Raw genomic sequence first — 60,948 nt, forward strand, 5'->3', positions numbered from 1 at the left:
TGTTTTTGTTACCAGCATAGCACACAGAATAAGGGATGTCTGCCTTAGTCACGTAGCAGGGCGTTCAGCATGCACAACATCTGTCATGATTTCTCTGAACACCCAGATGTTGATTTTAATTCCAGGGTACTGATGGGTACAAGACATTTAACTTTGTCATCTTGAACGTCAGTATTTTCTGACACAAAAAACACACACAAAACAAACAAAACAAATCCACTTATTTATTGTCAAAGCTTTTGGCCACAAAGATTACAAACATTCATACGCTACGTGGCTACAGCGATAAAAAAAGAAGAAGGAAAAGTCACTTGCACAAGGTAACATCAACAGAAGATGCTGAAGGAAAAGGTGGGAATTTCTCTTTAATTTCCTCCATCAGAGGTCTCAGGTCTGGGATTTATGTCAGTGTCCACAGGCTCATTACATTCAGCTCTTCTTTACCACCCCTCATCATTTCACTGCTCTCTTTTCTCCACCACATCTTCTCCATTTGTCCCCTATCTGCTCTTCCTCTTCACCCTCGTCCTCTGGCCTATACCCATGTCCCCGACTCTTCATCTTCCCCCCTGCTTTCATAACGCTGCTATTAAAACAACTAAATTATTAAACCTATAGTGATAATCAATCAATGATCTTCTTTAGAGGGTTAGACAGCTTAATTGACTAATCCTCAGCGGGCCTCTGTCCCCAGTGAGTATACGTGTGTGTGTGTGTGTGTGTGTGTGTGTGTGTGTGTGTGTGTGTGTGTGTGTGTGCGTGCGTGCGTGTATATGGCCCCTTGGAGGTGCTCCTCCATTTGCATTTTTGTGCACCTGCGTGAGCTTATTGTTCTCTTTTAATTGAGGCGAGTGTTATTGAGGTAGACTGGCTCTGATGATTAAACCCTGAACTCTCATTTCTGGAGACAGAGGAAAAAAGCGCCCTCAATGGATGTAATTAGAATAACGGAGCTACAGGTGTAAAAGGGTAAACAAACACATTGCATGCTATGTCACATGACCAACTCATTTATGGTGATTTTTTTACATTTAAACATTTACCTCTCTGTACATATCTCAACTTCTAAAGTGAGATTGTCCCAATTCACCCCGTTTGTGTGGAAAAAGAAACGTGACCTTACAAAACAATGGTGTGTCCAAGCATTGAAGCCAAAGATTACAGTTCCTGCTCTGTGAATTCCTGATAAGATCTGGGATACAAGTACAAGTAATCCATTGTGTGTAATTAAATGTTTTTCGTTTTACAGTCACTGATCGTTTCATTTGGATTTATTGCCTGGCTTCTACTTTGGAGAACATTTGTCATTTACAAGTGAGCTCTACGCTGCAGCCACCGCTCAGGCAGTTCACTTCAAAGCTGCACTAATCAATACCTCTATATTAACAATGAGAAAAAGACTTTGTAATGTGTCGCTCATAGAGAATTATCACCCGACTGAAGTTCCCCTCAGCTCTACAGTGTTTTAGCATCTTTATCGTATGTATTGCATCTGTATTGCCATGTTATGTCAGCGTTGTGATTAACTTGAACTATTAATTGGTTAATTATAAGTATTTGTTATCTTTCTTGCAGAGAGGTAGATTGTCAGGATGCAGTGAATACTGGGAACAGAGATAAGAATCCAGGCAGGCTCAGGTTCTGCATGGGTCCGAGTTCGGTTTCAGGTTCTGTTTCTGGTGTTTTGTAAGCAAAGGCATAAGGTTTAGTCTGTTGCTTTCCAACAAATAGTTAACTTCCATTAAAACCATGTGTCCTTTTTACAGTACCTTTGTAATGTATTTACAGATTACACCTACAAGTTACAGTGTATTAAAAATTAGATGCTTTAAAAAAAAAAAAACAGGCTAACCGTCTCCCTATGTTTTCAGTCTTTATGCTAAGCTAATCACCTCCTGACCCCAGCTCTACAGTTAACTTTATAGACATACAGATCTTACACTCTTGGAAAGAAAACAAATAAGCATTATATTCCTTAATGTTGTATGTGCAGTGCACCATTCCTCAAATGAACTATGAATCCAACAATGTTTTTATTTTTTCATTTGAAACTAAGCATCAAGAGCTCTGGCTTGTGGATGACCTATATGATCAAGCTTTGCTTGTGTTATTGTGAGGTGTATTGTATTACGTGTTCAGTGAAGCTTGTTGTATTGTACACACTCTGATGTATTGTGGCTCCTGTGGGTCTTTGCTCTTAACATACCAAAGTGCTTTCAAGCTCTTTCAGTCAGGAATTCACCCCTCATCCCATCTCTGCCTTCTGCATCGATAACAACTCTCCTGTCAATTGCTGCAGTCGAGTACTGGCTGCCTGCCCCAATCCTTAAATTACCTCCTAAATCTTAGAGGAGGGTCACACAACTGCTTTTTCTCTCTGATGGGATTGGAAGCTACCTATTACCTTGACAGTCACACTCAAGCACTGGGGTCGCTTAGGAGGTCATATATTTAAGACTTTGGTGGATTACAGTTTTTTGATTGACAACTGAGGGGAGAAGACATGCATCCCAATTATTTTAGGACAAGCACTGGAGGAAACCTTAATTCGCCACCTAAAAAAAAAAAAGGTAACGTGTTTATACTTTGAAAAATCGTTTTTTATTGATCGGTCTGGTCAGGGGTGCTCAGGTTTTAAACAAGCTATCTGTATCGCACCCGAATTCTCTGCTTGTTGCTGCTGAGTGATTGTCTGTTTAAAATTCCTCCCTCATCAATCTCTCCTTTGACAATTACTTCTGTCAATTAAAGACGAAGTTGCAAGCACATGCACATGGACGTACAAATAAAAGATGTTGTTAAATCCTTCTTTGAATAATTAATTCTGTTTGCACTTTTGCATTAACAGTTTGCATTAACAGTTTGGATGCATGCAAAGAGCCCTGAAAGCACACTGCATTGCAACTGTTTTAAGGAAACATAGAAATAGACCAAACACCAGCAAATGAAAAAAACATCTTCACCAATTTAACATATGAGGCATTAAAAACGTGCCATAAAAAGAGGCAACATAAGAAATACAGACTTTTACTGACATTGACTACCTGTCAGTGGTTGGAAAATGAGCAAATTATTTGAGTTTATCTCTGATTTAACATCCTAAATAAATGTTTCAAATATTATTGCAGATATCTGCTGTACACCTAATTTAAAGTAAGTGAATGTTGGCAAACATTTGGACGGTTCAGGGAAGTGGCTTTGTGCTTTTTTTTTATGGAGGTGGGCCAGTTAACCAGACGTACAATTGCAAAATCAATTAGTCTTCATCCTTGAAGTCTTTTCTCTGGCACAACCGAGAAAGGGATTAGAAAACACTTCAGAGAAAGTGTTAATCTCACTTTTGTATTGCCAGTTGTAGTTGTAGTTGAGTGTGGAATGCACCTTTTGGCAATTTGGGGAAAAAACACCCACTATACACCCACAGTTCTTAGCAATTGTCATGCTAGCGGGTGTTTAATGCCTTCCGGTCTCAGGCGGCAGTGATGAGCCCGTTACTGCTTCGTGCGCGCCGATAAGGCGGATGAGACGCTGCACTAGAAAACTTACTTTGACAAAAGAAACAAACGTCAGATTAAACGTTTATCTGAAGTGTTTTCAACCCAGGTTTTTTAGCTTCACAAGAGAAAAGACTTTAATAGTGAAGACAACAATTTTCCAGACAAGTGTAAGTCTGGTTAATAACTCCACCTCCATTAGCGCACAGCCGCTACACTGAGCTTTTCTATGGGACTTACAGAGACTAACATAAGCTCTTTCACGTTAAATCATGGAGTGACTTTAGTGGCTTGGTTTTTCCACTTAATTATCTTTTGTTCTGTGCAACTTGAAACACTTTGTATTTGCTCGTGTTCTTCATATTTGCTGGCACTGTCTTAATTTGTAGCACGTTTATGTATTTTGTTGTGTTTTTTATATTAAACGTACCTTTCGGAATGCTCCGTGTGTGTTGTGAAATTGGTGACAGTTCTTTAGTTGCAGTGTATTGAGCTCTCAGGACCAAGGTAGTGGACCAAAAAGGATTATGTAGGCATAGAGAGCAGGACGTAGAGCGATTGCTGCACTCATAGCAGACGTACTTTAACTTACATATTAATTACACTCCTGAGACAATGCGTGTGCCAGTCTGTCTGTGTCAGTCTCTCTCTGGATCTATCATCACCAGTCACTCTCTCGTCCACCACGTTCATCAGTATTATGTTTACCGGGCTGATTCCCATCAACTTACCATGCTTTATGCTTTATGTTAAGTGTGTCTGCGTGTTTTATGCATACATCTGCACAGTGTGTTTAGTGAGTAGTAAATCCTCGTGTTAACATGAAGGTTATGGCTGTTGACCTTGCTGGCGTCCGTCCATCGACGACTCTATGTCGCCTTGGTCCAGGGTCTGGCTGGACGCTGACTCAGGACTATCAGAGTTTGCTGTCTCTTTGTCTTTTCTTTCACCGTCTCTATCTCTCTTTGACAGAAAGCTGATACAAGAGCTGTCTCTTCTTTTCTCCTCACAATCTCTGCATCTTTTTCCTCCTATTGTTTTCTCCGATCCAAACGTTTGAATCTATCTATTTTTATTCTCCTCTTTCCTCTCTACATTTCCCCCCAACTTTACACCAGGATTTCTCTCTCCCATCTATTTGTGTACCCAGTCTTCCTGTTTTTTCTTCTGTTTAACAAACTTTGCCTTGTGTGTGTAAGTACGATACACATACCCTGTTTGATGTGAGAGTATAAATGTCCATGTTAAATAAAAGTACCTGAGACTTCCCTAAATTCCTCCACAGAAGACTTCACTTGTGTAGCAGTGGGCCAATCGACCAATCGTGGATGAGGAACTCCACTAATAAACATAACAATAAATAATGAGAAATATGTTCCTCTTGACACTTACTGTCTAATGTATTGAAAGCAAGCTGATCCTGAATGACATTGGGTTATTTTGTATATATTTCCATGCTGTACAGAAGACTTTGTTGTGTCTTTCTTCCCACCTGTGTTCTTGTGAATCTGTCCATAATTGATGTCCTCTGGAGCTTCGGCATACTTTCCCCTTTTTTGCAGAAAGACACTCATGCTACAAAACAGAAGAGTGATTTGATGTGGAAGTGTGTCCCTGTGTGTGGGTGTGTGTGATTATTCTATCTCCAGAGTTCTGTCTATTGAGCAATACTTCCTGTTTCCTGCTTTGCTGGCCAATGATAACCTGATACACCCTGGAGAGAGCTGTGGGGTCGTCGAGGGGGGAAGTGGAGGATCAGAGGCAAAAGGAGTAGATGGAAACAGAAGTGGAAGGACAGGGACAGGAAAGCGATGCTGCATTGGGGTTGGGAATTTTAAAAAAAGGAAGTACAGATGAAATTATCAAATCAGTCTCCATTGTGCCGATAAAACAGACAGGAGCTCTTTGAATTGGTATCATACGGATTGTGTAACCGCTCAGATGTTGTGTCAGAGGATCTGAGCGCACAATGCTGTTCGTTATTCAAGCCGTTTTAATTGGTTTCAAGTCTGCCTCATTTGCATATGCATGCTGAGGGGGCATCTTTTTGGAGGAGAGGTGGGAATAGAAATGGGTTGAAGAGAGAGAATGTGTGAGAGAGAGAGAAAGAGAGAGAGGGAGAGAGAGAGAGAGAGAGAGAGAGAGAGATCCTCCTTGGCACACACCCGCCAGTGTGGCAGTGTGAGAGTAGTATATAGAAAGGCTAAAAGGAGGAATGAATGAACAAACCAAGTGAATAACAGACGGGATGTGAGTAAGTGCTTCTAGAAAAATCAGTCTCCCTGGTTACCACGGCAACGAGAAGTGCAAGTTGTCTCTCTGCTCCCTACGTAACCAATTATGTCTGTGTGTGAGTGTGAGAGTGTGCGTATCTACTATCTAGGGCTATTCATATGCAAAAGAGAAAACAGTGGATCCATGTGAACGTCTGTGATAATGTTTGCAGGGCATTGGATTTTAACGCAATGTGTTTGACTCTCTCATCTATGTCAAGCTGTCTTCTGTCGGTTTATCACCAGCCACGATTACTATCCTCCACGCACACGCACACGCACACGCACACACACACACACACACACACAAAACCAAACCCACCCTGTTTGTTCTGTTGTGTTCGAAGGATTTTTACAAAAAGCTGCACACGAGTACTTGTAGTTTTACGAGAAAACACTTAGTGTCTCCACCAGTGAGAGATGCTATCTAAGACACACTTAGATTTCAATCGCTAGCTTCAATTCTTCTTCAATACAGCATGATGCTCATTTAGTAAATTGTGATTCCAATTAGAGTAAAATAGACAATGAAGCAAGCTATGCTTTAATTCGAGCTTTGTATGGTCTGGGAGTTGTCTGTGTTTTTGTCTTAGAAACCATTTTGCAGTATTTTCAGTTCATGAACGTTAATTGTAACATTTTAATGTAACAATTAAAATGGTTGTGGCGGTCTGTAGTTTTGGAGACAAGGGGAGTAAAATAAGTGAAAGGTTTATTGCAGGGATATTGGGTGTTGAGAATGGCAAGAGGTTGAGATGGAGCAGTGGAGAGGCCGATGAGAGACTGAGCCGAGCAAGGCAGGGCAGGCAGAGTGGGGTGTGAGCGTGGCCGGCACCCTGGGGAACCGGAGAGGATGATCCCGGAGGCACAGAGAGACAGGGTAAGTACGAGTAAGTAATCACACAGGGAATAAGCTGAGAATACATCACTACTGTTCGGCAAAGCAGTTCTAACTACCACTGCAGTTGCAACAACGATCTGCCGATGAGTGGATGGAAAGCTGGGGTAGATATACGGCTGAGTTGATGAGCAGACTGGACAGGTGAGGTGAATGAGCCGTCGTGAGGAGGGAGGAGCCAGGCAAGAGCCACACGGGAAAAAACACTATGGTTGGTGTTAAGCTGAAACACTGTGCACACTGGTTTTGAAGTTTGTGTTAGTGGCATCTTTTTTATCCATTCAACCATCTCACTCACACACACACACAGTTTTTCCAGTCTTGTGTGCTGCTGTGACATGCAGCCTATACACACACGTCTTTGTCAGGCCGTTCTTTGTGGACTTGTACCTTTTCATTGGAGCCATTCTGTCCCTCAGTGGGACCACCAGTGAGTTGGAGAAGCAGCCAAGTCGGACACTGGCACTAATTGGCTACGCTACTAGAGGCCCACGGAGCCACACTTAGACTACAGAAATGAGCTCGTCAGTGTGAGGATGGAGGCTGGGCTTGGTGCCTGCTTGAATGCAGACAGAGAGAGAGAGAGAGATTTCCAAATAAGCGTCTCTGATGAACATGAGAATCCTCCACCCTGCAACACACACACACACACACACACACACACACACACACACACACACACACACAGTTAATTGGTTGGTTGGTGCTGCTGTTTATGGTGGTGGTTGGAGGGTATGTGTTGGTGGGTGGATCTTTTGTTGGATGCACTTCAGCTGCTCTGATTGACAGCAGGGACAGGAAGTGAGGGCGTGGGGCTTAGAGAGGAAAAGAGCTTTTCTCCCCCTGCTGCCTTCCTCAGATTAACATTCTTGTCCACCTCTCCAAATTCCTCTCGTCCTCTTTGCTTTCACACACACACACACACACACACACACACACACACACACACACACACACACACACACACACACACACACACACACACACACACACACACACACACACACACACACACACACTCACTCTCTCTCTCTGCCATGTCTTTTAGCCCTCGCCTGCATCCTTCTGTCCATTTATATCTATTCAGCATCATACAATACTTCTTTTAAAGACATGTGCTTATGCCGGCTTTTTCTTACTTTCTTCTCTCCTTGTTCATTTCCTCAGAAGCAAAAGATTAGGTTACTCGAGGGCACTTGAGCAGCGGAGGTACATTGCTAAACAAATGCTTATACAACTGTGCCACTGACATGCAGTGATTGAGTGTCTACTTATGCTCTATTAGCCCAGAAATAAATCAACTCAAACTAAATCCAGACAGAGCTTTGTAGACAGCTACCGGTGATGTTACGTGTTTCAAAGGTTAATTGTCAGGTTCATGTCATAGTTTTGAAATAAACTACAAGAAGACAGTTTTACCACTCCTGATGGCTTCTGTGAAACAAATAAAATATTTTTCTATAGCCCTCAACACTGATCTAATAGCTGCTGTGCAGCAGGAGGTTGATTGAGGACAAACCATTACATCATCAGATTTGTGAAGCCTCTTCTTGATAGATTTAACTGCTGCATCTGCCTGGAAACAAAAACATTATCTCTTTATCACCTGCAAAATTACCATCTACATAAAGAGGAATACTGCCCCCTTCTATCTCTGCAGAGAACAGATCGATAGATAGATAACTATATATATATATATAGATGTATACATACCTCTCTCTGCAGATACTGAAGGGGAAATGATTCCTCTCGCTATACATCTATAGCTCTATATATATTCCTTGGATATCTTCCTTGTGTTTTTGTAACAAATTTCTCCTTCATTTCCAGAGACATTATTCCCTTGCTGAGCTGTGGTGGAGCGATAGCAACACGATCGTCAACTCAGACTGCTGAAGCATCACATTACCTTTGGTTGAACTTTAAAATATATGTTTGCCCAGAAAGAAAACAGTGGATTATGTCCCCTATCGTTTTCACGAAGATGGCTTTAGGAAGAAATCTTTTCAGTATGGACAGGAGGATCAATGACAGAGATGTGAGTTACAAAGTCCCTGATTTGTAAAACTACAACACTAATCCCCCTAAAATCTTAAACTCACAATGCTTATACATATTCTCTGTACACCTAAACTAAACGTATTTGTAAATCCTCATTTATCCCATATATGTGAACATGTTTCTCACCAGGTAAGTGCAGAGAAACGGCTACAATGCTAGACAGCCTTACAAAGGAGTGGATGAGGTATTGAAAACATGAGTGACCCATTAAATAAAGTTTAACCAAATTATCCAAACCAACATCAGAAGGTGAAACCAAAAGGGTAAAGCAAAACTATGAAAATTAGATCCAGATTGTAAGAACTTTTTTTTTCTATTTTCAAGTTTTTGGTTTCTCTTTCTTCCCATAACTTGGCTAGGATCCATTACAGTTACTTTACCAAGTTTGAGAGAAAGGTCCTCATGAGCACACATTTAAGAATAATAAAATACAACAGACAGTTTACGACATTCACATTTTATTTTCCGTATCTTCATTTTCGGCGTTACGATCAACTTAAAATGAATCGCGATCACTGCTTGTTTTCCTCAATGCAAACATAAAACAAAAGAAGCCCGACATAAACTGCAAAGGACAAACATAAATATGACAGCATACACAATTCTCAAAGGGACGTTCATTCACATTATTTATATCCCATAGACAGACCTGCGAGCCAAGAACTGTTACCTCCCTGGGTTTGTAAGTTGTTGATGAGTGAAATCTGAAAGCAAGTAGAGGAGAGCGAGAGACGATAATCAAATTGAAAGAAGAAACACACTGTAAGAGCATTAGCTGAGCTGAATAATGGAATAACTTAACTCCTGCGCGCACACACACTTGCACTCATACAACTTAAAAAGCCTCATATACATACATACATACATACATACATACATACAGGTTTGCATCCCAGAAAACAATAATAAATTACAGAATAAAAACCACAGAAAATAGCCATGCTGTACAAATGCAACAGACAAGTACCTCATCTCCATGAACAAGTAAAGAAATAGTCAAACAAACTACGTTATACTCTCAATACAAAGCACCATCTGGGTTAATGCATGGGTCTCTCCTCAGCTAATCCACGAAATGTACACATAGATCTCAGGAACGGATAAAAAGGAAACTAAATTCCAGTATAATCTTAAAAACATCACAGCAATGTCACCACTAGCTTTGGACTGGACTCTGAGAACGGTGACGGAAGCTGAGGTTTGCAAACGGTGACGAGTTGTAAAGTGATTCAGTTTTCCTCTTTGTGTTGCGCTTGTAGTGTTTATCCAAAGTGCAAAAGGGTTTTCTGCTCTCTGAAGCTCATGCGCCTTGTTTGTTACTGCTTTTCAGTTTAATACCATATAATATTAAAAACGATGAAAACACCAACAGTGCATGTGGATATTTTACATTCCATTTCCATGTTTTTAATGCTGTACGTGAGCCTAGAAACTCAAACCAGGCCTGTTAGTTAGTTTTCTTTTATAGTACAAGGTTTGTCTCGATAAAGACGTGAACATTTTACATTTGAGTAGTATAAATAGTTTCAGTTCTGGATAAAGCAAGGCAAACAGCACATAGATAATCTGACAACGAGCACTGCGGCCGGAGAGGGAAGGGTGAATGGAGGAAGTGAAGTCACAGCGCAAGTGGAGTGACATCGGAGACGTTTTTTCTTCATGAGACACTCGGGATGACGGACGTCGACCTGCAGCTGTGATATAGCCGTTTGGCCATCCCTGCATCCCGTTTAGACACCACTACCTTGTCAGAAAAAGAAAATGGCAAGAAGGAGGCAAAGCCAGGAAATGTCACTAAAAGGAATACAAAATTAAAGTCCCGGGTGAGACTAAAGAAAAGGAAAAAGGAAACAAGTAGGCAGGTTGATTGGATCTTTAAGCTGGTTGGTGAGGGAGATCCAGCTTTGCCCAATCACCAGGAGTTTTTAACCAAACACAGGGTGATGTGTGAGAGGAGTTTAACAAACAGTGCCTGTCAGAAGCCACCGGCTCTATTACACTACCACAGCCTGGTCAGGTAGCTTCAGTGTAAGATTGGCTGTGAGAAATGAGCAAGTGGACACGGGTTCCAGTTAAGGATCGGCGGTGCCTGCTGTTTGCTGCTCAGGCTAGCTATAAGTGAATCTCAGAGGCTATATGGTGTCTGAGGTCAGGGGTTACAGTCCATGAAGGTTATAGGATGACGGTGAAAGGTGAGAACATTCATTGAGCAACACGGTTGGCTCTAGTGGGCACAATGAAATCTATCCATCTGGGGAAGGAGCACCTCAATGTAGCCTACATAGCATCGTAAAGTGTCTATATAAGGTGTTAATCTAAGCTATTTATTCACAAAGTGAGAAGTGTGTTCTGAATATTTTTAACTGACCGATCCGAGCACTGGCCGGTTAGAAACTCAGATTACAGGTGCCGAGGGGATTAACGCGTTAGTCCCTGTGATTCGTCTCGCAGTCCGACAGCTGATCGAGGTGATTGGGATTCTCTTGGACTTCGATGCCGTGCTCGGTTTCAGGCTCGGCGTCCTCATCGTTGCTCTCTGCGCTGTAGTCTATCGCCTCCAGAAAGGACGGCTCATCCTCCTCCATCACGTAGGTGGTGGGGCTGCTGCTGGATAACAAAATTAAAGTGATTTCAAATTCATAACCGTCACCATGTCAGGTAGTAGTATCCATCTCGTTGATGCTATTGGGTATTTTAAATTAAAAACATGTGTTTCTGTATTTTGAGAAAATATAGAACAAATGATAAACATTTGCGTAATACCTCTTAAAAACAAATACATATCTTCACAGATATAGTGTAGCAGATGACTGTCATGTTACTGCGCCTCACCCTGAGCTGAACTCAGAGGCCCAGAAGACTAAGAGCTCTCTGATTTCACAGAGTAAACACTCATCGGAAATGGGTTTCATGGCCTTTGAAAATGTACTGTGGAGAAGCCCATTTCTTGAAAGCACAAATCAAACCAGGCACAAATACAAAATGTAAGATTAATAATATGCCAGTGTATTTGGATGAATATAATCTTTGCCATTTGATGTGCTTAGGTAGAAATAAAATTGACTGAAACAAAGCCTGTAATTTTACAGTGTGCTTTTATAATCTAAATTGTGCCCAAAGATCTCATCGCATTTCGACAATCATTTGAATATTGATCATTTAAAATGAATAAACACATTATTTTGTTTACAAAATGTGACAATAGCCCATCACATTGAGTTCTTGGGAGTTCGTGATGTCTTTTAAAAACTATAGAAAAGCGGCAAATCCCTAATTTCATCGAGCAATTGTTTCAGCTCTAACTAATAGCTCAACAAATATATGGAAAATAACAATGTTGTTAAAAAAACATTCCAAACAACAATCTACTGCAATGTTTTACATATTAAATTGCACTTTAAAATCTTAATAAAATAGAAGCTCCCCAGTCATAGCAGACTGGGGAGACTGTTTTTTCCTGTGGGTCTTAATGGTTAAATGGTTGCTGGTTCTTTGAGGTTTTAGTGGCTTTTTAATGGTGTTAATGGTCTGAAATGTGATCCCAGGGAGACAGTCGATCCGAGGGGCTCAGACAATGATCTCCCACCAAGCTCAGCAGTGTGTGAGTGCAGCAGAGAGACTCAGAAGTTGTGCATCAGTATATGTACAGTAAATGTGTGTGTGTGTGTGTGTGTGTGTGTGTGTGTGTGTGTGTGTGTGTGTGTGTGTGTGTGTGTGTGTGTGTGTGCGTGTGTGTGAGTGCGTGTGTGTGATGATGTGGATGGACAGAATGTTTTCCAAACAGATAATGAGAGTTGTGAGTTAACCATTACAGGCCATTATAGAAATACCAAACCCAATCTCTTCCTTCTTTGAGTTATATTTTCTGTATCAGTCAATTGCCGCCTTCTCCACAGACAGTCCATCTCAATTAACAGAACTATCTATGTGCGTTAAAATCCCTAATTACGCTCATTCACGTGGATAAATCTTCGTATCTCCAAACGCTTAAATAAGTACATCTCTTCCTGTCATGCTTACACTCACACAAAAACACACCCATGCCCGTATCCACCCATTTACTCACTCTGAGACACCCACTTATTTGCAGACGCCTCCCAATGGCCACAATATCATTGTTGTGATGACCTATTAAATGGTAAGTGGTACCATACCAAGCCCCATGCATAAAACCATAAACCCAGGATGAGAGCAACCAATCCCAAAGGACACTCACGCAAACACACAAGCGCACAAAAACACTTTTGGAGTCCCTTAATGATCAGACACATAAATGATGAATGAATATATCAATATTAGAGTAGAGTAGGAGAGAGAGAGAGAAGGAAAGACAGGAGCATTAAGTGGTTTTGAGTTTAAAGCCATTCTTTCAAATCAACTGCTTTAACAAATCTGTGGAGGAGAGATTGCTGACATTAAAAAAAAGAAATAAGAAATTAAGATAACCTTGGTGGTCACAGCTTGGGTTTGGCCAAGTTTAATAATTTATTTGCGGTACTGAACTGAAGTACAATTTGATCTGTGTGGACCTCACATTTCCGAACGGGGAATTTTAATAAAGTTGATTGACATACAGTTAATTTATGTGGTCATTTGTTAGGATGAACAAGGTTACTGGCTCATGACATTTCTTAAAATATGGATGAAGACTCAAGAAACTTTAGTGCAACTAACATGTTAGATTTTTTAATCATTCAAATGTAATTTTCCTCATTCATCTTTAACTCATATGTTCTGTTTTGGGCCCTCTTTAAAAAGCTTAAAAAAAAAACATACTTAACATTGGTTCTTCAACATATGTTTCTTTGTTTTATCAAGCGCACCGTTTGGCTAAAGGGACGTTGATATTGATTAGTGATGAGGCTTTAATAGAAAGAATATCATTTTATCATCTATCTACTATTTTATCAATTAATTAATTAGAAATTGTTGTAAAAATGTGTGTTTAAATATAAAGAAAAACAAATTTAAGAAATACAAATAGTTTATAGAATACAAAAATAAGATACGTTTTTATTTGAGAAGTCTTTACTTTGTGTATACTAGAAACAGAGGCCAATTGTGAAGTCAAAGATAAGAATCAAGATGAACTATTCTACAAAGCAAACAGAAGTTCTGAACAATGTGAAGATATAATACAAACAATACTTTGACTAGTGAGATCAGTGTTTGTCTTACAGTTGAACATTTTAATGCTGCTGTCCCCTGAATGCACTGGCACCTAAGTGGGTGAGGACATGCTCTGACACTCGCTTGTCTTTAATAGATCTTTCTTCCCCACTTGTGCTTATTCCAACTCCAAGCGACTGGGCAAGAAGGCAGTGTAGGCTCCCCATTTGCATGTTCCGTGTGCATTTAATCCACACTGTACCATTGTGTTCACTGTCGCCCCCAAAAAACTTGTTGTGTAGGAGTAAAGGGTTTAATGGTTTACTCTACCTTAGATAAAAAAATGACATTGCTGACAATTATTCATACCGATTCTCCTCTCACTCTAGAGTTTTCACTATATTCATCACACATGATCATTGATAGAATTTCAAATGATGCTCACAGCACCCCTGCATAAATGCAAGCCTTCATTTGTTTCTTGAGTAGTGCTTCAGGGGTGAAGCATCAGTGCCAACGGGGGACCATATCTGGCAGTAAAGAAGGGGATTTGTGCAGTTAAATGAGAACAGTCTGTAACCACTTTACTGATGTCCAGGTAGAATTTTTGGCAGCCGAAAATACTTCTCATTCGAGAGAAATAAGGGTTCCAAAAGGGTTCTTCCTGGAAGGCTACGGTTCTACCCAGAACCCTTTGCTTCTGAAGAACAATTTTTTGAAAAACAAATGAATAAAAAAAAAGAAATCCCAGTAGAACCTGGATAAAACCTCCAAAGAGGGTCCTGTATGGGTCCACTACACCAAAGAATGGTTCTTTGTACAACCTCTCATATGCGGTTCTGGATGGAACCTTTCCCATATAGCTCTAGTCTAGGTATAACCCTCTGAACGACTTCCAGGAACCAAAAAGGGTTTTTCTGTGGGGACAAGCCGAAGAACCCTATATGGCTCCAGGTAGCACATGTATTTCAAAGTCTTTATCTTGGGAAGGTTGCAATGTCGAGGAAAAAAAACCCTGGTTCCTGTCATCTGTAGTGTTTACGTACCTATTCTTTTCAATTAGATCACAGATTATATTTCTTGACTGTGTATTGTGTGTGTGTGTGTGTGTGAGAGCCTCAAACCTTTTTTCTAAGTTTCTAAGCAACGCTCAAAGCATCTATGTGCACCTGCGTGATCTGTGCGTGTGACTTTGCAGCATGATGCACTAACCTGACCACTTTAGACTGTGTCCCAATGATATCGCTCTCTAAATCCAGCAGGTGTTGGTGATTGCGGATCCCCGTCAGCCTCTTCAGCCGCAGCAGGGCCACACAGAACTGAGCTCCCATCTCCTCCAGCTCTCTGGTGCCGATCTGAAGACCCTGAAGAGAACATGTACATGCACATCAAAGACGAATACCAATAGATAGATAAAATGTTCACCAGGAGGAACTGCCACACACAAATGCCACAACCCCAAAACCTTCCAACATACAGCTAAATTAAACAAAATTCCAGGGTCCAACAAAAATCTACATTAAAATGGCTGCTGTAGATTTTTTTTTAGAGCTGCTTTAGAGCCTGGGGAAGAAGCTGTTGTCCATCTTCAAACGTCCCAATTCTCAATGCTGGAAAGCAGTTGCTGAGGAAACTTTTCATGTCGAAACATGAGAATATATTTCATTTGCAGGAAGCACATATTCAAAAGCATAAGCACTCACACCGGCAACCCTAACAAAGTCTTCACAGTGCTGTACAATCATACAAGTAACTGAATACTCACTCGAGGAGACACACACACACAGAGCTAACCCCCGACTCAACCAAAAAACTTTCATGTTCCTATTTCCCCAGAGCAGAGCTCGGGACATCAAAACTTGGCGTGGCCACAGAGATATGCAGCTCCAATTCAGTAGACATTAGTTCCTGCACATCTGGATAAACACTTGCACATAAACTGGTGGGGGGTGCTAATCAGTGCCAAAATGGCATCCCTAGACATTGGCAGAATTCAGGAGGAAGGAAATCAGCTGGGGTGGAAAGACAGCGAGAGAGAGAGAGAGAGAGAGAGAGAGAGAGAGAGAGAGAGAGAGAGAGAGAGAGAGAGAGAGAGAGAGGAAATGAAGGTAAAGGGGTCAAAAGAAACGAGGACAAAAGACAGAGGCCAAGCAAAGAAAAAGGATTGCAGCTCCACCTGCTGGACATTTCCTCAGACTTACTGTATCATGGCACTTCTCTCTCACTTACAGAAGGGTGGACACAACAAAACACATCTACCATGCAATAAAACCAAACACCTTCGCCGAGCAATTCACCCTGTACATAATGTTTAACTTGTTTTGTTCAAGTTTTGAAAATAGCTCTGGCTAATTTGCATCCTTTCCATATATATATATATATATATATATATATATATATATATATATATATATATATATATATATATATATATATATATATATATATATATATATATATATATATGGAAAGGATGACACGCAACAAAGGTCCCTGGCTAGACTCAAACCGGGGGCATTGACTCAAACCGGGGGCATTGACGTTATATCCCCCGGTTTGAGTCTAGCCAGGGACCTTTGTTGCGTGTCATACCCGATCTCTCTCATTTATTCCCACTATTTCTCTAATACAATGCACAAAAGAGAGTATTTACCTGCAGGGTTATTGTATTGAACTGCATTTAAACACAATAAAATACACGCTTACCTTATATTTTCCCTGGTCACAACCACACAGCGTGCTCTCCATGGTGTAGCTGCGTTGCACCCCTATCTCTCTCCATACGACAACACGGGCCGTTGACTCTTTGGAACGTTCCACAACAAAACTACAGCTGACCATGCTGAAGGCCGGGGCGATCTGGGACAGGATCTTAGGAAGCGCCTGAAAAACACATACAAAACAGTTTTGAGTATGTGTGCGTGAGTACGTCGAGGGGCAGATGGCAAAGTACATTTTATAGTAGGGACAAATAACACAGACTGGCTGAGGTACCCAGCAGTTCTTGAGAACAGTATTGACCGCTGCTTTCCACAATGTTTGCTGTGGGCTTGTAGTTCGAAGCGACTCGTCCACGAGAAAACTCTCGAACTTCATCTTGATTAGCATTCTGCTGACTGAAAAGTAAGCAACAAACGGATCTCGGCCTGACCAGCATGATATAAAAGCAATTTGAGTATGTCAGAAAAGAGCTGGTGTTGAAACACACATGAATGACTAAATAGATAGTATTAGACATATTAGGGCTTTCAATTAAACTGAATAAGGAAATCCATTGCAATGCCACAGAGGGAAAGATAAACAGGAAGCAAAGTGATGTAATACGGTGCTACAATCTGTTCTTTAGTGAGGGACACAGGATTGTATTTCAGTGCAAACACTATAACGAACAGACATGTGCTTAATTATACGCTGCTGTGATAGCGTCTCTTTTCTGTAAAACTTAATAAAGGTGATCTCTTTGTACCAATTATCATTCAGCGATGTGAGAGCAGTCATCTGAAAACACAGAGGAAGAGTGAGATAGTGGTACTGTGATGAGGCACAGAACACGTGTGTGTGTGTGTGTGTGTGTGTGTGTGTGTGTGTGTGTGTGTGTGTGTGTGTGTGTGTGTGTGTGTGTGTGTGTGTGTGTGTGTGTGTGTGTGTGTGTGTGTGTGTGTGTGTGTGTGTGTGTGTGTGTGTGTGTGTGTGTGTGTGTGTGTGTGTGTGTGTGTGTGTGTGTGTGTGTGCGCGCGCTCACTCTGTATCCAAGGTCCTCCTGCAAGTCACTGGACGTAGCACTGATATTGGATTGCCAGACTGTCTCCTTCACGCTGCAGCCGTACATGAACACATTCTTCTTCCTGGAATGACCGTGATAGTCGCAGAACACCTGTGCATAACACACACACACACGAAAAGGATTAAGATGATCTCCTCTCTGATTAAAAACTTGTTTATATAGCTATGTAAAAACATAATTAATACAAAAATACAAATCAACAGAGACAGATACAGCAATTAAAGTTAGAACATTAATTCACTGTATCATCGTCAAATGCACAGTGATACTGTGTTATAGTAGCTGTGTCAGTGGTACTGCTCTTATTTCTCAAGACGTTTTCTCAGATCTATTTTCAGAGGACTAACAGCGGCCTCACCTTGCTTTGTGTTGTTAAGTCATCACCCTTTGTACAGTAAACAAATCTCCTATAAAAGCAATAACCCATTATATCCAACATGCTGACACACAGTGTATTACAGAGGGCAATGGAGGCTGCTGTTTATGATAACTGCATTAATGACTCAAAACCAATGTGATGATTTATTGATGTGAAATTTAGTGGACATGCAGAGCGTGCAGCTAAACAGGAGGAATGGCACCAGCTTAAAGATGTTAGGAGAGCTCCTTTATATTTTCCAAATTAAAGATGATGCGGCAAAGTTAAAAAAACCCCTGAAGTTATTTAAGTCCAGTTAATAAAAGGTCATACCAGTGGTGCCCTTTGTATGTGTGCAAGGTACTGCAGCAGGCTCTTAGTGTGGTAGATGGTGGGGTGGAGCTCAGGATTGGGGTTCTGCCACTGGCGATTCAAATCCTCTCCACTCAGAGAACAACGATGACTACAGCAGAAAGGAGATGGCAGAAGAAGAGAACAAAGCAAAAGCTGCAGAACCCTTCAAGACTAGATTGTGTGTGAGTGTGTGTTTGTGTGTCAACATGAAATAAATGTGCCGTAAACCAACGCGAAGGCCCAGACTCGGCAGGTGTATGTATGCATCTTCTGTGTGTATACTTGAAAGCTGTGAACGTGATCATTTCTTTCTAGACTCATTTTTACTCACTTCCCATTTACAACTCCATCTGGGTTGAGCATGGGGACTATCTTGAAGATGTAGGCCTCTCTCAGGCTGGCCGCCAGTGGGCTGGTGCCCATCAGGAACTCCAGCGTGCCCTTCATTACCCAGCTGGCGTTGGTCTCTCCAGGGTGCACTCTGGCCGACAGGAAGATCAATGGTCGATTCCCTGAAGAGGGACAAAGAGGGGGAGAGTACAGAAAACACAAATAGAAGAATGTGGAAAAAAGATTCTTCAATTTAAAAGTTTGCACAGCTGAGAAGAAGCATCAGTGAACTACAGTGGATGGAAAACCTACTTTGGTACATTGGCATGCCCTGATCCCCCAGGGCTGTTCTAATGTAGTATATACAGCAGTAATGCAGTAAGATGTTCTTGCAAGGATTCGGTATTTAATTATTTAAGCATTAGAAAGAAACATTTCTGTCACTTACGAGTGAATTTCTTAGAGGACATTTTGGAGAACGGGAGCCGAGCATGAGGAAGTTGGACCTTTAAGCTTGAATTATTTTGTTACACAGATTTTCTAAAAGGAGAAGAATTAGCTCACCAAAATGACTAAATTAGATTTGTCAGAAAGGTTTGTCTAAAAACTGACAACACAACAGTCATTAAATGTTTAGATATTATGGTCCATTACCAATTGCTTCAGGACATCTGACAAAAATTAATTTAGGACACCCACTTAAGTTTGCATACTGATGTAATCATGATTTTGTCATGAAACTCATTTTTTTTTACCATCTAGGATTTTATTTCACTAGGATAACCAACTTCTTGCAGAGAATGTGAGTTCTGGGTACAAACGATAAAGGCTGGTGAAGCTACAAAGATTTTTCCAGTTTTTCCAGGATATAACATTTCTGCAGCTGAGATTGTTTTGCTCGGCTTTGGGAAAGTTGGTGAGCAAGTAAGACATAAAGGTGATTTACTTACTAAACTGACAGATGTGATCATTAGAGTTGGATTCTGGCATGGCAGTGATGGTGAGAAGGGGGCAGCTGTTTCCCCCCAGAGTTTCACAGAGGACGTCCCGTCTCAGGTAGATCTGGGGGGTCCTCAAAGCCTCCAGTTTGGACAGGTGCATCTGAAGAAACAAGGACAGAATTACATTTTCTACATTTCGCTGATGAACATTATCTACAACTTCCATTTAAGCCCCCATTCCTCACACATTTTACTGTTGTATTGTTGCATTGGCTGTTTATTGAGACATGTGCGATTATGTGATTCAGATTGGGCTTCTCCATTATTGCTTGTATTACAAGCAATTATGCATAGTCACTCTATATAAAAAGGCACTAAATGCAATTAATCAACATAACTATTAACATAATGAGTGTACAGTAGTTTGAGAGCACAGTAGCTATCAGAGCTCAGATTTGAAGGGCAAATAAATGATACAAGGGAAACAAAACAGTTGACTATCATGAGGCTGCATCTGGAGTCTCACTGGGGGTCTGGGAGGTGTAGCAGTACATTTTTGGCATCAAAACCCTTACAACAAGACAATATGGAGCGGGTCGGGGTTGTTAGTGCTCGAGATATGTACACTACTAAATGCTAGTGGTCTCTAGATTATAGCAAACAGTGATATTGTAATACTACCTTAAGAGTGGAGTATGTATATGGGTAATGATAGGCAAAGTAGCAGACATCATCCTTATGGCTGAAGCTTGTGCTGAAGGTCATTGTATAATAGGACTTTCCTTTCTGACCACCCGCTGCAATCGAACTCCTAGCAAAGTGATTCCTAAGGAGAAGATGAGTCATGAGTAAATGTTGCACGATATAGCACTCATAACACACTCAATGGCTCCTTTATAAAGGTACACCTGTATAATCTACTGCAATGCAATGGCTGCCATACATTCTGCCCTGTTTATAATGTTGGACTGTTATCTCTGAACATTGCACATGTTCTTTATACTTCACACTGTGCACTTTCACACAAATTGTACAAGTCGTTCATTTAAAAATAGATATGTTGCGCATATATTTACAGTATCTCTTTTCGTATTTTTATTGTAATTAATTTTATTAAAAAATTTAATTTTTCTTGACACTTGCTTATATTTGTATTTTCTCTTACGATGTGTATTACACCACAACAATAAAAGGTCAAATAATTATATATGAAAAACTACCTGGCAATAAACCCAATTCTGATTCTGAAAAATTCCAAAATGTATCAAATTAAATGATATGCTCATTACTGAGGTAAAGGTTGAAGGTGATGTTGTTCTGGACTACATTATATTGAGATGGGATTCTAACATTGTTCTTCCTTGATGTACACTAATAGGGAGGACAAACAACTCTGTGACAATGTTTAAACCCAAAACCGTATAGCCCTAAAATGTAATGTAATGGGAAATCATAAAAAGACTTTATGGCAGGAAAGTTGTATTGAATTGCATGAATTGATTGCAAAGTCTCATAAAAAAAAAATCTCATAAATAAATATGTGGTGCAATTCGTGAAGAAAGCATGTGTCCCCCTTTTCCTCCTAAAGGATGCTTTTCAAAAATGTTGCCGTACTAAGTACATTAATACCACCTCATAAAAACTTTGACAGTGTATCAAGCAATAAAGTAGTCGAGAGTGCTTTATAGCTACGGTATATCAAATACATAAATATACACGGTAATCATTAACCTACAGCACGTTGTCTGCAGTATGGCAGAATTAGTATGCTGCATGAAAACTGTGCCCCATGTTACTGCACCACTTATTAAAAAGATAGATTCTACCTTTCCCCTCTCTGAGTGCACCTACTTGTAGTAACAGATGTCTGTTCCTGTTCTGACCCAGCGAGGCTTGCCACTGATCGCCTCCTGCACGGAGTACATCAGCACCTGCATACCTACAGACAGACACACACACACACACACACAGGAAGATAAAACACAGTTTAGAATATGTGCTGTCTGATGCTCAAGACACCTCATATTGACTGAATGTCATAACACATTAAATTAAAATCTTCTGTCGGGCAGATGAGAAGGACAAACTGCTGGGTGCTTGACACGTAGTTATGCATCTCACCGTAGTTGAACTGGCTGTTTGACTTCTCGGAGTTGATGATGTTGAAGCGGTAGTTGGTTCCAACGCGCATGCCGCTCACCTCAAAGTAGAACCACTGGTGGTAGTGATTACTGTTGATGTCTGAATTCAGCACAAGGTCATACTCATATCTGAAGAAACACCAAAACATAATCTATAAATTTGGACCCAAACATCATCAACCACTCACAATGATCTCTAATACTTCTTTTGTTTTAAATGTAATTTCTGTTAAATTGTTGTGAAAGTCTGTAGAATATAGTAAAAGTTGAACACAGTTGTATATGTTTGCATTATATTAAAAGGTGATTTTGTTAAAACTGCACATCTAATTGTGTAGTCCTTACTTATTACCATGTAACTGGTGTGAAAATGAACACTTACTTCCTCATCTGAACTGCCTTCCTGAGGTTTCCAGACTCAAACTGAGAGTTGAACTTCAGTGATTCGCCATTGTCTTCAATCACAGGACAACTGAAACACATCAAAATGTGGACAACCGATTGAGCTCATCTGCTTTGTGGATGTCACAGCTCTCAACGATATCCAAAATGAGACAAACTGTAGCTTTGGTTGTAATTTGAGCTCCATGTAGCCTTAGTATTGCAATGCTTTACTCAGTAGGAGGGACTCACCTGGGAATGTCCAAGTCATAGACTACTTTATCCACAATATCATTGGGATGAATTAACCGCTCAATGTCCTGGAATATTTTAGACCTGCAGGATTAGACCAAAAAACTAAGTCACTCGTGATTAACACAGTGGGTGGACAAATATGTTTTCCATTAACAAATATTGTTTATTATTGAGGATGAATCCAATAAGCTATAGGAAATGCCTTTTCCCATCATCATGACCTTATATACACAGCAAAGTTTAAAGTGAAAACTGTAGCTCAGACTAAAAAGTTCATTTGGACAGACACCAGAATTCAATCGCATGATTGCATTAAACTTTTTGCAAATTGTGCCTTAAAATTACAACTTGTCCTCGGGAAAAAGCATCACTAAAACATCACTATAACTGAGGCTCCAAAAAATCTGCCTGGAGCCCCATGAGTCAGCACGAGGTCATGCTCATGTCTGTAGTGCAAATAAAAGATTACAAAAATAAATAATCTTTTGGCATTGAAAACATTACAGTACATGTAGTTCTTATCATCTTTATACCCTCTTCCATTTGTATACTCAACTATGTCTGTGTTAATAAAAATGTCTCACCTCTGAACACCATATACTCTCTCCTGAAGAGGTTCCCTAAATGTTGGAGCTATATGGCCAAAGTAGTCTGGGTAAGCCACTTCAGCGTACTGGGGTACGGAGTGCGTTCCCTTCACCATCTCCACGTAAAGGTCGGGGTCATGAAGCGGGAGGAGCAGCGCCGTGTCTGGCACCTCCAGAACTGCTCCATCGCCTCCCTCATCCTCAGCTCCCTCTGAGCCACAATCTGAACCCCAGTTACTGCCTCCTCCGCCCACACGACGATTAGCAATGCCCTCCAGGAGCAGTGGGGACTGGATGTGCCTTGTGGCATTGACTGAGGATCCTTCTTGTTTGACTCCCCATCCTACTTCTTCTCCTGTGTGCCCCTCCGCCACTAGAGAGACACACTCCAACACATGTGCTAGATCCTGCTCTATCGTCTGCGCTTCAGAAGGAGGCCTGGTGAGGGAGGACAATGTTGTGTGTGTGTCGGGGGAAGGAATGTGGGCCTCCTCTTGTCTGTCTTGGTCCTTAGTGAGGTGGATGGTGTCCAGTTCTAGAGGTGTCAGAGGAGCAGGAGTAGGCACTAAGGCTGACGGCAGGGTGCGTTCTCCTTTGGTAGGGTTGCTCGTTATGGGGACGTGCTTTGGGGACAAGGCTTGAGCTGTTGGCACTATGATTGGCCGAGTGGATCGAGTTGAGGAGAAAGTAGACGATGTGGTAGAGGCATTCTTTGATGGTTCAAAGTTATAACCCTGTAGGAATAAGATATACCGATCAGAAAAAGGGCATACAACAAATATTTGTGTTAAGGGCTGCATTACATTAAATGCAATAAAATAGAGAAAAAAAATGTATCATAGAATTAAAAATGAAGAGGCAAGATAGTATGATGTCTTGACAAGACATTTCTATATGACCATGTTGGAGAAAACAAAATATCATGCCAATTCATTTTGACACAAGAATGCAGACATTGAGCCAATAAGATACAATTTTAATAGTCCATGTTAAAATATTGAGTAAATACATAACTCACATACTTACTGATTAATACACCAATTCAGCTATCATGCATGTTTGCATAAATGTATAGTTTCTTTCAAATTTGGTCACAAATTACTGACCTGGAAGTCTTCAGAAAGCTCCAAGAAGAACCTCTCATAGACCCTCAACTCCTCGAATGGACGTCCGGGGTTCTTTTTGGGATGTAGCTTGTTTAGGTCCGTCTCTATGTCCTCATTCTGATCAAAATTACACAAAGAAACAAAACACTCATATCTAAATGTCAAACTTCACTGTGCAGAACAATGTTTTGATTAAATCAGCAATTTCAAATGCATATCAGAAATCATATAACATGTTTGATATTGTGGTATGGGTGAGTCATGACTTCCCTCTACTGGAAATTTAGAGGACTTCATCAACATCAGCAACAACTCTGACACAGCTCTAAGAGACTCAAATGACTTCATCTGTAGTTATTATTATGAACAAGACCCCAAATATCAATAATGGATACATGGTTTTTAAACAACTGGCCTTTGTGAAGTTCAAACATGATGCAGAAATGCAGAAAGAATGTTTAAGCTGTAAATCACTTAGGCCTAAACTCTACAACACTAAGGTCATACAGAGAAAAATAGACAATATTTTGAACACGAAGTGCAATACATAATGCTGCCATGTGAAATATGCTGTGTGCATCTGAAGGCTGAATATTACCGCAGTGTGTTGATCCTTCTCGTCCTCTTCGTTGTCAGTATCGTTCTCCGTGTCTGCGTCCGTCTCCTCGTTATCGTCACTTTCATCCACCACATCATCCACTGGGTTCACACACAGATTAACATTATAGGGTGACTGTCCTGAACTCGAGCAAGGCGGGAGTTTATTATTTTATAAAGTATGCGGGAAGAATTTAAGTGTTTCTGGACATTGAGTTTAATTTCTATGACAAGAACAGAGAAAATGTAAAGCAAAAAAAAAGATGTGCGCAGCCATGATTCAGAGATGAGTGAGAGATTTTTAGAGAACCGAAGAAATCATAATTATATTTCTACAAATACAGTGAGCTGGTGATCTGAATGACAAGTCAATGTAGTGGCAGTAGCTTGTTAGGTTACACCGTTCTCCATGGTTGGGTTACTGACATCACTGACATGTGTTTGAAAATATAGGCATCAACACAATGTAGCGCTAAGAGGCGACAAGGGCTGTCAAAATGGTGGTGTATTTCATTGTTTTATGGACTTCCTGTTTGACTTTGCACTCTCCAGGGAATTAACTAAAATGTGAGGATATGTACACTATCAAGGAGAATCAATTAAGCAATTGGCTACATAGCAAGTCATATTTTGATAAGACATGCCTTATTTTAGATCAGTTTAAGGGTGCTGAATTCAAAACTTTACAAATGAACATGGCAGCAAACTATTTTCTAAGTAAAGGTATGGCAGAGTAATGGCGTCCTGAGCAGACTCGATCTGGTTAGCTAATTGTCGCTTATATAGCGGTTACAGCTGAGAAACGCCGTCCTGACCCACATCGCGGAAACGCTCACTTTCCAGTTCCCACCCAGGGTACAACACTGTTAGCTCTGTCAGCGCTGTCACCGTTGTTTGTCCTTTTTGTGGTGTTAGAATTTAGCAGCTTTTAAAAAGGGAAGAGCAAATGAGGTCAAATATTTAATTAAAAGGCCTGTGCAAACAAATTGAGTAGAGTGCAAGTGCATCAGTCTACTCGTGAGCATGCAACCACTAAGCATCATCATTACATGTGTATTACTAACACATGTCATGTGTTAGTTTAGTGAAGTTAGAGTATGACGTGAGGTGAATGAGAAAGCAGCAGTGAATGAGTCTATGTTTTCTGAGGATGGAGTTGTTTCGTACGTATGTCTTACCCTTCTTTAAGGGCCTGTCGCAGAGCTGATGAAGCTTTCTTCCTGTAAGGCATATTGTGTGCAGCAATATTGCCATTAACAATTTGCGTGGTCAAGGGATGCAAGCATTATTTGTATGTGTGTCTGTGTATTTTACAGGACTGAATCTAGGAGCCATGACTGCGATAAAAGAATGTGTCTCTCGAACGACTTTATCATCAGTGAAAGGCATGCGTAGACACTGTGATATGCTGGGGCACTCTCTAGTGAGGTGTGTGTGTGTGTGTGTGTGTGTGTGTGTGTGTGTGTGTGTGTGTGTGAGAGTCCTGTGTTCTCACCCCCAGGTGGCTGGCTGTACAGCTGCGCCACAGGTCCTACAGCAGGTACATGTGGCAGCTGGTAATGGAAGGCTGATTTGATGGTAGGCAGAGGCAGACGGTTCTTAGGAAAACACTTCCTCATGATGAGACTCGAAGTATTGACAAGTGGATCCAGAGTCCGCACCGGGAGACACTCCTTGAAAGAAAAATCATACAGAAAGTAAAGAGTAGGCCAGATGGAGTCTGTGTGTGTGTGTGTGTGTGTGTGTGTGTGTGTGTGTGTGTGTGTGTGTGTGTGTGTGTGTGTGTCTGGCATGCATTAATTGTTGGCCATGTGTATGTCTCATTCTCACTCACAGTGGATGAGTTGTAGAGGATCCTCATGCCATCAGCGTCTATCAATGCTTTCCTGCCGAGCTTGATGTTGGTGATGTTCCTGAGGCAGACCAGCAGCCCTTTGCGGATCAGCATGTGGCGATGCCGTGTGTCATTGTGATGCCAGTCCTGGTACAGAGCCAGCAAGACATGCACGTGTCCAGCATCCACTGCACGGCGAGCATTCGTCTCTGCAGGGGGTGGAAGAGGGAGACGAGAAGCATGAGGAGACGGGTCGGAGAAGTAAAAGGGGTAAATTGGGGATGAGGTCACTTCAAATCCATGTTGAATGATCCTTAACTGTGTTTGCTTCAGCTGGTAATAGAAAATGAGTCAAGTACAGACAAAGGGTTAATGATGGTAGAGGTGAAAGAGGCAAAAGGAACCAGCACCAATGAAGGATCACTACACTACTGAAGAGTCAAAAGTCAATGCTACAAAGAAAAGTACTCACTGGATTTGAGCAGCGCTCCCAGTGCATCCAGAGCTACCCTGTTGATTTAGAAACAAGGTAAATTAAACAGTCGCATGGTCTGCTGAACAAACGCCAATGACAAATCAGAAGTAAAAAACTCGTAACATTCTGAAAGAGGCAAAAGAGATGTGGCGCGTGGGTGTCACTAGTTTGTTATAACACAGCAGTCATGCTGGCTCATTATGACAATTGACTACTTACTTAAGCAGGCTGGTGTTCTTCTTGCTGTACGGCACAATAATCTTGAACATGAGCTCCACCACTCCGTTCTTTCCCAAAGAGATTGCATTCACCGCTTCACAAAAACAAACACGGGAGATAGCAGTCAAAAGTAGACAGACACATCAAATACCACTGAAACCAGTTTAAGATTCTGTCGTATTTCTTGGCCCTTATCTGCTTGAAATCCAATAGAGACGGAAAATTATTTTGAGCTGTGAATTTCAAAGTTAAAAATAACTCACAGTTGGTGGAGTAAACCCTGAGAACCTGCAGGCAGGGCAGAAGCAGTTTTGTATTCTGTAGGTTCTGTTTCGTTAAGTTGACCGTGGCGTTCAGCGCTCCGCTCAAACGCGCCTTCACTCCAAACTTTCTGTCTGAACACACATGATCACGCAGAGAACACATCATTACATGTTCAGTGTTTATGTGCCTACTACTAAGTAAATATAGTTTGACTACTAGTCAAACTAGACTAGACTAAAGTTAGAGAGAGCAATGTTTTTACCAGTCCACGTTTTGTTTGTATTGCGTACACACAAGGACAAACATGCATGCATGCGGCAAGAAATGTAGCAATGCGCCAACAAAGGCAAGGATGTAAACAATTCAAAAAAGTTTACTTTGCAAATTCCTTGAGGAAATAAATGCAGTCAACATGTTTGTTAGTCTCAACACACAATGTGTTTTGCCGAGAAATAAGGAACGTCGACTTTTATTTGTTTACAATTAAGCTGAACAGAGCCCTTAACAGCACCGACTAGACTTTAGATGACTTACGTGACATATAACAAAGACACACAAGACAAATGCAAGCTCAACAAAATGTCAATAATTGTTTGTGTTGAACTGTGATATTAAACCCACCTTTTGGGCCAACCTTGGCGAGCAGTGAGTGAAGCTGCAGCATGAGTTCTTCGCTGGGAGGCAACTCTTTACTTGCAGTGATCAGAATCTGGAATAATATTCCTGTTCCTCCTTTAGACACAAATACTCCGACCCTGCGACCTCTGCCTGCAGACAGAAAACAACAATAAAACAGCATTAGATGTGATAAAAACAGAATTTATGATGGGACTATGCAGTTGAAATCCTGGGAAGCACAAAACTAAGAACACTACTACTTTATTGATCCCAGATTTATTTAACTTTTACTACCACTTTACCATTTTATTAGTGTGGCTCAAGATTTACTAGTCGCATGAACAAGTAATGTACCCCCAAATATTATTTTCTGAAATTGGAAATGACAGTTAAATTGCCCACTATGATTATCCAGAAAGGACGTAAACGTCGTTATCAGCTCTCAAAAGCAGGGCATAAACTGCTCATACATGTTCTACTCACCCACAGTCAGCAGCTCACTGAGAATGTAAAAAATGTTCAGAGTGGTCTGGACATCTCTGGTGTTCTGTCGAAGCCGCACAGGGACACTTGTTAAACAACATGCAGGTGTACATCCTGAATTATAGCATGGTGTGCAATTACCACTTATTTATTTGACTCCCTCTCAGTCTAATCTTAAATCAAACAAAGCATCGATGTGCCAGCTGCAGCTGGGTTTCCCACAGCTGTTCATACAAAGCCATTGATGCATTTCTTACGTCTCTGCATGCAATGTATTAAACAGTGAGCTTATTCTGGCAAAGCTCACATAGTGGAGGTCTGTTAGTTCAAAGAACAATGTCTCAAAGTGAGGGAAATACACCCTAAAGAAATAGTTTGACATTGTGGAAAATAGCTTATTCACTTTCTTATTGCTAGTTAAGTGGGACGGTAAATATGAAGCTACCACTAGCAGCCAGTTAGCTTAGCACAAAGACTAATACGTCTTTGGTCTTCAAATTTAGGAATTTACCGCTCTATCCATTTATAAAAAGAGAAGTAAAAACTACAGGGTAAGCTTTGTGTGGAAGTGTTGTCATGTTTGGAGCTGCAATCTCCAGTTGTGTCGATGAGTGAGCTGACCTCCAGTGAAGCCAGAATGACCTCCATGCCACTGGAGCCTTTGGACATCACCTCTTTTCCGCTCTTCTCTGCAACACACAACAAAATGAAAAGGATCAGAAATGTGAAGACAAGCAGTTCTGCATTTGTGCTAAACAAACAAGGGGCTTCTCACACAAGCAAAGCTGTTATTCCAAGTACGGCAGGTTGTCCTGTAAATGTTGAATCGACCATTAAAGACACAATGTTACAGAAGATAAACTTGGAAAATGGAAAGATAGAACATAGATACAATAAATGAGTATTTAACATGTGTCAAATATTAGCTGAGACATGAGCTCTACCTTCTTAGAAACTGCACCACTAAACAGGGTGTGGAAATAACTGGTTTGCTGCAACTCCTACTTCACTTTAGAGTGAGCATCTTATACTGTCACTAACTTAGGAATGCATCATAACAGCAGGTGAATGTGAAAAATGTGAAAGGTGTAAAGCGTGCAGCTTTCTATAAACACAACTATGTGCATATCTGAGCATGGGAACGAACAAACAGTCGCGCATACACACACACACCAGTGGCTCCGTGTCCTCTCAAAACATTTGGCATACCAGACTTTGTAACGGTCTTCAAAACAAACTGGCATCTCAACACTAATCCCACACCCCCACCCCCACCCACACACACACACTTCTTCATTCAAAATGTGTGCTTGAATATTATTTAACCAAACTGTATGATGGCACCAAAAAATAAATGAGATAGCCAGGTAATACCTGTAGATGTTGCCATTTATGCCTTTTTCAGTAACTGTAGATATTAGTACATATTTAATTCAGCTTAAATTACTGCACATGAACTGTGGCGGTTGTAGAAGTCAGACTGGTTATTCTAAACTAACCTGAACAGAGTGAAATATTTAACATATTTGTCACACAAATGTATAATGATATTGTGAAAATCTCTATGTATCATTGGAGGATTTTTAAGTCAAAATAGCTGAAACATTTTCATCCTTCTGAACCCTACCTGGTGGGTCCAAGGAGACCCCAGATTGGCAGTATCTCTTGCTGTAGCTGTACTCCATTTCATAACAAAGGTCTCAAAGTTCACCAAAGACGTGGGTGAAAAGATGTATTGCAAAATACCAGGTTCACTGCCTCTGGAGTCGTACAAGTTGTACAGGTCCGCTGTGACTCAAACACCTCAGAGTTTGATCGTCCCTTGAAAGCCCCTTAGAAACTTATTATTGTTATTTCAGTATCCCTCGAAGGACAGCGGTAAACTGCTCCTCTGGTCAAACCTGCAACTGTGTACCAACACACATACCTTAGGGAAAGGACACTATGAGCTTAGTAATCAGCTCCTCCTTACTTTCTCAAGACTGCGTGGAAAGTGAGCACTGCTATATTCTCAAATAAAAACAGAAACTGACTTTCTGACAACAAATAAGAGAGAACACGGAGAACTGCTGCCTCTATGACAGATTTAATTCTCAATTAAACTTTCAAATCCCGGCTTTTTCTTCTCCCTACAATTCTTGTTGTTTCTCTTGAAATCTCTCGACTGCCTCCTGCTACAACAACTCTGAACATGAGACAAGAGTACAGCAAAGTCCTTCTTGAGGTGTATAGTTACCGTGAACAGGGTCACAGACCCCCTCCTTCCCCCGAACCATCGTCACACTCATGCACATTTCAAGTTGAGGCTGTAGGCAGGGTGTGACAGACAGCCGAGCAGGAGATGAGAGAGGAACAGCTGAGGTATCATGATTGACGAGGTCACAGACAGAAGCCTTTCCACTGTGTCTAACAGTCAACCACAAGTTTGCTTTGAAGTGGAAGCAATGAATTATGGGAAGAGGAAAAATGAAATATACATGAACAGCAATAATGAAGATGTTCAAAGCCAGCAGCAGGCTCAAAAATAGGTGACGATTCAGCCGAATTCAGCTCCACTAAGGTTGACTCAAAAAAATCCACAATAAAAAAAATAAAATATGAAATATGGAATTTACTCAGTTATCTGTAGTATTGTGGTCCACTTTTCTTAAGTAATGGCTGCAAGTAATAAACTATTTTCATTATTGATTAATCTTTTTCATCAATATTTGATGGATTTTTCAATTACCTAATAAATCATTTAGTCTATAGAATGTCCCAAAGTAGTATAAAAATGCACAAAATGATGTCTTCAAATTGCTAGTCTTTTACAACCAACACAAATATATTAATTTTACATTGATATCAAATTGAGAAAAGCAGCAAATCCTAACACGTGAAAGATTGTAAGTTGGCACTTTAGCTTAAAAAAATTTACAATTATCATACCTTTTTAATTGTATGTCAGTTTGACAAATACCTGAATCAACTATTTAGTAAAGCACTAGAGCAACGATGCTTAAATCAGAGATTTATATTAATTGCAGCTCGTTGGAGTGGCAGAGGGGAACCTGCCAACAGAGACACACTCATGTTTCAGGCTGTTCTACACAGCGACACGGCACAGGGTCTTCTTCTGCTGTCAGATCTTCTTCTACTCTCCTTTCAAAAGAGTAATCAGAGAACCAGATCTGGAGACACTGTAACGATCCATCCACACTTTGACTACCGGTGCACCAAACCATCTCTGTTTACTCAACAGTTACACTGGACACATGTTTTTACTGGAAAACTGCATAACTCCACCAGGTGTGTCTCCCTCTCAAGTCCCAAACAAAAAAACAAAACAAGTTGAATCTCACTCAATTGCCTTTTCCAGCTCCCTTTACTGTCCAGATGGCGGCGAAGATAACAAAAACAGCGATTCATTAATCTTGTATCGTGTATCCAAACTTTAGTGGATCATAATATCATAATATATTGGGTATTGGAATTAATCTGCAGATGCTCCGGTTCAAAATGAGACCAACTTTTTCTGTGGAGCCTCGACAAAAGGCCAAATGTGGCCTGAAACAGACAAGGTAAAGCTTGTTTTTAGCCTAGCCGATTGCTGGAGAAGTCTTTTTGCTACTGAAGCAGCTCCTGATCACTTGTGGCCCCTGCTGGCCGGTTAAGAAGAGTGTTAAATCAGATATGGAGCTGATCGATCCAGCAGTATGAGAGATTACCTGTGGACAGACAGACAGACAGACAGACAGACAGACAGAGAGAGACACACACACACACACACACACACACACACACACACACACACACACACACACACACACAGAGAGACACACCCCCATAACACCACTATAAACACATTGCTTGTCTATGAAAAGTACAATAGATTGCATTGTTATTTTGTGTGCGTTTGTTCTCACCCTGTGTCTGTATGAGATGACATATCTTTGCAGTGACCTGTCTTGCCGTTTCAACATCCCTCATCATGGCCTCTCCATTCATCCTCTCCAGTTGGCCCAGGAGCATCATTACTCTGGAGTTACTGGGAACGCTGGAAACACACACACACACACACACACACACACACACACAGTTACCTTTAGGAGGAACATATGTAGCAGACTAGCTTTATTCAGAAATTCACTCTGGTATAGGCATTTGGAGAAAGGATGAAAAAATATATATTTTATTAAAGTCCATCTGGAAAGGGCAGAGGTCAGTGTAAGCATCACACACAGTGATGAATCAGGATGATGCATTTACACGGAAAGTGGAAGCTTTAATACTTAAGCGTGTGCTTAAAGAAAAATCTGCGATGATTTCCTGCTTCATGTCTAGGATTAGAGGGATTAGAATGATTGATCAGTTTCAGTTTATCTAGCACTGGGTGGCACTGGAGAACAAACATAAAGCAGCCCCATATGTTTGCAAATGCCCTTATGTGACCACAGTGAGTCAAATGTACTAGCAAAAATAACAGCTCTTTCTGTAATACAATGTAATGGTAAAAAAATTATAATTGGCAAAACATGTTTAATCACCGACTTTAAGACCAACTTCATTTATTTTATTGAAGTTGAGTGGCAGACTCCTCGCACTTCACCATTTCTGGGATAGTGACCCATCCCCCATTTATAATCTTAGCTCTGTGGCGCTCAGCTGGAAACACAAAGTTAGAGGTCAGTTGTTGGTCCAGCAACAGTAAACATGGGAGAGAAAGTCAAAACGCTCTGATTCTACCCAACGGACCAGTTTCTTCTTATATGTCCTTATAAAGTCAGAGACAAAGACTTAATCCTTTTGTGTGTGTGTGTGTGTGTGTGTGTGTGTGTGTGTGTGTGTGTGTGTGTGTGTGTGTGTGTGTGTACACTGGAGACAAAAATTTAAAGAATGATGAAAAACTTACGTAGGTCTCTGGAAAAGGAAAACATACTGAAATAAAGCCTACATAAAACCATTGTGCATAAATCACCTAATTGACAAATGAACACAGATTAACTTGAAAATTAACAAGTTATACATATTTAAACTTGATCAGCAAATGCACATTTATGTGTTTGTCTTCAAATGGAATAGCAACTCACCCCTTCTCTGTGGCCATTTTGGGTTTGTTCATTTTTACCACTTCAACATTTCATGTCGTCTGCAAGAGAAATGAAAATTAAGACTTGACTGACCAAAAAAAAAGGACAAGCATACAAATACTGTACAATTTTAGAAAACAGCAGGATAAACCTTTGCCCATTGCACCAAAAGAGATCCCACTGAAATCCCTCTGTTGTAATCTCAACTATGTAACTATGCGAAAACCAGATGACAATCCACCTAAACTGCCTGCAGCTGTGAATGTGTTGAACTGAACATATGAGTTAGCCCTGTAACAAACTGGTGGCCTGGGCTGGATGTGCTGGGACAACCTGCAGCTGCAAAGAGGGGGCTCATATTGACCTGACCAGGACAGACTTAATATCAGATATACAGAACCGCCTGACTGATTTTACACGAAACAAAGAGGCTGCCCTGCATGCTGCAGATCTCAAATGTCTGCAGACAATAGACCCACATATCAGGTAATTTGAACACAAAGTTTGAAAAAGGCAATACAGTACAGCTGCATTACATCAAACAGCAACATTTATCTCAGAACAGAAAACAAAATGCATTATTCAGCAGAAAAGTCAAATGAGTACAGCATCGGTACAGTGAATTCCCACAGGTCTCTCAGGAGTCATGGATTTGATCACACAGTGAATACAGAAGCATTTATGGGCCGAGATAAGAGGGGTCATAAATAATGCTACTTTAAAACACCACTAGTGTTAGAGAACGATAAAGATATTATTACATGGTCTTAACATTTGTATCAGGTGCTTAAAATGACACAAATTACGCAAAAAAAACAACAACTATAACACACAAGTTAAACGAAAGAAAAAGCCAGAAATAAGACCCCACAAGAATAGGAAGTTGAAAGTGACTTTCATTTCAAATAAATTCACTTTTAACTAAACTGGCTGAGCCTCAATTCAGGCCATGGCAGAATTTTCCCAAAACTTGCAGAGTCAACCTGCAAAAGTCCACCAACCTTTACCAGACAGGTACCAATACCTGGGGACCTCAGGTCCCTCCCGGATACGTGTGGGCTGAGGAGCAGCAGCTAGATCAGACCATAAAGAGCCTGTTTGTGTGAGGGGTAATCTATCTGAAGCTTTCTCCGGAGCAATTGTAAAACTGACATGTTGTGGAGGCGAGCTCACGCAGGACAGATGGTGGCCTGACCACAACACCTCCACATGGACGCTGCCTTCCACAAACCAGAATCAAAAATCCATTTAAACAAACATGACAAGCCACCTTCACACCGCCAGCCCACGTGGGTCAGTCACTGTCATTAGGCTCTTGTGAGCGAGGCTGTTTGACAAGATGTTCAGTTAGATAACCTCGCCGGGGCTCAGAGGCTCCGCTGCACCTGCTGGACGAGTCACTAATGAACGGCCGCCTGTCTGCGGCAGCAGCCGCAAGCTAACGGAGGAGTACATGCTAACAATGAAGCGCACACAGCGCACATTAACTGGAGCAATAAACCTGCATATTGCCAACGAGAACGAGGGTTTTACGAACCTGTCCGGAGAGGAGCTGCAGTCCCGTACAGGGTGGACCAATAACAAGATAAGAGGGACTGGTAGTGCTCGCCTAAAACGCCCTGATGGTGTTGTGATGAACCCAGTCCCAACTGTCAGCGGGGCTATCGCGAGAGGACGTTTCTCCGCGTGGTTTTAGTCGCAGTTAGGAAGAGGATGGAAATACCCCTAAAGAGCCAAATGCATCATTATCTTTACCAAAATATAACAATTATACAGTTGTATATATGAACTGGCCGGGTTTCAAACTATAAACTGTGCACTGAGGGCTTGAGCTCGATCGGGACACGGAAAGACTACATTTCCCATGCTGACAGAGGCCGATGACGTAAAATGTATGCGCCGATTTTTACAGTCATTGAAGAGATCTTTATTCACTACATGGTTAATACAAAATACTAAGGTACGTGCACATTTACAACGACATTATGGGTTTAGAATAACAGTGGTATTATTTGTTTTGACGGTACTCAAGCTTTGTTCATAGGAAACATCCACTGTGGGCAACATTAGCTTGTTAGCACACGGTATTACGAGCTACTTTGACGTTGGTGATAGTTAGCAAACATGTCCTATGCATCTCACGTCCTTTGACACCTTGGACATATAACCTGGGATGTTTGTTATGCACGTCGGTTTTGTAAACATTACACATGTAGGTTAGTCATTACACATGTGTAGATGATGGAGCCAGAGTAGCCCAAAAAGCTGACACACTGTCACTCTCTTGGGTAACGTCATTGACATGTTAGCTAGCTACGTTGATGTCATCAATGTCTTCTTTGACTTTAAGTAATTATTCTGATCAGATTAAATCGATTTCAATGTGTTCATATGATACATCACGCCACTGGCTGCAATTGTTACTTCTTTACTCATTAAATATCCAAATAAATCTATTTCCGAATATCTGATAGATGTGCTTGAATATTATTACGTACACAATATCATCATTAATCAGTCGTACAGGAAATGTGTACAGTTGTTGAATTCCTGTGACAGTATTGCCATGTTCTTGGTTTAAAAGGCTGAGACTTTCCAGTGCACTCAGGCGTCCAATTTACTCCTTTTTAGGCTCTAATGTAAGTTTCACATGTCGGTTCAGAGAGCTTGATGTTAATCCTCTCCTGTTGCCTGAGATCATACTACACCTTGTGTTCAGCTTTGCAGAGGTTGAGGTTAAGTATGAACAGCATTGTGTCAATGTGTTTAAGAACATACAGCAACATGTAGGACATGCAAAGCTACTGTCAGCGAATGACCCTCAATACAAATGATGTTGACATGATCTGTTTTGTAGTCAGACACCAAATAGTTTGACATTTCGTTAAAAAAGTTAAAATAATGCTTGTAATATCTGCCATTTTGTAATGTTTTAAATTAATTTATCCTGGTTTACTTTGTGTTTCTCTTTAGTAGTCACCATGGTGATGAAGTCAGCAGTTGACGATGATGATGCTGGCTGGGGGCTAGGCATCCCAGAAAAGATGAAGAACAATGCCAACTGGGTTGATATTACACATGAATTCAAGGGTGCATGCACAGGTACAGGCTCTGCAAGTGGTTGTGTGAGTGGGTCATGTGTTGTGGCAGTTCTGAAAGGTACTGACGCGTTCCTTCTTTCTCTTTCTTTGTCTTCATCCTTAATTCATGCAGAGTTGAACCTTGGAGAGTTGCTTCATGACAAACTGTGAGTAGGACAAAGTGACAGTTCTCTCCAATGTCAATAGTCAGCCTGCGTACACTCCCCAAAAATGTAGCCGAGAGTTTTGTATGCGCCAATTGTCTAAACACAGTTTCAGAGACTTCATAACATTGACAAGACAGAGTAATTACAATGAAACATGGAATTATTTTATTTTCCTTTTTCCATAAACATGTTGGAATTTAACCATACTGGTATCTGTATCAGCTATTTGATCTGTAGGATTTGTTTTAACCTTTGTAAACGTGCATACAACACGGACAATAATCGTTCTGGTCTGGTGGCAGGTTTGGCCTGTTTGAGGCCATGTCCGCCATCGAGATGATGGATCCTAAGATGGACGCAGGAATGATTGGAAACCAGGTCAACAGGAAAGTACTCAACTTTGAACAAGCTATCAAGGTACAGTACCACTGCCAATGTTCTTAATTTGAATGTACAACTCTGATTGCATTGTATAGTTATAGTACAGTATAAATTAACCACTAAGTCATTTGTATTACTGTATCGTTTCAGGAAGGTGCCATCAAGGTGAAAGACCTTAGTCTTCCTGAACTAATTGGGATCATAGACACATGTTTCTGCTGTTTGGTGAGTTATCACTTTCTTATACTGCAAACCTTTGCATTTTAAGAGTAAAATGAATGTAGGAGTTTGCATTTTATTGACCCACAAATGGTATACTTGGGGGGACAGAGTTAGTCTGTTATTCAAGACTCTGCACGGTCAAAGATTCTCTGCGATATTTGATACATTGTTTTAAGAAGTTACAGATTATTTAAGATGTTTGTCATTTTACAAGAAAATATGAAGAAGAAAAACATGGCAAGCCTACTTGGAATGTAAACCTTTTCTTTTTTTCTCAAATAACGAACAACATCCATGAAGGTGTTTTAAATTCTCGTGATTGAATCCCATCGAATTTTAGATCCGCGCCAATACGAGGAAACCCAGCACTCACGTGTGCGTGTTTGTGTATATTCGTAGATCACATGGCTGGAGGGTCACTCCCTCGCGCAGACTGTGTTTACCTGTCTGTACGTCCATAATCCCGACCTGATTGAAGAGCCACCCCTTAAAGCCTTTGCCCTGGGCATCCTGAAGGTGTGTGACATCGCCCGAGAGAAAGTCAACAAGGCTGCTGTGTTTGAGGAGGTAAGCAACTTCCCGCTTTTGAGCTTTTGCCAAGGCTGTTACAGTCTGTGGGGGTCTGGACATATTTGTATTCATTTTACTGGTGTTTCTGTTTTGCCCACTGGTATTCATTTCAACATTTATTCAAGTTAAAATTACAATAGGTCATTGATAACTCAGTGTCGTATTTATATGTGGACATGCTGATTTACTGTATATTTTTCTGTAGGAGGATTTCCAGGCCATGACCTATGGCTTCAAGATGGCTAATAATGTTACAGACCTGCGGGTGACAGGTACAAGTACTGTCTTGTGATAGATCCTTGAGTCTACAGCTTCACATGTACTGAAGCCCCTGCTGAGTAATGCTGCTGTTTCAGAGAAGCAAAACTGAGGTAATCTCTTTCTCTTATTTTCTGTTCCTACCAGGAATGCTGAAAGACGTAGAGGATGAGTTACAGCGGAAAGTAAAGGTATTTGTTCTCGGCCAGTTTAAGCCACAGTCTTTGCCATTTCAATAAAACACTGCGGATTAAAAAATGATGAGTATTACCTTTTGTTCTCTCCCACCTCCTCAGAGCACACGCATTCGACAGGGTGAGCAGCGAGACCCAGAGGTTGAGCTGGAGGTACGTCAGGTCATTCCTCCATGTTGATGGAGCTTTGTTCAAGACATGGTTTTGGAATAGCATTTACGTAGATAACCTGAAAGCTAAACAATAGAAACCCTTCTCAATCTCTGCATGTTATCATTTCTACTGTCTAGCATATGACCTCTCGAGACTCTTCTCTGGAATTTGCTGCTCTTTCATTACAGTAATAATAATAAAGCCAAACATGGACTTTATCTGAGTGGTTTGTTATGTATCATGCCTTGTAAAGCTTGAAAGACAAATTAGGAAGTATGAATAACTTTGCATGTACTTGTGACCCTGTGAAATGTTCTCATACTTTGTTTTTCCAGCATCAGCAGTTTTTGGCACTTTTCAATAGAATCAAGTTCACACGCCTTCTACTGACTGCACTGATCACCTTTACAAAGAAAGAGGTAATACACACTCAAACACACACAGTTAGGCAAAGAATGAGTTCATAACTACCAACGTGGATTTAAAAATGTTCTTCTGCTTATAAGGAGCAGTGAAGAGGATTGTGTTAAAGCGTACTTGCAGGCACTTGCATGTTATATTAGTCATTTTCCTTTTTGTTGTTATGTTTTGTTTTTGTTTACGGTTTTATCTTCTTCTTTTTTTCAGACCAGCTCAGTGGGCGAGGCCCAGAAGCTCGTGGCTCAGGCTGCCGACCTCTTATCAGCCATTCATTCCAGTATTCATCACGGCATCCAGTCACAGAATGACACCACTAAAGGAGGTAACATACGCACTCAGACACAAACTCACATGTTTTTAATTCACTTGCCCCACATCTGGAATTTACACAAAAGGTTGTATTCCTCAGTGGCTGTCAAATAACAATAACAACAAAGACTAGTGACTAACTTAATTGTCAGTGTTTCCATTGAAATGCACATTTGCACTTCAGCGCATGAACCTTTTCTTTATTCCGCACCATTTTCTCACGAGTGCATGATCGGTACTGAGTTTGTGCAACTCTCAACAGAGATGGCTCACTAACCCCATGTTGCATTTTACTTTGTATTTTTTAGGGGGCATTTAGAGGAATCTATTGGCAGAAATGGAACATATTCTTTTTAAGTTTGTTTTATTTTATGTATAATCATCTGTAAATAAGAAGTGTTGTGTTTTTGTATACCTTTTTTATAAAAGCTGATTATATCTACAAAGGGAGCGTTCCTCTTCACAGAGTCCGCTATGTTGCGCCGCCATGTTTCTACAGTAGCCCAGAATGGACAAACCAAACACTGGCTCTAGAGAAGGCCATTCACATGTTTTGCATCGGCCACCGTCGAGCTTCTCCACCCTTGGTACACGGGAGCAATGTCAGTTGGTTGCAGTCTGCAACCTCTCTGCTAGCTGCCATTAAATTGTACACACTGGCCCTTTTAATTAATCGTCATGGCAACAGAGACAGTTACAATACAACGCACACTAAAAGTACCTCCTCTACCTCAACGCATTTCCACACACAGCGCTCAAACAAGTCTGTGAAAGGTCCCGAGGCCGCCTCACAGGGAGGATTACTTTACACGTGACCTCTGTTAACCTTTTGTATTTTGAATGTTCTGTGAATGCCGCAGACCACCCCATCATGATGGGCTTCGAGCCCCTGGTAAACCAGAGGCTGCTGCCACCTACCTTTCCTCGCTACGCCAAGATCATCAAGAGGGAGGACATGGTGGCTTACTTCAGCAAACTTATAGAACGCATCAAGACCGTCTGCGACGTGATCAACACCACCAACCTGCATGGCATACTGGTAAACACATTCCCACACCTTACGATGCTGAACCAGTAACCTAGGACATGATACGCGATAAAGGCATGTGAATTGAAACATTATGAATAGTGTGTTTGTGTTTTGTTTTTTTTCAGGACTTCTTCTGTGAGTTTAGTGAGCAGTCTCCCTGTGTGCTCTCCAGATCTCTGCTCCAGGTGCGTTTATAATGCCATTGTGATTCTGAAGTCACTGCTTTTTTCCTCTGATGCCTACAGAGTAGATGGTTTGTATACATGTAACAACAAATAGCCCCTTCAGGTGATATCATATAATCTCATAATTAAAAACATATCAGTTTAACACCTGGTGTATGAGAACTAAAAGGATTGTTTTCCTAAATCCAGACAACGTTCCTGATCGATAACAAGAAAGTGTTTGGGACGCACCTGATGCAGGACATGATTAAAGATGCGCTGAGATACTTTGTCAGCCCACCGGTCCTCTCCTACAAGTAAGACTGTCAATACACCTTGAACAAGACTCATGTAATGCCATGAAAGGGTTTATTTTTGTGTGCAAGCATGATATGTAAACTCTCTTGAGGGAGCTCATTGTCTCAAGCTTATTGTGTGTCTGCACCTGTTTCTCTCCAGGTGTTGTCTGTTCAACAACCACCAGGCAAAGGATTACATTGACTCCTTTGTTACGCACTGCTCCAGGGTATGTTACCTTTACTGCTCAAAGTTACAGTTCGGTGTGTGTGGTCGCTATGTGAACTTTAAGGGGGATGTTTTCATTTTGTTTCAGTAGTACATTAATAAGTGAATAGTTTAGGAGAAGAGCTGTAATATTGCTTCCTCACAAGAGAGTCCAATGAGAGCCGTGGCATCTAATGAGATGTAAAGGTGACAGGACATTTTAATTTCTGCTATTGGAGGATTTTTTGCTCTTTTGGAAGTTGGGTCGAACACTGAAAGTATGGGTTTGTCAATGATTAGCCCCGACATGAATAGGCAAGTTGGGTAGCTGTGCGTTTATTTGTTTGTGTCTTGTCAATTCTCCCGGCAGCCGTTCTGCAGTCTGATCCAGATCCATGGACACAACCGAGCTCGACAGAGAGACAAGCTGGGTCACATTCTTGAAGAGTTTGCCACACTGCAGGACGAGGTGTGTTTCCTCTGTCGTATTCCTCTCCTTTTTAACGATATTTTGCATTTTTTGCACCACACAAGTTAGACAGAGAGATGTCGCCTACCCTGAGGACAGGTGTGGTGTTATAATTCATAAACCTTTTATACCCTCCTGCACATTCACACACCCCTCTGACCCACCACACTTAATTAACATTAAGTGTGGTGGATCATCATTTGACTTAATTACTTGATTTAAGGACATTTGATTGCTATATCCGGACTCTGTATTTGTGTTAATCTGTCGTTAATGGACATTTTGCATAAGACCGTATTGATTTTCTGATTTGGCCATTTATATTTAAGAAAGACACGGTAGTAAAATGTGGATGAAAATTATTCTGTTTTGTGTATTTTGTGAATCTTGGGCCTTTTGTAGCAGGCTATCTGGGCTAATCCTCTAACGGCATCTTCTTAAAATGACAGGATAGAAGTTAAATTATTCTCCTGCCTGCGCCCAACTCCTACCTTTTAATAGTTGGAAGGGAAACCTACGCTACAAACTACTAAAAGTCTTCTTTTGTGCTCTGCAGGCAGAGAAGGTGGATGCAGCCCTGCATAGCTTGTTGATGAAACTTGAGCCTCAGCGACAGCATCTAGCCTGTCTTGGAACCTGGATCCTCTACCATAACCTGAGGATCATGATCCAATACCTGCTGAGCGGCTTTGAACTAGAGCTGTACAGCATGCATGAGTACTACTACATCTACTGGTGAGAGCACACACGTTTGTTTGTTTAAGCCTGTTAACCCTAAATCTCAGCGTGCACGGGTGCACTTCAATGCTCTGTGAATGAATACCTGTTTGTTTCTGACCGCAGGTACCTGTCCGAGTTCCTTTACGCGTGGCTGATGTCCACCCTGAGCAGAGCCGACTCCTCCCAGATGGCGGAGGAGCGGCTAATGGAGGAGCAGGTGAAAGGCCGCAGCAGCAAAAAGACCAAGAAGAAGAAAAAAGGTACGCTCTCTCTGTGACGCTCTCTCCACGAATTTAACCGGAATCTGCACAAATAATGTCATGCCGTTAGATGCGAAGATCCTTCTGTGCAGTCGGTGCTTGTCCTCATAATGATGTGATGTTTGGGTTTCCTCTGCAGTTCGCCCTCTCAACAAGGAGATCACCATGAGCCAAGTGTACCAGAACATGTGTGCCGGCATGTACAAGGTAGGACATCAGCACAGACACTCTTTTGACCCTTCTTCCCTCCTATTGGACACACACACTGATGTCGTATCAACCCTCTGCATCTCTCTTCAGACTATGGTGGCTTTGGATATGGACGGGAAGGTGCGTAAGCCTCAGTTTGAGTTGGACAGCGAGCAGGTTCGCTACGAGCATCGCTTTGCTCCCTTCAACAGCGTGGTCACGCCCCCACCTGTGCACTATATACAGTTCAAGGTACTGTTGGTGTGGACGTCCCCCTTCCTTTGAAACCATTACTCTTGTCCTTTGTCCACCACATTTTTCTTTTCCTGACCACATTCCCATCACCTTTCTTTTTCAAATAGTGTTTTGCCCTTTGTTAGATTTCTCTGCTCTCTCTGACTTTTCCCTTCTTGCCCTCTCCAGGAGATGTCGGATCTAAAGAAGTACAATCCTCCGCCAGGCTCCGCTGACCTCTACATGGCCGCCAGCAAACACTTCCAGCAGGCCAAGCTCATCTTAGAAAATGTCCCCTGCCCAGATCCTGAGGTATGGGAAATTAGCTATTTTTGTTCTTTTAAAAAATGCCTACTGTTAAAGGAAACATTCTGTCTGTTAGGATGACAGCATTTCATATCACTAAAAAGCATAACCTCCGTTTTATGGGGTATTTTTTTGAACCGAGTTAATCGGTTTGTTTGTATTTTTCTCAACTATCAATAACGGTTATTGATTGATCACAGGTGATCCGTATACTGAAGGTGGCCAAACCCAACATCGTAGTTATGAAGCTCCTGGCTGGAGGCCACAAGAAGGAGACCACGGTAAAACGACACACGCGTCGCCTGGATTATCATTTGGTTCTGTGGTATTCGTGCATTGTGATAGGTTTATGTTTATCTTGGTTCGTGTTCCATGTTGTGAACACTTTTGTTGACATCGTTTGTGTTTCTGCATCCCCAGGTGCTCCCAGAATTTGACTTCTCAGCTCACAAGTACTTTCCTGTGGTCAAGATTATATGATTCTGCTTTGTGCCGCGGGTTGATTATGATGTCATCATGAAGACGATCAGTTGCAAAGACCATACCCTCACCTGAACAAGTGTGCAATGGCCCCGACACGCTCCGTGTCTGAACAGTGTGTGCGTGTGCGAGCTACAGCTAACTGTTAAAATTGTCTAAAGGACTGTTTGATACATCTGATTCTTTTTTTTTCAACCGAACAAGAGAGGAAACCAGACCAGAGAACTCACACCTGGACCTAAATGACTGACAATATCCGCATCTGTGAAAGTGTGTGTGTGTGTGTGTGTACACACACAAAGTCAAGGTGCTTTTGGCAAGTAACTGGCCGATGGAATTTTTTTCTAATCAGCCCCCGAACTGTTTTGTGAAGGCTTTAAAAGAAGAGCTGTACTGATAATAATAATAATAATGATGAGTGCATATCATTCAATCGTTTGAAACCTTTCTTTGTATTTATGTGCTCGTTTGAATGAAAATGTTGAGCGTGGAGGACGACAGTATCTTGTTTTACTTCGGCACCAGTTTCATCTGCATCCGTCCATTGTGAAACCTAGACAGGACAGTCTGCAGAGAAGAACCTCTCGATGTGCAGAGTAACGTTGCAACACACGTAAGGGATCCACAATACACAACCAACAGCAGTGGCAGAGATACTTTTCAGGCCAAGGCGCCATCTGCACTGCTTCCTCAAAGCAATCGTCCAATTGACGAGCAACTGTCACACATATCATAATAAAACGTGTCTTTACTTATCCTGTTCTATAATTTCTTAATCAAACGGAGTGTAACTTTTTCAGTGTTTTGTTAAGCCGATAGAATCCGTTTTGGACACTAAATGACAAAAAAAAAAAAATCCAAATTGAAGAATAGTTATGGACAGGTAGATTTTCTACAAACATGGAATGATATGAGGTTACCAAATGTGACAAGTGGGTTAGTATGTTTTCAAAAACGCTTATTAAAGTGCGGTCATCCGTGACATGCTGAAATAATGGTGCATAAACGCTCTCACTCTAGTTCGGTCCTCTAATTGTATTGAGATATCTAGTAAAGTGAGCGACCTCATGAACAAATGAATATAGACGTACATTTGATCATCTTTTTTTATCACCGAAAAGTAGGTTATGTAAATTTCTCTTTTGTGCGATTCACACTGACAATAAGGTATTATTGTGTTATGTTCATAATTAAATTGATCTGAATTTAATCCAGAAGCATTGAGATATGCAATAATATTATGTTATAGTTTTAGGATGCTTGTCCAAATAAGGGAGTGTACCCTGAAGTAGTAAATGTCCGTGGAACAGTCAAACTCTTCAGACATTTGATAATCAGATAATACTGTAAAGCGATTACAGATAAACTCTGTCAATCGTTTTATTCATAGGTAGCACAGTGGTCCTAAATACCCATTGATATACTTTTTGTCTCAGTATAGTTTCTTTAACATACCCAATGTTAACTATACTTTAATTGGACCAATTTGGCTTCTGAGGATTTAAAACAAATCATAAAAGTGACTTCTTTAGGTATCTTTGCATTGCTCAGCATTAGGCCTTTATTATACACATAGATACAGAGTGGGAAGGAACAAAATCCTGCAGCAATACTTTGGTTTCTCTCTTTAGTTTTCTTTCCACCAGTACTTTCCTATATTTCACTTTTTCTACTTCCCTTACCTTTGAACCTCTTTTTGACCACTTAAATGAGTGCCTGCAGCACCACGAGCTGACACTTAGAAACACGTGTGCGTGTCACATGAAACTATTTTAGAATGTCTCCTGGTCTATAATGAGCATTTGGAAACGTGTGGATTACCAAACAGACCTGCAATACCAGATGGGTCAAGTCATTTTGACTATTATATTGTATTCTAAGGATAATTTTTTCTCTTCATTATTTTAAAATATTCTCATACTTTTCTTCCTCATAAAAACGGACACTAAATAAACCTTCCTTGCATTGGTACAAGCGTAAATGTGATTTACCCGTTTTATGTTTTTTTTTCACAAATAAGTGTGACGCCAAAACACAATTAATCCCACATGAAACCATTTCTTGATAGTGGTAATAAAACATGTTTTATTCTCTATCATCAATAAAACCTATGATCATTTAAACCTTTTTCCACAGTGTAGAATGAAATCAAATTAAATCAAACAAATTAAATCAACAACAAAAAAGTTAATCAGATATATAAATATCAAAAAATATTTTCTCTACAGGTACATGGACACAGAAAAATGTACTTACATAACCAGGCAGACAGACAAAGCCGTAGTTTTTCACGTTTTGCAGTGTCAGACACATTTACCAAAACCAATAACAGAAACGTTGCAAATAAAATGACATCTAGAACCACATTTATCCTGGAAGATTTACCAAAGAGGAGACAAAAGACACTTTGATATTAATGAGTTTGAGCTTCATTAGTAGAAAACAAAAGTGCTGATGTGCGACTGGTTTAAACCACTAATCTGTCATCAGCACTCCAATCCTATATTTGTATGGTTACTTAGAAACATGATGGCCAGATTTAATAAAAATAATCATGATATGAATAAAAAAATAAGTTAACAAAATTGACGCTACTTCAGGTGTGAAATAATCTTTGAAATTGTTTGCGATGATAATATGGACCCTTACTGGAAAAAAGTTTGTAATCTTAAACCACTATTTTTTTAAATTTGTGTTCCTCATAGGAAAAGTTACCTGATGAGTCCTCATGGAGTTCAAACATTCAACAATGTTCAATATATATTCTGTATTTGCATCTTGAAGCTAATATATGTAATTAATACGATAAAACCAAGGGTTGTTTTATGGCTAAACTTTTACATGAAAACATCAACAACTCTCTTAAGCCTTGTGCATTTCATCATTGTAGATATGTTGCTAGAATTCAGCACGTTAGGAAAACTATCATCTTTACGAGTATATGAAGCAGATTCTGTGAGCTTTAATGATGCCCGGCAGCCTAATTGTAATGAGACACGAAAGCAGCTGAGCAGCTTCAGCCTGAGCTTGAAACAGTGGTGCTGCAGATGTTGAAAAAAAGGACATGATTCAGAAATAGACTGTTAATGATGAGTCAAAGCATTATGGAAATGGTGGCAATCAAAACCACAACATGTTGAGTAACTGTGGTTATTCAGTAAAAGTCACCAACTATGAAGATAAAGTAAAATCATCTGTCCTGTATAAAACACAAGTCAACAAAAGATCCCGCCACTAAATTTGACCCTTTTCCTCATTTCTAATGCCTAATATTAGTCTGTGTTTGCGCTCACCCACACAATATCCAGTCTAGTGCAGCTTTGATTGGAATGGACTTCAACATTTCAGCACAGCTACGGGGTAGTTCACGTCTGCTGGACTGCAGGAGCCCTAAAGCACAACACGGTGTTCCAGCTTCAAGGGAAATATACAGTCCATTCAAAATCGGCAGAGCAGAGGCAGCATCCACAAAGTAAAGGTCCAAAATCAGGAAGCATGTACCACGACTCCACATCCACTTCCAACGTGCCAGAAGCAACTGACCGTAGGGGAAAACTGGTGTACACAGAATCAATAAGGCATAATAAATGAGATGTTTGATCCACTCATATCATCCAGGAGTTCCAAACTATTCCCTTTGTTGTAATCTAAAACTGTTCTTCTGCTTTACTGATCCCAAATGTTGAGCGCAGCTCGCGTTCAATGTTGAGACACTTCGTGGAATGCAGCTGAGAAGAAAAACCATGCTGCCAGTGACGCTTCAGAAAAGATTGCTCATTGATCAAAAATGTCAAGCTCAACCGGGTTGAGCATGAAAATGACATACTTGGACTCAGCAGTCTGAAAAGAATTTCAGCCCAATTCCTTAATTTGTTGCGGTTCTGGGAAGGCCTCATTAGCGTTCACTGACCATTGACCACTGACCCAAAGTCAGTAACCTTTCTATGAGCAACCGTGTACAGCAGGAACTTAAGGCGTTGTTGAGGACACTGTTGAGCCTGTACTGCAGAGTTCTGTCATTGGGATCTCTTCCATGGTTTGCACTTACTACAGTAATTCACGCCTCATAACCCGAAGAGGGTGTGCACATTACCCTCACTTGTATTTCATAATTTAAGATACGGAGTGAACATAAACAACACAGCTAGTCACATCATTAAAATCAACTGATTTCCAGGGATGTCGACGTGTTCATTTTTGCAAGCCAACTGGTGTCAAGTCTAAAGATGTCTGAGGTGTTTAAGGAACACTAGAAGTAAGTAGGTGATGGTACTTCGAAGTACTGAGTACTTCTATATCACCGAAACATACGAAAATTAATGTGAGCACAGTCACCACCATTAAAACGCCGTGGGTGTTTATGCATACAGTGAAATGCATGTGCACGGACACCATGAGTGTTAATACTTGGCTGACATTTGCATATTTCAGTCTTTTCTTTTGTGGCTCTTTGAGAATATTGTGAGTTGAACATGGGATGGTAAATAATCTTACTCTAATACAGGAAACATTTAATCAAATCAAATGCACGGAAATTAATTAAGATTATGAATAAAAAAACATTCCAGGAAGCAAGTGTTCTAGAAATCAACTGTCACAAGTCTTTTCTTCTAGAGATTACCATCTCGTTTGTTTTATGTTCTGTGTTTGGAGAGCTGCGTTAACCTGTATGCTGATGTTGTGCTGAGGTGTGTGAGGGGTCCTGCTTCCGTATTGCTGTGCAGGCTCCAGCTCTGAAAGAAGAAATATATATATTGTGTGAATTACATAAGCATACCTGTGTTTATATTCTCTATTAATATAGCTGCAGGGTGTTTATAGCAGGCCTACATTCAAATTGGGAAAACATCTAATGAGATAAAAATGTAATTATTCGTGCCAAAAAAACATAACCAACGTCCAAAAGGAAAAGCTGTGTTAATGACGTAGTCAGCTGAACTGGAAAATCTGAAATCTGAAACCAGATTTATTTCCTGATACCAGTGAATTTCCTTAATTGCTATTCCCCGAGGAAAATAGGAACAATAAAGACACTCACACACACATTATTATGTAGTGCCTGCATCAATCACTTGTGTGTACAGCTGGTTCAGCCGCAGATAGCTGCGGTTCAGATCTCGCTTTACAGAAATCAGATTTATCTTTGCACATCATTGTGTTTCCAACCTCTGAAAGTAGCAGTTCAACTGAACCTACAAAGCAACAGCCCCACGATGATTAATAAACAACTTTTAATCTACTCGGAGATCAGCTTGATACTTTAGTGTTTTTTTGCTAATACAATGTGTGACTTGTTGAGTCAATGTTTTATTACACGGTTTAAACAAAAAGATCAAGAAAGCGAGTTATTGTCGGTGAAGGACACATCTGCGTGTGTTTTAGTGTGTACCTTAGATTTGAGCAAGCTCAGCTTGTTTGTCTGCTTCAAACTCGCCTTCGTTCTCATCATCGCCGTTATAGTCAGCCAGCTCCTCCTCCATTTCCTTGTCTATTAAGAAAGTACAAGGTGGTAATCAACACAAAAATACATACAAATGCCATTTTAGCACAGTGCCTCTATGTCTTAATCTTTATCACAAAATAACTATCCCTCACTGAAATGTGTGCTCTGGTCTTCAAAGTCATATCTCTCCCTCTCTCGACACACACACACACACACACACACACACACACACACACACACACACACACACACACACACACACACACACACACACACACACACACTCTCTTTCAGTTTTAAATCTATTAAGGCACACATACCTATATTTTCAACATGTTTGCTCTGCTGTTGTTTCTCCAAATCAACATCACCAACGACTTGCACGTCTGTATCATAATCTTCTGGCTCCTCAAGTTTCTGACCAATAGGAGTCTCATCTGCCTTCTCCCGGCCAATCAGCATGCCTTCCATCCCAGGGTCTGCCTCTGGAGACATGACAAAATTGTTTTTTATTTCCATTAAAATGTCCCCTCTTTGCTGAGAATGCCTGAATAGGAAATACAAACTAGTTCACTGCTTTCAGTGAACCGGGCCCTCTACCTTCTGTCTGAGCGCCCTCCTCATGAGCATCCATCAGCTCAATCTCATTATCCTCAGTCAGGTTATTATTCAAAGGTTCCTTGGTCGCTGCCTCGCCCTCCTCTCTTTCGACAGCTTCCTCTGGTGGTAGCAAAATGTCCTGCCTTACTGCAGCAGCTGTGGGAGCAGTCTGGGACTCTACTTTGGAGAGGTCCTTCTGTGAAGGCAGATCTACTGGGGCATCGGGGACTGGTGAATAAAAAGGCAATGTGAGGGTGTACACTTGTCACTGCAAATCTACACAAGTCTCACAAAACGCCTTGGATGTGCAGTATGTACACGTACGTGTACATAAATATTAGTGTCATTGCATGCTTTTATGAGTTAAATTCAGGGAAGAAGACTGGGCCGCTAGGACATCCATGTCTGTCACCTTTGTCCATGATGATCTCATTGGTCAGTAGTTCAGGTGGATCATTTCCTTTTGTCTGAGAGAGGCTTGGTGTGTGGCTTACAACAGTTACTGTCTTAACCGCATCAACCTCAGTCATGACTGGTCCGCCCTCATTTGCTGGTACATCCACAGTGTTTTCCTGCTGAGGAGTAAAAATCATCCACCACATTCATTTACTTCATCAAAGCGTAAAAAGTAAGAAACGTAAAGACGTTTATAAAAAAATAGTTTTTTTTGCATTCAAATCAACTCAATTTGCACACTTGTATGTCAACAGACAACAGAGAATGACTTTGAATACTCGCCAATACTTGACGAGACATGGTTTACATCCTTTCACTTGGTTCAAACAGGAAACCAACATACCTGTGGGGAGACACCTGAAGGAGAGATGAACTTCTCCATTCTCTTCTGAACCTCAAGTTTAACAGTGGCCACTCTCTCATCACACAACTCCTTCTGGGACAGGACCTGGGACTGACAATGAGTCCTACACATGTGTAGAAACACAGACAGACACACATGTTAACCAGCAATGACAGACACAAATTCACTGCATTGAGGCAATTAATAAAGCTGAGCTGATGATTGTGGGATCGTATAATTGATTTAAGGAATATTTTTCTTACATATCATAAGTGAGTTTGTTATTGAGGGTTTTGATATTGCCCTGGCAACTCTGCAGCTCCTTCTGAAGCTTTCCCAGGTCATCATTTAGCTGATTCAACTGACCTACAGTACAGACACACAAAAGACGTTAAGAGACACATAAGAAGTGAATGATAATCTTTTTTCTATGAGTGCTCTGTCAAATGCTAACGCAATGTTATTTTTGAGAAATAAAGGTTTAGAGTTGCCTTTGAGGTCCTGTATGGTTTTGGTACTGGAGGAAATGTTCTGCTGCAGTGTGCCCTTGAAATACAAAAAACACATAAACTATCAATATTCACAGATGCTTGACAGCTTCCCCCCTCCCCCATTTGATTAATGGTTGAGTTTAGCGTGGATCCCATAAGTGAGCAAAATTCAGGCCGCCAGATTTATCTGTGTCAATAGTTTATAGACAATACTTTAAGGTACGATTTTCTCCCCATTGCATTTTGTCATTGTGTGCACCTTCTCTTGACTGCAGATGTTCTGAGATCCTTCCAGCTGTCTCTTATAGAGGCTTTCTATATGGCTGATCTGCTCCTTCTGTCTCTGGATCTCTTCCTGGAACTCATTCTTCTTCATCTCAGCTACTCCTCGCTCTGCTGCTCCACGTCGCACCTGGCCTTCCAACTCATACAGCTTAGTCTGTATCACACAAAGAGAAAAAGGTAATGACATAGTTAATGATAAAAACAATCTGACTGAGCGTTAAGAAATTGTAATATATATATATATATATATATATATATATATATAAAATGACAAAATATAATGCACACTGGCTGTAAATTGGGATTTTTTTCTTTATCCCACTTACATACACCAAGACAGTAAAAAAAAAGATCAGCAACAATTACACAAATGTTTCTACAAAACAGCACCAATATGTGAACAGCATTGAAATACACTTTACATTCAGTCAAATGCTAAAAGCTAGAAACTGACATTGCAATATATATTCTGAGAGAAAATGTGAATTGATTGGTCATGATTTCCAACAAAAGACACTTGTATAAGTACATTCATTGTAAAATTCATGTTGTGTCCTCTCTAGGGCAGAAGGTAGCCTTCAAATAACTCAAGGTTTTACAGCATTCCTTTAAAAGGCAGTGTTTGCACTGTACACTATGGTTACTAGACAACCACACAAACACATATAAATTAACCTACCTGTAGCTCCAGGTTGCGGGAGCTTGACACCCAATAGTTGAAGCCCAGAACCAGGATACAAGCAATTAGAGCGCCAATCATTAGAGGGGGTGACCTTCCTCCACGACGACCATTTCCCAGACCACCCATAGCTGTCTGCAAACTGGACACACAAGCAGGCGCCAGGGACAGCGCACGTTCCATGAACTGTGTAATGCCATGTTTAAAACAAGTCATTTCTGTCGGTGACCCCTAAATCACAGCCACTATTTGAGTCATTTAAGGAGTCCACAGGTGCTTTAGTTTTGCAGGTTGCTTATAGACATCAAAGCTCACTGCCAAGCCTGCAAGTGACAGTGAGCTGCTCCTGCTTGCATCAAGTTAATGTCACGCCACTAAATATTTGTATGGTGTCTGCGAAAACACAGAACAGGTATCTGTTCAATATAGACATATTATCTTCAGCAGTTTCTTTTTAAAGATACAACGTGGGTGCAACTTTGTTTTTATGTGCACAATATTAAGACCACCAAAAAAACATTAATGACACACACGTGCTTAATCCTCAAAACTTTGGAGCCCCAAGATGATGTGTTTTACTCTTAACAATGCTGACTCAGTTAAAATGTCTGCAAGATAAAGAGGATAATTCCCACTGGCTCATCGTTACTGAAATACAACACTCTTGCTTTGGTTCCTCCCATCATGCAGGCAAGACCCAAGTGCAAAGAGCGGTTAAGAATAATACATTTTACTGCGTAATTTAGCGACATTTAGCTAAAATAATATTATATACTATATATAATAATATGTAGATGAACGTCGACGCATGACTCCCTGTGTTGGTGGCACAATATAAGGAGTCAGCCTCAGCTGAAGACGACAAACAAGCACTGGGAAGATAAAGATGAGGAAAATACGAACATGCTACCAAATCACAGCGCGGGCCTGATAGCCAGGTTATAACGGCACCATAAACGTGTGAAGTACCGTTAGTAATACACCTGAGCCTCGTCTTTGTTTGGCCTATTGCTAACGTGAAACAGCTGCGGTTAACTAAGCCAGAAAGGTATAGTTGAGGTCAGAAATGATTGAGCGTCGGTGTTATCGGTCATCACACAGACGTTAGGTTAGGTGGAGAGTTTACAGAATCTGAACGTTTGTAGTCACGTTTTTTTAAAGAATACAAAACGACAAAGACGGTTAATGAACTAACGCTAGTTGACGCTAAACATAATCTGGTTTACTATTTTGAGTCAAAAGCCGCTCGCGCCGAGTCGTTTACGTACCTTGTCCCCAGTTGACGTTTGCGTTCGTTCGTTCGGTTAGCGGCTAGCTAACGCTCGCGACAAGAATCAACTTAATACCCGGAAGACTCGAGAGTCGCGACACGTTCATTAAATGTTGAGCCCAGTCTGTGGAGTGATACTCGAATGATATATTTGACAACCTGGACCCGTTTTTCCTCCGGCAGTTATCTGCGTGTCACCGTGAGGCAGTTAACGCCAGCTCGGATCCATTATTGCCATACAAACAGCCAACTGAGCCAAGTCCCTCTGTGTTGTGTTGTCCGAGACAGTTGGTGCTGCCTCTGCTTGCTGTGGGAAAAGGGCGTTTAGGGTCATTTCACTGGTACAACATATATACAACCTAAAAGAAATGAATGTATCCACGTACATTTACGACACAGAGTGCTTCGGTGAGATTAACTTCTCGAGTAAAATAACAGTATGGCATTACTTTTGCAGTCAATCTTGTAAGTGTTCAGCTCGTTAACGACTGATCACAGAGTTGTATAGTTTACGAAGAGCTTAGAAGGCAGCACGGGCACCGTCCAACACAAGTCCTTCGGTCAAATCAGGTTAAAATTAAAAATAAAACAAATAATGAAAACATCTGTTTTACTTCTCATTTAATCTTACCTGAGCTTGAAGTTGCCACAGCTTTTGAGACATGTGCAGTACCTTTTATAATATCAAACAACTAAAGATCTTAAAAGACCATGCTTCTTATGTGTTGGTGCGTCACATTTAAGTCATTCATCATCAAATAAAGACTGCAAAAATGGGTACAATTGTTATGATTTAATGCATCATCTTGGTGGACACAGAAATACAAAATGTACACACCCTTAGAGAAAATAATTGACTGTAGACTACAACACATACAAACAAGTCATGTCTTTCCAACACAAAATATTCAATATGAAATAGGTCAGACTGTTGATATCCTCCCTTTGACTATATATATTAGTGTTAATTTTGTTTTGTTTTCACAGCTTTCACAATAACCTGTTTTCTTACAAATTAAAATGTATGAACCTGTGTGTTTAAATACTCAGACGACAATACATTTTCACATGTATAATGTGGCTTATCTGTGGCATTCATCTCTTTTATCCACCAATCTACGCTTGTAAAACACTATTGCTTCACAAAAAATATCAAAAATACATTCAAAAGGGTTTGGCTTTGCACAAACAGGTTAATCACAGTCAGTGCTCTCTTTCAGTGAATCACGATTGTAACCGATTGTATCTTCCTCTTTATTTCCCGAAATACTGTATAATCCTTGGCATTCAGACTTTCCTCAAGAAGACGTGCATTTGTTTGTCTTTTTTCAGTTCCAGCTTGTACTACCGTTTTTTGCTCTCCTTCCATGCCTTCAGTGCATCAAACATCATCAAAGATGCCTGTCCGAGAAGGTGACAGAGAAAGATAACGTCCTCCTGTGGATCTACAGGGTCAGACACAGAGAGACAGAGTATGTGATTAAGGAAGCCTGTTTGATTGTTATTCAGCTCCAATTAAACACTATGTACCATTAATTGAGCAAAAAAAAAAAAAAACCTTTTGTTTGGTGAGCCTTCATCACTGGAATGATCTCGCAGTAAGCCTCTCCTCTGTTCCTCCTCCTCCTCTCCATCTCTTCTGGTGAATGTGATAACTGAGAAAGACAGAGCGCAATGTCTACACTGTGTCCTGTAAGCAGGCGGACCTCTTGATGGATATAAGGGAAAGTTTCGTGCCAAACTATCCATAAACAAAAGCATAATACAAACAAGCATCACATAGGAAATCAAGCTGTGGGAAAAAAAACCTTATCATCATATTAGATTCAGTAGCTGTGAGAAACACAGAAAAAGAAAAAATATTCTATTCCATGGTTATACCCGTTTTCTTTAATCCCTACCACTATTCGTGACCTCTGTGACAGGGCCGCTCTGGTCATCCTTCAACTCAGTGTAACCAGCTCTGGTTCTCCCAGTAGCCCCCTGGACTCCATACCGCTCTCTCCAGGCCTGAAACAGAAAACCAAACAGGCCCGTGAATACATGGCAACACTTAACACAAACTATTTAGAAAACAGCAAGTCAACACACTGGAAGGGTTTTCTTGGCTTCTCAGAAGATTGTAAAAGAAATTATTTGGCAGAATAAACTTTTCTAACCCATCTTCGATTTTCTCCATCCTCAGCTTTCTGTCTTTTTCTTCTTTCTACAAAAGAACAAATTGTGTTGAAAAGTAGTGAGCACTGATGCCATGACAACTTTCAGATATGCAACAACTTAATGTGAACTGAGGTATATTAAATAAAGAGTAAAAGTAAAATAATGAACCATAACCTGCTTAATAACTCATTTGTGTGTACTAGATTCCAGAGAGGAAATAATAATTAATCAAGTCTGCAATGTCGCTCAAAATATAGAATTAAAGGAATACTACAACCTTACGCAGAAACATCAGAAATGTGAGTGACTGAATGTGTGATGGAACTACCTCTTCTGATGTGTTCCCTGCCTTCATCCACCAGGTCAGAGGTCAAGTGGTCATCAGTGATGTACTGGTGGAAGCCTAGGAGGTTCAAACAGCGAGAGCCCAGGCTACAAACACAGACACACCAATAACCATTTGTCATCAATGAGCCAATATATATACAACCAAAACTACACATATGCAGTATCTATATAAAATGTATGAAAATAGTGTTAGTTGTCAGTGGTTATTGGCGCACCTGTAAAAAGTGGCAAAGCAGAGCAGCAACACCAGCATGGGATAGTAGATATAGAAGCCATCAGAAATAAAATATAGCACACGCATAGAGCCCATGATCTGACAGAGGGAAATAAAGAGGGACATTGCATCACCCCAATTGGTTTGAATGTAAATAGATTTAGACAATCCCACATATTTTTATTCTGTGGTCACACACTCAAGTGTTGCATGTTTGTGTGGCACCCACAGAGGTGTAGGATGTCTGTATCCTGTCCTGGTGTGAGATGGCGGAGTCCATGTGAATCAGGCCCAGAAAGTTAAGGCATAAAGGAGGGGTCAGGCGACAAAACAACCTGAGAGGGAAAAAACAAAAGAGAAGCAACTCCAATGTCACAATACAGGAGTTTAACACAATGTGAGAAGACCAGACCAGACCAGAAAATATGCTGGTGTTAAAAACAAATAACTGTTTCAGAAAGCCTCTTCAGCCTTTTGTGTGAAATAAATATTTTGTATTATGACTTTTATGAAGAACATACATGCCGCTGAACTGCAGACTGTAAGCATCAGTCTGGTGATGTGGCACCAGGTAGTAGTAGTTGAAGACTCGTATCCGGAACACTGTAGAGTAGACACAGACACACAGGAAGAGGATACTGACGAAGCACACCATCTGGTGGAGAGAAAAAAAGAGGCAGGTTAGCTATGGTGTTGGATGGATAAGATATTGTTAAGAATATAGGTGTCAAAACTATGGAATTTTATGCTACGAACACGGTGTGTATTTACACATTTCTTTTAGCTTAGCAAAGCTCGGGTTTGTTGTGCATTCATGTGTGCTTCACTGAATATATGCCCACCTCGATACAAATGTAGTTGTGTTGTTTTTCAGCCATCTGAACAAAGACAGCGAATAGGGAGAGGACCGGGTGCGTAGTGAAGAAGGTGCACTCAGACCATACAACTGCTGCTGAGAGGAGACACAGGAGAACTGCCAGCAGCCTGTAGAAACTCTGCCTGAACACACACTCCCAGTACCACTCTGAGACAGATAAACACACACACACAGATGGAGGAAAAATCACAAAACAATTTCAAGTTGAGCAGCTTCTTTGATGTAGTGACACCCAGCCCACGAATGCAACTTAAGTAGGGACATTATGGGGTTATATTACTAAATAAAACACAATTTGCAAAACACAGAATAAGGGCCATCAAATGTGAGAAAACTCTTTCTTAAAAACTACTTTGTAGTTCTAAAAGTAGCATAGGCATTGGAATTGGCTGCTTGAAGGTGGAATTTGCTGTAGCTGGTTGAAAAACCTTTGGTCATCATTCTTATTAGCAGGCCAGAATGCACAAAATAGCAGCATTTAGGATCCCAAGGTACAAATGTTGATGAGAAATTTCAACAGTTGTAAAAAATCTATTCCAAAAAAGTCAAAGAAACACAAACAGGCTATTAAAAGTCCAGTAAAAAACAAAGTTTATCGCTGAAATAAAGTGGAGTAAATTAGGGCTCACAAAATGGAAATACTGATCAGAAGTACGGCCGTTAGGTACCTAAATGAAGTTGTTGAGAAACTATCCTTACTTTCCATCTGTAAATTTGAGATTTTGGTCCCAACTGAACTCACCCACAGTAGGAGTGTAGATGAACCGGTGGATCCATCCGCAGTGTGCTGACGGGGAGCTGTGGGTGAAGAGTCGGATCGGGCTGCTCTGGCTTTTAGCTACATCTTCGAGATGAAAGGCCTCATCTAACAAGATAGACCACTGAACCTGAGACTGACCGTGTCTCTGCACCCCAGAGATGACCTGAAACACACGCACACACACACACAGATTATTGTGGATTATTTTTACTGTTTTTATTATTACTGTTTACTTATATGTATTACTTGTTTCTTATTTTACTACTACTATCTCTTGCTGCTGTAATGCTGCAATTTCCCCACTGCGGGACAAATAAAGGATTATCTTATTTTACACACACACACACACACACAATTTTTCACATTTACTACATGCACCAAAATATTTTGGCACCGTTTCCATTAAAACCATAGTGCAATGTTCAAAAAAGTACTTACTTTTTTATGCAGCTTAATCAAGTCTCTTTTGGTGGGAAGGGCATTCTGCTCACCACAAGAGCTTTCAACAGTTCTTTCCATCTCTTCTTTGTACTCAGTGGGACACTGAAAAGAGAGGACACTCAGATGAAGACTTTCCCACAGAGCCTGACTGTTAACACAACATTGAACTCACTTGTGTATTTCTCACCTTTGTAATTATGATGTCTACACACTTCCTGAGACAGTGGTTGTACCTGACAGATTCATGGACACCTGCCACCTCCTGATAATAAGAAATGTGTTTGTTTTTAACATGCAAAGTCTTTTGAAACACCTTCAGATTCAGCACCTGCTGGAATCTCTTAATACGTATATTGCACAGAATTGTATATAAAGTCTCGCCTCCATAACATCTGCCAGGTTCTCCTCTGCCGACGCCTTCTCAGTAGCCATTTTTGAGGTCTTGAAGTAGGTCTTGGCCAGCAGGTAACCATGGGAAGATGAGAGCCAATAAGAACGCGGGATCTCCACCAGCCCATAGCCCAGCAAGAGCACCAGAAGGAAGAGGCCCCAGGTGTTGGCAGCTGTAATGCCGATGGTCTGGAGCTCTCTCCTGCACAAGTTTTACAGATAAGTCCACAGGCCATCTAATGTTTCCCAAATTGAGGCACAGAGGACTTACCATGTGAGTTGCCACTGTGGGTGAGCGGCCACATAGACGAGCAGAGAGATGAAAATAAGGAGGTAGGTGCCATAATAGATAGCGTTTTCAATGAGAGCTGTTTTAATCTTTCCAATTCTGGAAAAAGCTCCCGACCGTGCATAAGACTGCATGAAAGGCAACAGCAGCCTGCATACACACACACATACACATATAACAGTATAACAAAACACAACTGTGTTAATAACAACAGGTGGAAGACACAGTAGTTATAGTCAAAGTGCAAATAAGTGACTGAGTGTGTGAGAATCCTACCAAGTCAGAAACTGGGAGGTCCAGTATACAACTCTCCAGAACACTGGCAGGATGCCATCGGGTATATAACTCCATGGCTCCTCACAAACCTGTGTTGTACTGTCACACGCACACATAAAAGAACCACACCAATTAAACTCTTCAATGTGAAGTAGCATCAATAAAAGGGAGATAGTGTTTATGGAAAGATGTGTTGCTGCTGAATATTATGAATGTAATTTGAATTCTGTGAGCGCCATGAAAATCATTTAATTCAGCTTCATTAGATTGGAGTGATCAATCGAGTGGCAAGCGTCTCAGACATTATGAATGTATCGAAACCTGAACCAATTATACCAATAATATCATCGACATGGCTCGATAAAAAAAGCAAAAAGTGAGACAACATGAACCAGCCCTTAACGTTCATATTGTATAGTGCCTGTTGGGAGTCTAAACCCTTAAAAATGTTATCCAACCCAGTGTGTGAACCCAGTTTGAATTATTTTCATCTTCACAGTTTGACAACATCAGGAAATGAAGCCCATTTCAAATGCAATTTGCAAAAATGTGCAAACTGTGCCAGATAATCAAACGTTCTCAAAATCTCATTTACCTGACAGTTGGATGAACAGAGGAGTTGTCGTCTGTCTGATTAGTGAGTTTTGTTCGAGTTACAGGCGCCGGGGGGTTTGCATTATCAAGAATACACTGTTTGTATATGGTCTGAAAGAAGAGCAGAGTGTACACAGAGTCAGATCCATGATGAAGCCTATTCATCACATTACACGGGCACAGGAAAGATTCCGGGAGGCAGATAAATAAACACACAGAGCTCAACCTCAGTCAGACGCAGATTGTACTCAATAACACAAACAAACTCGCATCCCGTTGACACCGTTTTGATCCTGAGAAAATCCAATCAACTATGGTTACCGAGGGCCGAAAGACCTCATGTTGACACACACACACGTCAAACAGCTGCAATTGTTTCATACCGTGCTGACGTCGAGCGGCAGGATGAAGACGATGAGGAAGCAGAGGTACCAGGACAGCAACGTCCCCAAAAGGACCATCCGCTGCTGCCTCCGCAAATCTCCATAGCGCTGGAGGAGGTAGAGGGCCAAGAGGAAAACAACCACCACCACAACAGCCAGCGCAGCACCACTCATACTGACGAATGAAGAGACAGGCGTCAAGAACTCATGATGGCACACTGGAGGGGGGAAGAGACGCACAGAGACAAACCGAAGGGATATCAGCTCTTATCTGGTGGATAACACAGTATGATCTAAACACATCTGAATGATAGGAGGTGAGGGCGGAGAGAGCAGGGGACATGAAAGAACATATGAGGAAAACATTTAAAATGAAAGAGATGAAGTGGAAAACTATCAGTTTGGGAGATAAAAATAAATAAATGAAAGGACCATTCTAGTGGTTTTACATGTCTTAGCCCATTTACTGCCAATTAAATGTACTTTCTATTTGTATAACGGTAACAACTGATGCAGATTTGATGTTCAGAGTTATTCATTCCAATGCCACTATTTTTCCATGAGAAGCAATGCTTGACTATCAACGGATCCATATACACAAGCCTAAAACTGAATGGCATGCTTTTGAAAAATGGTACACATAAAATACAAAGTATTAATCATTTGTAGAAGAGGTCAGCTTTGCATTTTTACTTCAACCGTATTAGAAACACTGGTAGTTTGACTTTGCGTTATAAAAAAGGAGTGGTGTAATTACAATGTTCCTACAAATATCGGTTCTATATTATTGTAGGCTACTACAATATTATTTGCAGCCCACCAGTCTATATATTTTAACGTTTCTTCAAGCAGCCATCAGAAATTGTATTTATTGTTACTACCAAGAGTTGAATTGTGGTGAAAAGCTA

General features: G+C 40.8%; 4 protein-coding genes across 4 annotated transcripts; 1 reads left to right on the top strand and 3 right to left on the bottom strand.

Moving 5' to 3' along the window:
- Positions 1-11,114: 11,114 nt before the first annotated feature.
- Positions 11,115-35,246, bottom strand: agtpbp1 (ATP/GTP binding carboxypeptidase 1). Its single transcript, XM_079222028.1, has 27 exons — positions 35,169-35,246; positions 33,632-33,690; positions 32,468-32,598; positions 29,184-29,251; positions 28,559-28,626; positions 28,083-28,225; positions 27,461-27,592; positions 27,198-27,291; positions 26,976-27,013; positions 26,504-26,712; positions 26,165-26,342; positions 25,848-25,889; positions 24,671-24,771; positions 24,073-24,189; positions 22,964-23,700; positions 22,377-22,460; positions 22,126-22,215; positions 21,724-21,872; positions 21,454-21,541; positions 20,284-20,428; positions 19,612-19,762; positions 18,663-18,843; positions 18,311-18,440; positions 17,578-17,709; positions 16,542-16,718; positions 15,048-15,199; positions 11,115-11,333 (listed from the first exon to the last, which is right to left on the bottom strand). Exons 2-27 carry the CDS (start codon positions 33,661-33,663, stop codon positions 11,153-11,155), a joined length of 3,750 nt encoding a protein of 1,249 aa, XP_079078154.1. The 5' UTR covers positions 33,664-33,690; positions 35,169-35,246; the 3' UTR covers positions 11,115-11,152.
- Positions 35,247-36,609: 1,363 nt separating this feature from the next.
- Positions 36,610-44,489, top strand: naa35 (N-alpha-acetyltransferase 35, NatC auxiliary subunit). Its single transcript, XM_079222381.1, has 22 exons — positions 36,610-36,733; positions 36,845-36,878; positions 37,181-37,295; positions 37,410-37,484; positions 37,881-38,048; positions 38,257-38,323; positions 38,457-38,500; positions 38,606-38,656; positions 38,992-39,075; positions 39,284-39,398; positions 40,246-40,424; positions 40,541-40,600; positions 40,790-40,896; positions 41,039-41,105; positions 41,454-41,552; positions 42,109-42,287; positions 42,396-42,532; positions 42,672-42,739; positions 42,833-42,973; positions 43,145-43,267; positions 43,462-43,542; positions 43,682-44,489. Exons 1-22 carry the CDS (start codon positions 36,613-36,615, stop codon positions 43,739-43,741), a joined length of 2,175 nt encoding a protein of 724 aa, XP_079078507.1. The 5' UTR covers positions 36,610-36,612; the 3' UTR covers positions 43,742-44,489.
- A 3,787-nt stretch (positions 44,490-48,276) lies between these two features.
- golm1 (golgi membrane protein 1) lies at positions 48,277-52,167 on the bottom strand (the record flags this gene model as incomplete). Its single annotated transcript, XM_079222111.1, has 10 exons — positions 48,277-48,474; positions 49,131-49,229; positions 49,505-49,669; positions 49,785-50,012; positions 50,197-50,356; positions 50,584-50,707; positions 50,847-50,949; positions 51,075-51,129; positions 51,334-51,513; positions 52,039-52,167. The coding sequence occupies 9 exons, from the start codon at positions 52,165-52,167 to the stop codon at positions 49,132-49,134; spliced, it is 1,242 nt and encodes a 413-aa protein (XP_079078237.1). The 3' UTR covers positions 48,277-48,474; position 49,131.
- Positions 52,168-54,086: 1,919 nt separating this feature from the next.
- On the bottom strand, positions 54,087-60,229 carry LOC306740430 (G-protein coupled receptor-associated protein LMBRD2B-like). The gene is made up of 17 exons (XM_079222585.1): positions 60,041-60,229; positions 59,659-59,768; positions 59,064-59,162; positions 58,770-58,937; positions 58,490-58,700; positions 58,296-58,370; positions 58,106-58,210; positions 57,650-57,830; positions 56,873-57,054; positions 56,552-56,685; positions 56,260-56,365; positions 56,032-56,129; positions 55,797-55,900; positions 55,468-55,514; positions 55,210-55,318; positions 54,867-54,963; positions 54,087-54,753 (listed from the first exon to the last, which is right to left on the bottom strand). The coding sequence occupies exons 1-17, from the start codon at positions 60,212-60,214 to the stop codon at positions 54,690-54,692; spliced, it is 2,064 nt and encodes a 687-aa protein (XP_079078711.1). The 5' UTR covers positions 60,215-60,229; the 3' UTR covers positions 54,087-54,689.
- Between the last annotated feature and the right edge of the window lie 719 nt (positions 60,230-60,948).

This window comes from Taurulus bubalis (assembly GCF_910589615.1).
Source record: "Taurulus bubalis genome assembly, chromosome: 8".
Lineage (NCBI taxonomy): Eukaryota > Metazoa > Chordata > Actinopteri > Perciformes > Cottidae > Taurulus > Taurulus bubalis.

Bases quoted from the DNA above. Each gene is read 5' to 3' on its own strand.
- agtpbp1 (XM_079222028.1), bottom strand. From the start codon at position 33,663: ATGAACAAACCCAAAATGGCCACAGAGAAGGG. The intron at 32,599-33,631 runs GTGAGTTGCTAT...GTGTGTTTCCAG, and splicing joins AAAATGGCCACAGAGAAGGG to CGTTCCCAGTAACTCCAGAG. The intron at 28,226-28,558 runs GTAGAACATGTA...GTCTGCAGGCAG, and splicing joins GAGCTGCTGACTGTGGGTGA to AGGTCGCAGGGTCGGAGTAT.
- naa35 (XM_079222381.1), top strand. From the start codon at position 36,613: ATGGTGATGAAGTCAGCAGTTGACGATGATGATGCTGGCTGGGGGCTA. The intron at 37,296-37,409 runs GTACAGTACCAC...GTATCGTTTCAG, and splicing joins ACTTTGAACAAGCTATCAAG to GAAGGTGCCATCAAGGTGAA. The intron at 41,553-42,108 runs GTGTGTTTCCTC...TGTGCTCTGCAG, and splicing joins TTGCCACACTGCAGGACGAG to GCAGAGAAGGTGGATGCAGC.
- LOC306740430 (XM_079222585.1), bottom strand. From the start codon at position 60,214: ATGAGTGGTGCTGCGCTGGCTGTTGTGGTGGTGGTTGTTTTCCTCTTG. The intron at 58,211-58,295 runs GTGAGAAATACA...CTCTCTTTTCAG, and splicing joins TAGACATCATAATTACAAAG to TGTCCCACTGAGTACAAAGA. The intron at 54,754-54,866 runs GTTTTTTTTTTT...CTGACCCTGTAG, and splicing joins GAAGGCTCACCAAACAAAAG to ATCCACAGGAGGACGTTATC.